Source organism: Peromyscus eremicus, chromosome 1 (assembly GCF_949786415.1).
Source record: "Peromyscus eremicus chromosome 1, PerEre_H2_v1, whole genome shotgun sequence".
In the NCBI taxonomy this organism is placed as follows: Eukaryota; Metazoa; Chordata; class Mammalia; order Rodentia; family Cricetidae; genus Peromyscus; species Peromyscus eremicus.
This window is the reverse complement of record NC_081416.1, coordinates 184,391,848-184,462,498: the sequence shown is the minus strand read 5'-3', so window position 1 is coordinate 184,462,498 and position 70,651 is coordinate 184,391,848. Positions and strand designations below refer to the sequence as shown.

The following is a 70,651-nucleotide window of genomic DNA, read 5'->3' as shown; positions in this document are numbered from 1 at the left end:
TAACTTGGCTTGGTGGCAGGTCCAGTTTCCCATTTGGGCGGCCGGCAGGTCCAGTTTCCTGCTTGGGTGGCAGGCTCCCTAGCCCGGGCCCAGGTCGGCTTGGCCTCAGGCCAGACTGACTGTAGCCCCAAGCAGTTAGCTTAAAGCTGGTGCTACAAACAACTCAGGCCTGCCCTGCAAAACAGGGCCCCTGCCTGTAAAGGCAATGCATGTGGTTGGAGCTTAAGGAAGCCAGAGCCAAGCCTTGACTGGGCTCAAGCAGGAACACGTGGCTGGATTCAAGCTCTTAGGCAGAACTTGTGGCTTCCCTCTCTCTCTCTCTCTCTCTCTCTCTCTCTCTCTCTCTCTCTCTCTCTCTCTCTCTCCTTGGATTCACACCTCGGACACTAGGTGGCTGTTTTGAAATTTCCTCAGATTTCTACTGTTCTATGCAGAATTGGTAAGTCACTTAACATATCCGATATTTTAAAGGAAACTATTTAAAAGAAAAATTTTTTGTCTCACACCTTTAATCCCAGCACTCAGGAGGCAGAGGCAGGCAGATCTCTGTGAGTTTGCGGCCAGACTAGGCTACAGAGTGAGTTCCAGGAAAGGCACAAAACTGCACAGAGAAACCCTGTCTCGAAAAACCAAAAAAAAAAAAAATGGGTTTTCTGTGTACATTGGAAGAAAATTGGGCTTTGTTTGCAATTTTAGGCAGTCTGACAATGGAACAACTATATGAGAAGGGTAACGTTGATCGAATTATGCAGTTTATTACAATGCTTATCCTCATTTTACTATTTAAAAAGATAGTAAACTTAAGTGCCAGGATGACAGCTTTAGAAAAACTTGTTAAACCTGTAAAAATTCAGACAGAAGAAATTAACAGTGAAGTTGCTTCAAGATTGGATCATAAGGTTACAGAAAGAAAGCCTGTTTTCACACGGTCACCCTTAATTTGTCCAGTAACCGTACAGCAGTTGCCTAATCAAAAACTACACAAAATATTTGGGCTCTAATTGAAATGTTAGATTTACGAAGGTTTAAGGAGGCAATAGTATCTTATGGCATGCGTTCCCCATATGTAAAGCAAATGTTAAACTCTTGGTCAACATATAATAGGATTGTACTACAGGACTGGCTGGAGCTGGCACAAGCTGTTCTTGAACCCAATCAGAGGCTTCAGTGGCTAACTTGGTTCAAGGATGAAGCTAAAAACATAGAAAAACAATGGAGTGATAAAGGAATACAAGTCTGCCAGGATCAGCTTATTGGAGAAGGTCAATATGCTTGAGCACAAACACAATGTTTATATGATGTCCAAACCCTAATTTTATGTCCAACAGCAGCTTTGAATGCATGGGACAAAGTTGAGGAACCAGGAAAAAAACTAAGTCTTTTACAAAGGTTATACAAGGCCCAAAAGAATCTTTCACAGATTTTTTTTTACAAAGACTGCCTTCAGCAATGAAGAGAATGGTCCTGGATTCAGAAGCTAGTCAGATAATAATTGAGTCTTTGGCCTTTGAGAATGCGAATGCAGCATGAAAAACAATAATCAGGCCGTTAAAGGCAAGATCTGCAACTTTGGAAGATTGGATTAGAGACACGGTTAATGTTGAGGCTCATGACCATGATGATATGTGGGTAGGAGAAGCAATTTTAAAAGGTTTGAGCAATGTTAAATGTTTTGGATGTGGAAAGCAAGGACATTTGAAAAGGGACTATAAAGAGGTCATTCCTAGAAACAATGTTTCTTCAAGGAACAATGGCAACAGAATGCCCCTTCCTTCTGGAGTATGCAGAAGGTATGGTAAGGGAAAACACTGGACCAACGAATGTAGATCAAAAAGGGACAGACAGGGTAATCCTTTGCCTCAGTATTTGGGAAACTCCCAGAGGGGCCTCATGCAGGCCCCCATAGCTAATCCAGTTCAAAACTTTCCTGCAGTCATAGAGGTAACCCCTACTCAGAGCAATTAAATAACCAAATGCCGATTGGAATAAATCATGCTGGTCAGGATGATGAAACAGAGTGAATAGAAAATTCAAGAGAAAACATAAAGAAAATTTTTGGCAAACTTCTATTAATGAACAAAGACCAAAATTAATGATAAAAATAAATGGTGTTTTGTTGTCTGGTCTGGTAGACACAGGTGCAGACGTTACCATAATTGCACCAGAATTTTGGCATCCGACTTGGCCTCTTCAGGAGGTAAACGTTCAACTGTTACGAATTGGGACATTATCTCAGGTGAAACAGAGTGCAAGATGGCTCGAATGTATAGGTCCAGAAGGACAGAGAGGAAAATTAAAACCATATGTGGCTAACATAGCTATGAACCTGTGGGGTCGAGACTTGTTGCAACAATGGAATACTCAGATTAACATCCCTCCAATCTCAGAAACAAATCATAAACTAGCATATGTTTCTGAGAGAAATATTAGAAGGTATTATTCTGAGTGGTCACCAGCCATCCATATTATAAAAGAACAGGGCACAACAAGCAACTGATGATCATCCAAAGACACCAACAGCTCTACTTTTAAAATGGTTAACAGACAAGCCTGTATGGGTCCAGCAATGGCCTCTAACAACAGAGAAACTCCAGGCTTTAGAAGAGCTGGTAAAACAACAGGTAAATGCTCAGCATATTGAAGAATCAACCAGCCCTTGAAATTCTCCTGTATTTGTTATAAAAAGAAATCTGGTAAATGGAGAATGGTAACAGTACTTAGATCAATTAACAAAGTAATTCAGCCAATGGGCTCTCTACATTCTGGAATTCCTTTGCCTACTCTGTTACCAAAATGATGGCCTCTCATAGTTATTGATTTAAAAAACTGTTTCTTTTCAATACCCTTACAAGAAAAAGACAGAGAAAGATTTGCTTTCACAGTGCCTACTTATTATAATTCTCAACTGGTGAAAAGATTTCAATGGAGGGTCCTCCCACAGGGAATGTTGAATAGCCCAACTCTGTGCCAATATTTTGTACAACAGCCATTGGAATGATACATAAAAAATTTCCTAAATCTATAATTTATCATTATATGGATGATATTTTACCAGCTGACTCAAATGCAGATACTTTAGAAAGAATGTTTGAAGAAGTCAAGAAAATTTTGCCTTGCTGGGGATTACAAATTGCTCCTGAAAAGATACAAAGAGGAGATTCTATTAATTATTTAGGATATAAAATAGAGCTACAAAAAGTTAGACCCCAAAGCATGCAAATTAGGAGAGATAGACTGCAGACTCTTAATGACTTTCAAAGATTATTTGGAGATATTTCTCATCGACGAACTATTGTTGGGGTAAAAAGTGATTAACTGCATAATTTGTTCAAAACCTTAGAAGGTGACAAGAACTTAAATAGTCCAAGAGAATTAGCACCTGAAGCTGAAAAAGAATTGGCCTTGGTAGAAAAGAAAGTACATGAAGGGCACGTGGATCATATTGATCCAAAGCTGGATTGCGTTTTGGTTATTTTACCTTCTAGGCATTCTCCTACAGGAATATTAATGCAGAGGGAAGATATTATATTGGAATGGATATTTTTATCAAATAAACCAAATAAAAAATTAAAAACTTATGTGGAAAAAATCTCTGACTTGATTTGGAAAGGAAAATTGAGACTTTGTCAATTAGTAGGAATAGACCCAGCAGAAATTGTTGTACCTTTAACTAAGAAGGACATTGAAAAATTATGGACAGAAAGTGAACCTTGGCAAAAAGCTTGCAGTAATTTTTTGGGAGAAATTAACAGCAAATATCCCAAAAGTGATAGAATTGATCTTATAAAAAGAGCTGATTGGATCTTGCCTAGAATTGTACAGGAAAAACCCATATCTGGAGTTTGTACATTTTATACAGATGCCAACAAACAAGGAAAGGCAGGTTACAAATCAGAAAATTTAAGTAAAGTGGTTCAAAGTCCTTATAATTCAGTTCAAAAATCAGAATTGTATGCTATTCTGTTGGTATTAATGGATTTTTCAGAACCTCTCATCATAGTAACTGACACTCAGTATGTTGAAAGAGTAGTATTACATATTGAGACTGCAGATTTTATCCCTGATGCTTCAGAATTAACTTCACTATTTATTCAATTACAAGATACAATCAGGAAAAGCAGTCATCCCTTATATATAACTCACATTCGATCCCATACTGGTCTGCCAGGCCCTCTAGCACAAGGCAATGAAGAGATTGATAAATTATTGATAGGAAATTGCTGGAGGCCTCAGAATTTCATAAAAAACCTCATGTCAATAGTAAAGATTTAAGAAAGGATTTTTCTATAACCTGGCAACAAGCCAAAGAAATAGTAAAGAAATGTCCTATTTGTTCCTTCTACAATCAAACACCATTACCAGCAGGATGTAACCCAAAGGGTACTCAAAGGATTGAAATCTGGCAGATGGACGTGTTTCATTTTGCAGAATTTGGAAAATTGAAATATGTAAAACATACCATCAATACTTATTCAAGATTTCAATGGGAGACAGAGCCAGGAGGATCTCTGTGAGTTCAAGGCCAGCCTGGGCTACCAAGTGAGTTCCAGGAAAGGCGTAAAGCTACACAGAGAAACCCTGTCTTGAAAAACCAAAAAAAAAAAAAAAAAGATTTCAATGGGCATCTGCTTTGAGTTCTGAAAAAGCTGATTCTGTAATCACTCATTTGCTAGAAGTTATGGCCATCATGGGTATACCTGCACAAATCAAAACTGACAATGCTCCATCATATGTCTCTGTTAAAATGAAAGTTTTTTGCTTATTACAATATAAAGCATATTACAGGCATACCACATAATCCTACAGGTCAAGCAGTTATAGAAAGATCAAACAGAACTCTAAAGGATATGCTGAATAAACAGAAAGGGGTAACCAAAACCCCCAGAAATAGACTGCATAATGCTCTATTAACTTTGAATTTTCTTAATGCCAATGAGAAAGGAACAACAGCTGCAGAGAGACATTGGATAATAGAAAAAACTACAGAATTAAATCAGCCTATATATTTTAAGGATGTGCTGACCTCAGAATGGAAACCAGGATATGTGTTACATTGGGGACACGGTTTTGCTTTTTTTTCTTCAGGAGAAGATAAGCTGTGGGTACCATCAAAATTGATAAAGGTTCGATTTGAATAAGAAAGACCTCTTAATTAGAGGAGGTGATAGTTCATCAACCAGCATGAACATTCAATTCAAACTAACTTATACCAGTAACACATGCCTTTTCATTTAATCAGATAATAACTTGCCAAAAAGGAACATCCCCAAAATTAGTCTTGGCAAAAGGTTTTTGTTTTTGTCTTTTAGGAGAATGAAGGTTAAGGAATCTGAAGAACACTGGACAAATGAAACAATTGAAGAAAAGGGACAAATCATCTATCCCAGGAAACAGTGAAACGGCGTATGGATATATATTATCTAAAAAATTTTATGTCTTCCTAAATGTTTGTTTCTGCTTTTCTCTAAAGATTTAACACTATTGGTCTTCTAATAGTCCCAGTTCAATTAAAATTTAAATCTGACTTTGGAGTTGGAGAATGGCTCTCTCCTTCTTTAAACTCAAGCATGTTGTTAAAAGGAAAATGCAAACTCCCTGTATCATGCCAGAATAAAAGAGCCATCTCTTGCTATGGGACAGGAGAAAAGAAAAATTAATTAAGGGACTATTCTATTACTAATCTCAACTCTTTGATTCTATTCTGATTCTTTAAACTTTTCTTAATGTATAAATTTTATATCAAAATTTACATGATTAATATATATAATATATATACCTTTTAAACTTTGTTAAGATATGAATGGTCATATAGAGTACTAACTAATTTTAGAAAAAAGGCTTCAATTAGCAGCATATATATGTCTTTGTGTTCGAGTCTCTTATCAGGTTTCTGCAGGAAGTCACGGCCAGGCCTAACATCAACTGAAGTCTCCAGGAAGAAGATGGGGCCCCACAACAACAACAATTCCATATGGACAATAATAATATCACTAAGCTAACAAACATCATCTACAGATCAGCTTTGAACCAGAAGGTGCTCAGAGCAATTTTGAGATGACTAGCTGAGATGATCCAGTCTCAAAGACTACTTGAATAAGGACTTGAGATAAATCCTGAACTTTGGCATTATACACAGACTGGATAATGAAGGATATAGTTACCTTTTCTAGAATTTGACAATTAATCTAAAATTTTTCTTTCAGGATAAAGATAACTTCGCCCATACCCAGCAGGAAGCAATTTTAAGAATACGACACCCACATTCCCAAAGAGGTGGTGTGGGGCGGGTGGTTTTTTGGTCTTTTTAATGGGTTTTGGGTCTGGGATAATTTTCATTGTTTAGGGAGCTTGGTTAAAAGTTGTTGTCAAGGGTTAGGAAAAAGGCTAAGCAAAGGAGATTAGATTTAAGGTTCTTATTTAAAAAAAAGAGAAAGAAGGAAAAGAAAAGAAAAGAAGAAAAAGACAATTATTAGTTTTAAATACTTTACATTGGATTGGATTGTTTTATATTGTATACAAATTATATATATTGAAATTGATATTGTTAGAATATGCTATATGTATATTTCTAATTGTACTTATACCATTCATTTAACAATGCAATTTTCTGAACCTTGAATGTTATTATTACCAATTATTAGGATATAAAGAAATGAAAGTTAGTAGTTAGACATTATAATAGAGCTTGTAGTCATATTAGATATGTTTTAAAAATTGAACAGATATATTTTAGACAGGTCATCTTCAAACCCTTCAGAGATCTACAGAATATGGCATTAAAATGTTTTAATAACTTAGAAAATTTTTCTTTATTGTTATGACTATGAGACATGTCGGCTCCTGGCAGTACCAATCTATTTCAGAGAAAATATGGGCATTGAAGAAACTGCATATGGAGTTAACTTTCATTGTGGCAAAATTAGCCAGTGGACAACAATGTATCCTCGAATCAACTGCTGACAAAATGGACAGACAGGACATGAAACAAAGGACAACTGATTCTTGCCAAAACAAGTGTGGTTATGGCTTTATCAAAAGACATCTTCTGAGGCCAGGACAATATGGCACCATCCCTGAAGTGGCCTTCGCAATTCGGAAAAGGTACAGTGCCCTTTTCTTCAAAGGCAGCTGAACAGGCAGTGGGCCAATGGCTTCTGATGTGCTATGGAACAGCAGCTGAAACAGTTATTCTTGAAGAATGACTAAGCTCACGCCTCTCAACAGTAGACTGGCATTTGATAGAGGGATGTGGAGAAGAATGGGATGCTGAGATGAAGCCATATATACATAGTCAAGAAGAATGGACAGCTGAATTAAAAAACCATCAACAATTTCCAGAATTTAAAATCCTGAATCATGACATGACACTAGTGGAATTCAGGTGTTTCTGGAACATGGACTGCTCTCACCCAATGTGAGGTTGAACTGTTGACCTTGTATACATCCTACTTCACAAATGAGTCTGTCAGATACGCTAAGATTATAGGCTGAAGATGATGCCCCAGCACTGCAGAGAAACCTCAGGTGACTGTCCAGGCAGCTGGCTGTTTCTGTCAACTCACAAACTTTTTGGAAGTTGCTTGCATGCACTTCCTGCTTTTATTTTTGTTAGCTAATATTATTTCCTTCTTGGGTCTCTGAAGGCTTGAAGATTAGTTAGTAGAGTTGAAGATTAGTTAGTTATAGTTGAAGGTTAGTTAATTATAGTTGAAGATTAATTAGGATAAAAAGTAAATTAGATACATTTTGGACTTACCAAAATAGGATAGATAATGAAATTATTTTCTCTGAATTTGTCAAATAAAAATGGACTAGACATTATTTAGGTATTTATTACTTGTATATATTATATATAGCTATTGTACTATTGTATATAGTTTTTCTTTTGTTAGTTATAACTTTTTTTTTGAGACAGGGTTTCTCTGTGTAGCTTTGCGCCTTTCCTGGAACTCGCTTTGGAGACCAGGCTGGCCTCGAACTCACTGAGATCCGCCTGGTTCTGCCTCCCGAGTGCTGGGATTAAAGGCATGCACCACCACCGCCCGGCTACCTTTTTCTTTTTAATAAAATAGAAAAGGGGAAATATGGTGGTATTTTATTTGTACTGAAATGTGATTTTAATTGTATGTTAATAAATAAAGTTGCCCGGGGGTCAGAGCTATTAGAGCCATAGCAAGAGCGTGGCAGTGGTGGCACACGCCTTTAATCCCAGCACTTGGTAGACAGAGCTAGGTAGATCTTTGTGTGTAAAAGGATACAGCCAGCATTGGGGACACACACCTTTAATCTCAATCCCAACCATAGAAGACCTGGAAGTCTTTATACACAGGCAGTGACGAGGCATGGGTTTACAACCAATGAGTAGGCAGAACCGAAAGTCTTTATAAAGACAAACACACAGGAAGTAGCTCCTTTTTGGGGGGCTCTCTTGGCTGAAGCAAGAAGGGTAAGGCTCTTAGTTCTGACCTCTTGGCTTTCTTCTCTGAATCGGCTCTGTGTTTCATATTGAATAAATGGTTGGTTACATCTACAAATATGTCTTCTGTGAATTCACCAGTATAAATCATTTCATCATAACCTCCAAAATATACTACAAAATCTGTTGTTTCCTGAAAACATGACCAATGATCTATCACAACAATAACCTTAAATAGACAGAAAATGATTCTTTGGTTTTGTTCCACATAGAGATAATGAGCATTATGAAAAGGAAGCATTGATATGCAGCAGTATTATTCAATTACATCCTCAACAACAAAATGCAGATACTCAAATGCTTCTTCAACACACTTAATTGAAATGTCCTGAAAATATCAATGCAGAATCTACACTAATCATACTTTCTTTCTTCATGAGTTGTAGATCCATGTGTGAAGTGTGCACAGTACTAGTATATCAGCACAGAGCAGAACCAATGCAATCATAAATCTGTGATCATGATGAACTATGAAGACCACCTGGGGATGGCTCTTGCCTGAATGGACTTGTGGTTTCTATGCATTTACATCTCTGTTTCTTGGGGTCTTTGTCAAGCACCATGACACTCCCAATGTGAAGGTCAACAACCAGAAACTCAATTACATCTTGCTTATCTCACTCATCTTTTGTTTCTTATGCCCCTTGCTCTTCATTAATCATCCTAACTCAGCTTCTGTACCCTACAGAAATTTGGAGTTGTATTCACTGTGGCTGTTTCCACTGTGTTGGCCAAAACAGTGACTGTGCTGATGGCTTTAATAATCACAGCCTCTAGACAAAGGATAAGGTATATTCTGGTTTCAGGGCACCTAACTACATTATTGCCATATGTACTCTGATCCAAGCTATTTTCTGTGCAGTCTGGTGAGGAGCTTATCCTCCCTCTATTGATAACAATACACATCTGAGTATGGCTACATTATCATTGTTTGCATTAAGTGCTCAGTCACTGGCTTCTACTGTGTCCTTGGATACATGGCCTGCCAGGCACTGGGGAGATTCACTGTGGTTTTCTTGTCCTGGAATCTGCCTAACACATTCAATGAAGCCAAGTTCTTGACATTCAGCATGCTGTTGTTCTGCAGTGTCTGGGTCAGTTTTCTCCCTTTGTTCCATAGTACCAAGGGCGATGTCATTGTGGCTTTGGAGATTTTCTCCTTCTTGGCTTCCACTGAAAGCCTGCTTGGATGCATCTTTATCCCCATGTGCTGCACAATTTTGTTAAAAATAGACAGACATTGTCTTCAAAAGATCAGAGAGAAATCATCTTCCTGAACTCGTATTTAATGAATTCTCACTCCATATATGTAGTTGGTTCATAGCCAAAAAATATTAGATTACATTGCAAGTCCTTTCTCTTATAAAATGACTCTCAATATTTTCTCTATTGATGTTGCCTAGCAATATCATGTTTAGTATTGTTTCCTACATTGTCTCTTATAACCTACTCAGCCATACATTTCATAAGACCTAGCCATTGGGCAATAGTGCAAAGTGGAATACTCTTCAGTGCTCTAAAATGCAGAAGTGTTCATAGTAAATTCAAACTTCTTATTTTAATACCTAAGTGAATGCTTGACTTTGTGCAGTTGAGGGGTGAGAGAAAAAGACAGGATATTTGTAAAAGAGTGAACATTTTGTCAATGAGAGTAAAGCAATATACTCCTTTCAAGAGGATAGGAGGAGAATTTTGATGCATCCTAGGAGTTAGAACAGAAGAACTTAGAAGAGAGTGGTATGTTTTGATAAACAGGTAGAAAGAACATTACAGAAGCTAAACTGATGTCTCTGTAGTTAATATCACATATTTATTTTACAGGGGTCCTCATATGTATCCCCAAGAAAATGCTATTCACAATCACTTGTATCAATAACTTGAAAGGATCAGATGGCTTCTTTGGGGCTTCAGGATTACCTGAACTCACATGTGTGCATAACCACACACACACACAAACACACAACTCAAGTTACCTAATAGTTTTTAAATATAGAAAAATATTACAAAGACTCTGCATTGAGATTCCACTTTTCAATAGGTTCTTAAGATGTCATCATTAGAAATAATCTACAGAGGAAGTATGAGATATGAGAAGAGATGATCAGGGCTCTCTTCATGCATATTCAAATTTAAATGTACTATAAAAGACACAATTAAGGAATTGATATGGGAAGAATAACTTGGCAAATTGGTCTCTTGTAGTGTGTATGAATTTTAGATGACTCTGACCATCAAAACTCTCTGAATTTCTCAAATTTCTATTTAAGGAAATCATGTGTCTTAATACAAATATTTTATAATAAGAGCTACAAAAGACTTATTTTTGTAGTATAAATATTCCTGGTCACATTTTCTAATGGTTAGTTTTCTCGTCCAAAAAATATTTTACTTTCATTTCCTGTATAAAGTTGTTTTCTAATAAGCATGCACTAACTACAGAGACAAGAATACAGCTTTGAATCATAAGAACTGGCTTTATGATTATTATTAGCTGTCAATTGGGTTGATGTTGATGAAATTCTAAATTTTAAATTTCTTATTAAATAAAAAACACAGAGCCAGAATTTTGGGTTAAAGCCAGAGAGAGATAAGAGGAATGGGACAAGCCACCAACAAAACATACCTCACCAACTTTGTAGCTTCCAAAGAGAGCTTCTTCTGTCTACTCATGCCTATATACCTTTCTGTTCTGTTTTCTCATTGGCTCTCTCAGTACAGCTACATCACTTCCTCTTCCTGCCCAGCTCTGTCAGTTCCTGTCTGTCTTTACAGAGATCCAGACCTCTATGGTTGTTCTGGGATTGAAAGAATGTGTCACCATGCTTGGCTCTGCTCTCTAGAGTGGCCTTGAACTCACAGGCATCCATCTAGACAGATTCCTACCTCACAAGTGATAAAATTAAAGATATGTGCTACCATTGCCTGATTTCTGTGTTTACTTATAACGGCTGGCTTTTTCCTCTGATCTCCATACAAGCTTTATTTATTAAAGCACAAAAAAATATCACCACGCATCAGCACAAAATATCACCATATTTCCCCTTTTTTGTCTCATAAAAAAATAAAAAAGTTGCCGGGCGGTGGTGGCGCACGCCTTTAATCCCAGCACTCAGGAGGCAGAGCCAGGCGGATCTCTGTGAGTTCGAGGCCAGCCTGGTCTCCAAAGCGAGTTCCAGGAAAGGCGCAAAGCTACACAGAGAAACCCTGTCTCGAAAAACCAAAAAAAATAAAAATAAAAATAAAAAAAATAAAAAAGTTATAACTAAGAAAAACTATATACAATAAGTACAATAACTATATACATATATACAAGCAATAAATACATCAACAGTGTCTAGTCTATTTGCATTTGACAAATTCAGAGAAAATATTCCATTATCTATCTTAACTTGGTGACTACAAATGTAACTAATTCACTCTATATCCTATCTCATATTACTAATAGAAAACTATCTTATTATGACTTTCAAAACTATACATTTTACAAGATTTTGGTGAGTTTCTTTTCTGAAATTTCTTAATAAGGAAAACTGAAACTACAGCTTTATAATCTTCCACTCCCTCAGAGGCCTGAGAAGGAAATAATATTACCTAGTAAAACAGGAAGTGCAAACAAGTGACTTCCAAAACATGAGAGTTTAAGAAATTGCTTTAATATACAAGGTCATAAATTGTGTAATCATCTCAACATGTGAAGAAAACACTTCTTGAAATCTTCAGTACCACTAAAATACTCAGCATAGAAGAAAAATATTAGGACAGCATGAAGGAACATATGACAAATGTATGTCAAGAATTAAAGACCAAAATAGAAAAACTGATAGTCTTTCCTATGAAAGAACAAAGGATGAAAATACACATTCCCCTGGAATAAGAGTAGGCCTCTTTGTATTCTTTTAGAGTAACAAGTCAGAAAAGAAAGTGAGTCAAATTATCTCTATGTCTCTATGTGCTAATGATTTTTTTTAATTTATTTTTTATTTTTTTTATTTTGCGATACAATTCAGTTCTATATATCAGCCACAGATTCCCTTGTTCTGCCCCCTCCTGCCCCCCTCACCTTCCCCCCATCCTGCCCCCCATTCCCATCTCCTCCAGGGCAAAGCCTTCCCCACAGACTGAGATCAACCTGGTAGACTCAGTCCAGGTAGGTCCAGTCCCCTCCTCCCAGACCGAGCCAAGGGACCCTGCATCGGCCCCAGCTTTCAAACATCCGACTCATGGCAATGAGCACAGGATCCGGTGCCACTGCCTGGATGCCTCCCAAACAGATCAGGCCAATCAACTGTCTCACCCACTCAGAGGGCCTGATCCAGTTGGTGACCCCTCAGCCATTGGTTCATATTTCGTGTGTTTCCGTTCGTTCGGCTATTTGTCTCTGTGCTTTATCTAACCTTGGTCTCAACAATTCTCGCTCATATATACCCTCCTCATTCTCACTAATTGGACTCCCAGAGATCCACCTGGGGCCTAGTCATGGATCTCTGCATCCAGATCCCTCAGTAGTTGGATGTGGTTTCTAGCACGACAATTAGGGTGTTTGGCCATCCCATCACCAGAGTAGGTCAGTTCGGACTGTCTCTCGACCATTGCCAGCAGTCTGTTGTGGAGGTATCTTTGTGGATTTCTGTGGGCCTCTCTAGCACTTTGCTTCTTCCTATTCTCATGTGGTCTTCATTTACCATGGTCTCCTATTCCTTGTTCTCCCTCTCTGTTGTTGATCCAGCTGGGATCTCCCACTCACCCAAGCTCTCTTTCCCTCGACCCTCGCACTTCACTACCCCCACTCATGTCCAAGCTGTTCATGTAGATCTCATTCCATTTCTCTGTCATTGGGTGATCCCCGTGTCTTTCTTGGGGTCCTGTTTTCCAGGTAGCCTCCCTGGTGATGTGAGTAGCAGTCCAGTCATCCTTGTTCCACATCTAGTATCCTGTTATGAGTGAGTACATACCATGTTTGTCTTTCTGAGTCTGGGATACCTCACTCAGGATGATTTTTTCTAGATCCATCCATTTGTCTGCAAACCTCATGATGTCATTGTTTTTCTCTGCTGAGTAGTATTCCATTGTGTATATGTACCACATTTTGTTTATCCATTCTTCAGTTGAAGGGCATCTAGGTTGTTTCCATGTTCTGGCTATTACAAACAATGCTGATATGAACATAGCTGAACAAGTGCTCTTGTGGTGTGGTTGAGCATTCCTTAGGTATATGCCCAAGAGTGGTATAGCTGGATCTTGGGGGAGATGGATTCCCAATTTTCTAAGAAAGCGCCATATTGATTTCCAAAGTGGTTGTACAAGCTTGCATTCCCACCAGCAGTGGAGGAGAGTTCCCCTAGCTCCACGCCCTCTCCAGAATAAGGTGTCTTCAGTGTTTTTGATCTTAGCCATTCTGACAGGCATAAGGTGGTATCTCAGAGTTGTTTTGATTTGCATTTCCCTGATGATTAGGGATGTTGAGCAATTCCTTAAATGTCTTTCAGCCATTTGAGTTTCCTCTGTTGAGAATTCTCTGTTTAGTTCTATAGCCCATTTCTTAATTGGACTGTTGGGCATTTTGATGTCTAATTTCTTGAGTTCCTTATATATTCTGGATATCAGTCCTCTGTCAGATGTGGGGTTGGTGAAGATCTTTTCCCATTCTGTAGGCTGTCGCTTTGCCTTGTTGACCGTATTCTTTGCTCTACAAAAGCTTCTCAGTTTCAAGAGGTCCCATTGATTGATTGTTTCTCTCAGTGTCTGTGCTACTGGTGTTCTATTTAGGAAGTGGTCTCCTATGCCAATGTGTTCAAGACTACTTCCTACTTTCTCTTCTAGCAGGTTCAGAGTAGCTGGATTTATGTTGAGGTCCTTGATCCACTTGGACTTAAGTTTTGTGCACGGTGATAGATATGAATCTATTTGCAGCCTTCTACATGTTGATATCCAGTTTTGCCAGCACCATTTGTTGAAGATGCTTTCTTTTTTCCATTGTGCACTTTTGGCTTCTTTGTCAAAAATTATTTGTTCATAGGTGTGCGGATTAATGTCAGGGTCTTCAATTCGATTCCATTGGTCCACATGTCGGTTTTTTATGCCAGTACCAAGCTGTTTTTATTACTGTAGCTCTATAGTACAGCTTGAAGTCAGGGATCATGATGCCTCCAGAGGTTGTGTTATTGTACAGGATTCTTTTGGCTATCCTGGGTTTTTTGTTTTTCCATATGAAGTTGAGTATTATTCTTTCCAGGTCTGTGAAGAATTGTGTTGGTATTTTGATGGGGATTGCATTGAATCTGTAGATTGCTTTTGGTAAGATTGCCATTTTTACTATGTTAGTCCTGCCTATCCATGAGCACGGGAGATCGTTCCATTTTCTGACATCTTCTTCAAATTCTTTTTTCAGGGACTTAAAGTTCTTGTCATATAGGTCCTTCACTTGCTTGGTTAATGTTACCCCAAGGTATTTTATGTCATTTGTGGCTATAGTAAAGGGTGATGTATCTCTGATTTCCTTCTCCGCTTCTTTGTCCATTGTATATAGGAGGGCTACTGATTTTTTGGAGTTGATCTTGTATCCTGCTATATTGCTGAAGGTGTCTATAAGCTGTATCAGTTCCTTGGTGGAATCTTTGGGGTTGCTCAAGTATACTATCATGTCATCTGCAAATAGGGAAAGCTTGACTTCTTCCTTTCCAATTTGAATCCCCTTAATCTCCTTATGTTGTCTTATTGATCTGGCTAGAACTTCAAGTACTATATTGAATAAGTATGGAGAGAGCCTTGTTCCTGATTTTAGTGGAATTGCTTTAAGTTTCTCTCCATTTAATTTGATGTTGGCTGTTGGCTTGCTGTAAATTGCCTTTATTATGTTTAGGTATGTTCCCTGTATTCCTGTTCGCTCCAAGACCTTTATCATGAAGGGGTGTTGGATCTTGTCAAATGCCTTTTCAGCATCTAGTGAGATGATCATGTGGTTTTTTTTCTTTGAGTTTGTTTATATGGTGTATCACATTGACAGACTTTCGTATGTTGAACCATCCTTGCATCCCTGGAATGAATCCTACTTGATCATGGTGGATAATTGTTTTGATATGTTCTTGGAGTCTGTTTGCCAGTATTTTATTGAGTATTTTTGCATCAATGTTCATGAGGGAGATCGGTCTGTAGTTCTCTTTCTTTGTTGTATCCTTGTTTGGTTTAGGAATCAGGGTAATTGTAGCCTCATAGAAGGAGTTTGGTAATGTTCCTTCTGTTTCTATTGTGTGGAACAATTTAGAGAGTATTGGTATTAACTCTTCTTTGAAGATCTGGTAGAATTCTGCACTGAAACCATCTGGACCTGGGCTTTTTATGGTTGGGAGACTTTTAATGACTGTTTCTATTTCATTAGGGGTTATTGGACTATTTAAATAGTTTATCTGGTCTTGATTTAATTTAGGTATGTGGTACCTATCCAGAAATTTATCCATTTCTTTTAGGTTTTCCAGTTTTGTGGAATAGAGGTTTTTGAAGTATGACCTGATGATTCTCTGGATTTCCTCAATGTCTGTTGTTATGTCCCCCTTTTCATTTCTGATTTTGTTGATTTGGATGCTCTCTCTCTGTCTTTTGGTTAGTTTGGATAAGGGCTTGTCTATCTTGTTGATTTTCTCAAAGAACCAACTCTTTGTTTCATTAATTTTTTGTATTGTTCTCTTTGTTTCTATTTTATTGATTTCAGCTCTCACTTTGATAATTTCCTGGCATCTATTTTTCCTGGGACACTTTGCTTCTTCCTATTCTACAACTTTCAGGTGTGCTGTTAAGTCACTAGTGTGAGATTTCTCCAACTTATTTATGTGGGCATTTAGTGCTATGAATTTCCCTCTTAGTACTGCTTTCATAGTGTCCCATAGGTTTGGATATGTGGTGTCTTCATTTTCATTGATCTCTAGGAAGTCTTTAATTTCTTTCTTTATTTCTTCCTTAACCCATTGGTGATTCAGTTGGGTATTATTCAGTTTCCATGAGATTGTAGGTTTTCTGTAGTTTTTGTTGTTGTTGAAATCCAACTTTAGACCATGGTGGTCTGATAGAACACAGGAGGTTATTCCAATTGTTTTGTATCTGTTTAGATTTGTTTTGTGGCCAAGTATGTGGTCGATTTTAGAGAAGGTTCCGTGGGGTGCTGAGAAGAAGGTATATTCTTTTTTGTTAGGATAGAATGTTCTGTAGATATCGATTAAGTCCATTTGGGTCATGACATCAATTAAGTCCTTTATTTCTCTATTAAGTTTCAATTTGGGAGATCTGTCCATTGGTGAAAGTGGGGTGTTGAGGTCTCCCACTATTAATGTGTGGGGTTTTATATGTGATTTAAGCTTTAGTAATGTTTCTTTTACATATGTGGGTGCCCTTGTGTTTGGGGCATAAATGTTCAGGATTGAGACTTCATCTTGGTGGATCTTTCCTGTGATGAGTATGTAATGCCCTTCTTGATCTCTTTTGATTGATTTTAGTTTGAAGTCTATTTTGCTGGATATCAGCATGGCTACACCCGCTTGTTTCTTAAGACCGTTTGATTGGAAAGTCTTTTCCCAGCCTTTTATTTTTAGGTAGTGTCTATCTTTGAATTTGAGATGTGTTTCTTGTATGCAGCAGAAAGATGGGTCCTGCTTTCGTATCCATTCTGTAAGCCTATGTCTTTTTATCGGTGAATTAAGTCCATTGATATTGAGGGATATTAATGACGAGTGATTGTTCATTTCTGTTATTTTTTGGTGGTGATGTGTGTGTACTTCTCTTTGTTGGGGTTTACTGCTGTGGCTTTATCTATTGCCTGTGTTTTCGAGGGTGTATCTGACTTCCTTAGGTTTGAATTTTCCTTCTAGTGCTTTCTGTAGGGCTGGGTTTGTGGATAATTATTGTTTAAATCTGGCTTTGTCATGGAATGTCTTGTTCACTCCATCTATGATGATTGAAAGTTTTGCTGGGTATATTAGTCTAGGCTGACATCCATGGTCTTTTAGTGTCTGCATTACATCTGTCCAGGTCCTTCTGGCTTTCAAAGTCTCCATTGAGAAATCGGGTGTTATTCTGATAGGTTTGCCTTTATATGTCACTTGGCCTTTTTCCTTTGCTGCTCTTAATATTCTTTCTTTATTCTGTACATTTAATTGTTTAATTATTATGTGGTGAGGGGACTTTTTTTTGGGGTCTAGTCTGTTTGATGTTCTATAGGCTTCTTGTATCTTCATAGGCATTTCCTTCTTTAAGTTGGGAAAGTTTTCTTCTATGATTTTGTTGAATATATTTTCTGTGCCCTTGAGTTGGTATTCTTCTCCTTCTTCTACCCCTATTATTTGTAGGTCTGGTCTTTTCATGGTGTCCCAAATTTCTTGGACATTTTGGTTCATGACTTTGTTGGCTTTAGTGTTTTCTTTGACTGATGAATCTATTTCTTCTACTGTATCTTCAACGCTAGAGATCCTCTCTTCCATCTCCTGCATTCTGTTGATTATACTTGCATCTGAAGTTCCCAATCGTTTTCTCAGATTTTCTATTTTCAGCATTCCCTCTGTTTGTGTCTTCTTCATTTTTTCTATTTCCCTTTTCAGGTCTTGGACTGTTTCCTTCATTTGTTTCATTGATTTTTCTTGATTTTCTTTCAGTACTTTATTGTTTTCTTCCAGGACTTTATTGATTTCTTCTAATTTATTTGCCCTTTCTTCTAGTTGTTTATAGCGTTCTTCACATTTTTTTGTCTTTTCCTCTACCCGAGCCTCTAGCTTCTTCATGATGTCATTCATAAGGCTATTTTCTTCTGCTTCTTCCAATTTCTGATATTCAGGTCTAGGTGTTGGAGGAGGGCTAGGGCCTGGTGATGCTGTATTGCTATTCATTTTGTTGTATGTGTTTCTGCCTTGACATCTGCCTATCTCCTTGTGGTTTGTTCTTGGCCTTATCCGCAAACTTGGTTCTGACAGAGCTGACAGATTCAGGAAGTCTCTCTCTCTTGTCCAGACGGGAGCTCTCGTGTCCAAATTGGAAGTTCGGGGCAGGATGGGAGCTCTTGTCCAGAAGGCAAGTCTGAGGCAGGATGGGAGCTCTTCTCTCTCTCTCTCTCTCTCTCTCTCTCTCTCTCTCTCTCTCTCTCCTCCAGAAGGGAAGTCCGGGGCAAGATGGGAGCTGGGGGCCGGCCTCTAAGTCTCAGGAAGAGGCTTGGGTCTTGAGCGGGTGGCCATGGGGGCAGGGCGTGGAGACTGCAGGGTCTGCCAGGGTTCTTGGGGAAGGGGATCCTTCCCGGTGGGGCTAGAAGAGAACCTGCCTGGTGGCCAGAATCTGGGGCCAAGTTGGGCATGTCTTCCCAGAGTGGCTGGTGCCCAGGGATGGGGTCCGGGGCAAGCTGGGGGACTCACCTGTGTTCCAGAAGGGAAGTCCGGGGCAAGATGGAAGCTGGGGGCTGGCCTCTAAATCTCAGGAAGAGGCTTGGGGCTCGGGCGGATGGGCATGGGGGCAGGGCGTGGAGACTGCAGGGTCTGCCAGGGGTCTTGGGGAAGGGGATCCTTCCCGGTTGGGCTAGAAGGGAGCCTGCCCGGTGGCCAGAACCTGGGGCCAAGTTGGGCAGGTCTTCCCAGAGTGGCTGGTGCCCAGGGATGGGGTCCGGGGCAAGCTAGGGCACTCACCTGTGCTTCAGAAAGGAAGTCCGGGGCAAGATGGGAGCTGGGGGGCCGGCCTCTAAGTCTCAGGAAGAGGCTTGGGGCTCAGGCGGATGGGCGTGGAGGCAGGGCGTGGAGACTGCAGGGTCTGCCAGGGGTCTTGGGGAAGGGGATCCTTCCCGGTGGGGCTAGAAGGGAGCCTGCCTGGTGGCCAGAACCTGGGGCAAATTTGGGCAGGTCTCGTGCTAATGATTTTGTACACGTACACGAGACCTTAAATATTCACTGTGAAACTTCTTCCATCTGATGATTACTCTCTGGAAAGTAGCAGATTGCAAAATCACTACAAAAATTAATTGCTCTTGTATATAACAGAAAGGATAACACTGGGGAATGTGTCAAGAAAGCAACTCCATTGCAGTGACCTCTAAAACATGAAATACCTGGGAATAAACATTACCAAGGATGTTAAGCCTCTTCATAGTGAACATCTTATAACACCAAGGAAAGAAACCAACAGACACTGAAAGATGGAATCTATCTCACATGCTTCTGGATTGATAATTAATATTGTGCAAATAATAAATGCCTATATAATGAACAATACACTGATATTCTGCACAATGTTCATCGAAATCAAGAAAAAATGGGACTATGAAAAAATTTCCTAAAATTCAAATAGAAAAACAGACTCTGGATGGACCAAGCAATGCACAACAAAAAGAACAAAGCTGGAGGTATCATCATATTTATATTCCATTACACTCTATTGATATAGTCACAGAGGATCTCCATACTGACACTACTATATACAAATATTTCAATGGGGTAGAAAAGCATAATTAGATTGCACAGCTATAGCTAGCTTAGCATTGAAATAGGTTTAAAAAATACTAATGGAAAAGACAAAACAGCTTAACCAATACTTTTGGGATCCTGGGAATAAAGGATTAGTATATCTAGAATCTAAAAGAATGTAAAATCTGAACAAGTTAGCTCAATTGTGAAAAGGTACAGAACTAAGAGTTCTCAGAAGATGAAACACATATGGCTGACCAATACTTAAGAATGTTCAACATCTTTAGCCACATGAAAATGCAAATTAAAACTACTTTGAAGATCAAATGGGAAGAGGGCTGGCAGGAAGGAAGAGTGAGGAAATGTGTAGAAAGATGGCTAAAATTAAAGGCCACTTGAGGAATATTGTGTCAACCGAATACAGTAGAAGCTTTCTAAATTATACACATGCCTAAAGGGGATATAAATAAATTCACTAAATAATAAGGGAGACAGAGACCCAACTAGCCATTTCATCACAATATGAAGTTGGGTCACATCTAATTAAATTGTTGCCTAAAGGGATCCCATGAGTGTCACCAAACAACCCAGGCTGTGGCCAGGATTATAGGTTGTTCTCCACAGACTGGTGGCAAGGACCAATTAATAAGACCTTCACAACAGATTAAACATGCAGAAGTTGATCTGGTGCCTTCATTGAGATTTCCATGTTCTGGCTATAACAAGCAGTACTCTAGTGTCTTTGATACTGAAATGTACTCTGGCCATTAACAAATGAGAATTGTAAATGCCAACACATCCAAAACCCCTTTGATCTATAGTGATGTCCTGCCTGCAAGATAGCTAGGGAAATGGTGGTGGTGCATGCCTTTAATCCCAGCACTTGGGAGGCAGAGCCAGGCAGATCTTTGTGAGTTCGAGGCCAGTCTGGTGTACAGAGCGAGATCCAGGAAAGGCGCAAAGCTACACAGAGAAACCCTGTCTCGAAAAACCAAAAAAAAAAAAAAAAAAAAACAAATTTGTAAGAGTAAGCAACCAATATCTGATTTGAATGCATAAATACTCAACTTGAGTGAAAATCATCAGAGACTAGATATTCCAGTTACCTACAATTGCTACAGTTCTTTAAAAAGCAATAAAATGTCTTGTAATTGCATTGTGTTATACTCTTAGATCAAGGTCAGTCATCATCAGATAATCTTGATTCTTCAACAGACAGGAAAAATACAGAAATCAACAGCCAGATATTCTAGTGAGAAAAAGAAAACTAAATTTAAAAGGGTTGTCTCCTTCACATATATACTTACAAGGCACAGAGAAGAGCATGGATGCATATATACAAAGAGTATAAAATCCAGAGGGCATTCAGGACACCAAAGAAAAAAGACCTTTTAAATAAACAGCATTGATATACAAAAGAAATAATAGGACCTGAGGGTATAAGAACAGTACTTACATGGATGTTTTCCCATTTGTGGTCCAAGACCTGAAAGTAGAATGAACACAAGCCTCCTCCCTAATTCAGAAGCAATCTTGAGTTGATAACCACCAGCTAATGAGAATTTACTTTCCTCCAAAGGAGCCTCAATAAGGAATTAAACTACTTTTAATTGTAGACTGGATGCCCAGAAATAGATGAAAACAGAAAATTCAGTCAATCTCATTTTTGGAAGTCCTCATCTCATAATGTTGTGTCAGAGTTCCCCTCGTTTCCCCATTTTTTTTAGCATATATATGTATACACGCACACACACACACACACACACACACACACATACACACACACACACACACACACACACACACACACACATATATATATAATATTTTAGGATATTCATAATGTATTTAAATATATATACACATATATATGTATACACACACATACACACACACACACATATGTATGATTTTTACGGAAATCCTCAATATGTAAATAAATGGGTCAGATTTCCACGATTTCTCTTGGGATTTTTTCCTTCTGTTTGCCCATTTTGACCAATTCCAATGTGTTACATAGACTTTATCTTAGTATATTTTTATTATTATCCCATAGAAACCTGACTGTTTTCGAATGAGTGATAGAAATGGGGTGGATTCAAATAGGAAGGGATGTGGGGAGAAGCAGAGGGAGGTGGAAACATAATCAGGGGACATTATTGCTGTGGGATGTTCTGTATGGCAAATGTGTTGCTCTGATTGGTTGGTAAATAAAACACTGATTGGCCAGTAGTGAGGCAGGAGGAAGTATAGGCGGGACAAGGAGGAGAATAAAACTGGAAAGTGGAAGGCTGGGTCAGAGACACTGCTAGCCACCGCGATGACAAACAGCGTGTGAAGATGCCGGTAAGCCATGAGCCACATGGCAAGATATAGATTTATAGAAATGGATTAATTTAAGCTGTAAGAACAATTAACAAAAAGCCTGCCACGGCCATACAGTTTGTAAACAATATAAGTCTCTGTGTTTACTTGGTTGGGTCTGAGCAGCTGTGGGACTGGCAGGTGAGAGAGATTTGTCCTGACTGTGGGCCAGGCAGGAAAACTCTAGCTACACATTATGTGAAAGAAAATCTGTTTTCAATGAATGAGAAAACAAGTGTTGCAGTATAGTGCTATGTAAAATTCAACTTAAAACATTCATTGAATTTCAATTTTGTGTCTATGCTTTTTGAGTGTGTTATCACTTTCTCATCTGAGTGTAGGTGTTTTTGGAAGACAGAAGAGGGTATCGGATCCATTAGAGCTATTGTGAATAGAAGGCTGTGGACTGTAAGATGTGTGGATAGGTTAGTGAACCCATCTCCTCTGGGAAAGCCACACATGATTGTAAATGCTGAGATATCTCTCCATATTTCTCAATATTCATTCTACCTATTTAATAAAACATCTTTCTGTCTTGTAAGTTTTACTCTTCTAACTTCCAGCATACAACAGGATTCTCTTGTCTTCCTCAGCAAAGGGGAAAATTAGTTTCATCATCTAAAAACATTCATTCACAAATTTTCTCTTGTTTTCTTTTACATTCAAAGTCACACATTCACTCAGATATCAAAAGAATTACTCAGAGTATTTTAAGTCTATTTTTGAATTAGAGAAAGAAAAGAACACATCCTCTATGTGCTAATATCCAAGAATCAGGTCTTGTGTAATAAGAGGTTGAGTGGAAGATTGTAGGCCAGGATGTACAGAAAAGTAGTATACATGGTATTTCTTGACATCATCTTTAGAAGACACAATGAGAATCACTAGCTAATGCATACATCTTGCATTGTATCAGAGTAGGTGGTTCTGTACAAACACTATAGTTATCAGTATCAATTTATGAAGTGGATGTTCAGGGAGATGTTTTACCCCTTATCTTTTCAAGAGAATTTCTCTCCGGTTTAAACAAAATTATGTAGCACTTGGGGATAAAGATGCATCCCAGCAAGCCTGCACTTGAGGACAAAATGGAGAAGACCTCCACTACCACCATGACCTTGCCCCTAGTGCTGTGGTAGACAGGGAGAAAGGTGACCCACACACTGCAGAACAACAGCATGCTGAAGGTCAGCAACTTGGCTTCATTGAATTTGTCAGGGAGATTCCTGGCCAAGAAAGCCACAATGAAGCTCCCAAAGGCAAGAGAGCCATGGTATCCCAAGACACAGTAGAATGCAGTAACTGAGCCCTTGTCACACACAATGATGATTTGGCCATGCACAGAGTGTGCATCAATGTTAATAGAGGGGGGAGAAACTCGCAGCCAGATTGCACAGAGAATAATTTGGATGAGGGTACAGATGGCAATGATGTAGTTGGGTGCCCTTGAAATCAGGAAGAACCTCATCCTTCTTCCAGGGGCTGTAACTGTGAAGGCTAGCAGCACAGTCACTGTTTTGGCTAACACAGTGGAAACAGCCACAGTGAATACAACTCCAAATGTGATTTGCTGCATTGCACAGGTAGCTGAGTTGGGTTGACCAATGAAGAGCAAGGGGCACAAGAAACAAAACATGAGTGAGATAAGCAATATGTAACTAAGATTCCGGTTATTGGCCTTCACAATGGGAGTGTCATGGTGTTTGACAAAGACCCCAAAAATCAGAACTGTGAATGCAGAGAACCACAAGGCCATTAAGGCAAGAGCCATCCCCAAGGGATCTTCGTAGTTCAGAAAGATCACTGCTTTGTGAATGCACTGGTCCTGCTCTCTGTTGGCATACTGGTCCTCTGGACACCTCACACATTTATCCACATCTGATGGAGAGAGAAAAGTATGATTAGAGCAGCTTCAGCCATTTATTGAGAGGATATTTCAATTAAGTGTGTTGAACAAGCATTACAATATCTGCATTTGTTTCTGAGGATGTAGTTGATGGACATTGCTGCATAGCAATGCTTCCTTTCCAAAATACTCATTCATTGTCTTTATGAGGAATGAAATCAAACAATCATTATGTTTTCTATTTGACAGTGTGTCGATGATGCCATTTTCTATATTATTTTAAGTACATTCTGAATACTATGATGAAAGGACTTAAACTGGTGAATTGACAGAGGGTAAAATCATTAAGCATTATTTTGCACAGAGTTTATTTTAAAGTATCAGATCCCATGGTTGTAGTGCCTCCTGATGTCTTTCTGTCTGTTTTATGCCCACTGTTCCTGTAATTGATGGAGACCATGTTTGCTATTTGGACATGCCCTGTGATGTGCTTTCTACTTTCAAATTACCGGCCCAAACCCATTGACATAGAAGAAATGCTAAACACGGTCAGTAGGGACCCTTGGAGTCTGCACAAGTCAAAACCAAGTTCTCAATGCAAAGTATATTTATTTGCATCAGAGGACTATTGCGGGATGACTCATCCCTAATGGGCTTGAGAGCCAGACAGCCCAAACAAGTAAAAAAGATACTTTCTGAGAGCCAGCCTGGGTCTGCTGAAGGGTCTTAGCAACAGCAGCTGAAACATGATCTGGAGATGACCTGGACCAATGAGAGGCAGCCATGTCACACCAGCAGATGCATATTCATCAGACCTCCCCGCAGGAAGGGGTGGAGGGTATATAAGGCTTGCCTCTTCCTGAATAAACTGAGCTTGTTGTTTCCACATTCTCTGGAGTCTATGTGGTTTGACTCTGCAGCTACTTGGCCCCCTCCCACAAAGGGAACAACAGCAAGGATCCTGCTACAGACAATGGCCAGGAAATCGGAGGCAAAATCAAGAGACAGAGAATGAAGGAGAAGGGTAAAGCAACAAGAGAGTTGGGGAAGGGTTTTAGGACAGGGAGGACAAAGAACTGCCTCTGAGTAGAGAGGACAGAGATGTGGCCTTTAGGAAAATGCCAGTTTATGAAGGAAAAATGGGAAACCCATGTTAGGATGAACTGTTTAATTTTGATTGGACACGTTAATTGGAAGAGCCACAAGGGAGTTATTGCTAGTTTAAGTTCAAAACTTTGATAGCTTGACCTTGATAGCCTCAGGAGGAGAAAGTGGCCAAATAAGGGAATAGACACTGGTGGCTAGCTTTAAGAATGTAGCCTCAGTTAGGGTTTCAATTGCTGTAAAGAAAAACATAACCACAGTAGTTCTTATGAAATTAAACATTTAAATGAGTGACTTAGAGTTCAGAGGCTCAGTCCATTATCATAATGGTGGGCCTTGTTGCTATTCAGGCAGACATAGGTAACATAAAGTAAGTTGTCTCATTGTGTATGGCTTAAGCATTTAAGTGGCCTTGAAGTCTGCATCCACAGTGACACACTTCCTCCAATAAGACTACACCTTCTCCAACAAGACCACATCCTCTGATGGGGCCAATTTCATTCAAACTATCATTGGAATCTAATGAATTTTATCAAGGCAAAGGGAACGGGCGAGAAGGGCAGGACTTGTTGTAGTCATATTTGCCATAATCAGCCTCACTAGAGTCCCTTCAGGATCAGTAAGTTGTGTGTGTGTTTGTTTATGTGTATGTTTGTGTACATGTAAAAATAACAACAGAGCTCAAATATGAGAGTGGTTGTGCTTATATGAGGAAAATAGGAGGATGAGAATGAGAGAAGGATGTTACATAAATATAATTTTTATGTTTTAAAATGCAAAAGTTAAATAAATCAAATAAATATGTCCTCAGTTGTATCCCAATCTGGCATTAGGAATGCTTTATCCCTGAGTCTTATTCATAAGAAGCAGTAACCCTATCCTGAAGGTAGAATCCTCTGTACATACTTATCATTTAAATGAGCTACCTCTTGATTCCACCATCTTTGGGAATAGACAACCACTTTCCTCCTTTACTAATATCCATCTATATGAGTCTCAGTTTATGTTAGTGTACTCAAGTGTGAAGTAGATACTGATACAATACCATGAGCACAATAAAAGAAGAAAATTCAAGCAAGAACGATAGCACAGAAGGTTTGTTGTGAGGAATAGTACCCCATCCATAAATTGTAATCTCCACCAAGGAAAGTTTATGAAATGAGGCTACACTTGCTTTGAATCATTGGATAATTGAATAGAATGATGATATGCTTCTAGATTTCAAGTCTTTTTATCTAGAACAGTGCATGTATGGACCCATGTATTTAGTTAATTTGTTTAGTGGAATGGAAAGTTGTCTCAGTTGTGAGGAAAAATGTACTACTCTTGCAGAAGAGCTGCATTCAGTTCCAAGAACCCATCTTGGGTTTCTCACAACTGGATGTAACTCTAACTACAGGGGCCTTGGTTGCTTCTCACATGCAACTGCAATTGTGTACATATAACCACATACATATAAACATAATTAAAGAAATGATAAAAATATTTTTGGCTAATTGTTGTATTTATTGTTGTAATACCCTTTACTCTTATATGTTTTTATATTTTAAACAGTTTCATTACAGTTTGTGTAATTAAATTGGAGTATGTTATATGTGTGAATGCACAGAGATCAGAACACGACCTCTAGGGGTTGGAAAACTCTTCCTACTATATGGGCCCTAGGGATGAATTCATCAGCAGATATAGTAGCAAGAGATTTGATTTCTGAATCATCTTAATGGCCATAAATGTCCTTTAAGGTCGTTCATTATATAGGATGACAGGCAATATGAGAGAAAGTCTATGTATCTGCTATTTTTCTGTAACCAGCTCTGAACAAATAATCATTTAAATCACATGAGCTGTGTAGGTGACAACACCATTTGAATAACTGTGGCTAGTTGCTTTCATACAAAATCATTTTAATCTCCTACTTTTTGACATTATTAACTGTGTGCTGTATATAAACAAATTGACTATAGGACTCAATACTTCTACATTATGTGCCAACACTTATCCAAAATTCCCTAGATTTCAAATCACCTTGAACCTTTGAAAAAGGGGGCTCTCTGGATATTGCTTGAAATCTTCTTTATCATATATCATCTTATAATTTTACAAGCAATTATTTCCACTCTTCATTAATCTTACAGAGGACTTAGATTTGGTTTCTAGTACCCACATAAAAGTGTCAATGGATCTGATACCCTAGTCTTTTCTCCATTGATTTCCTGCATGTACATGGTACCTATAAACTTATGTAAGGTCACAAACAGACATGGAAATAGAAAAAAAAATTAAATATTTATGACTGGAATCTAATCTACATGTAGTTTCAGGGAAGATTTTTCACTAGTTAAAACATTGTATAGAATTCTCTAATTTATTAGTTTGATTATGAAATATTTCTTTGAGAATGTCACTTACAATGGATTTTCAACGTTTGAAAGATGTATGTCATAGCATAACATGTTATTTAAAGTGACATTGTTAATGATCATAGTCCCATAAAAACTAACTGGAGAAAGTGATATGGTTTATTTTTACAGATGTCTTTTAGAACCTTTGATTATCCCAGTGTGTTTGGGAGAAGATTATCTATGTGAAGGATTTATCTCAGCAGTAAACACTCACTTGTCTCATTAGAAACTTCATTTTCTGGACAGGGGATGCAATCAAAACAGCAGGCTGCATTTCCCTCCTGCAAGAATTTTCTGAATCCAGGACCACAATCAGCACTGCACACAGAGGGTGGCATCTGAGGAAAATCAGACATATGCTGCTATCAGGAGTTTTACCAACGCCTTCCATAACTATATTACATTAGCATGCTAAAATATTGATAAGCTTATTTTACGTACACCAAATGAGTGACCACATTAAACTTAGTATGTTTTATAATGCCCAACAAGCAAATGTATGAAAACAATCTGATGTAAAGTTGAGTAGCTTCCCAATCTTAGAAAATTAGGAATAAAAAAGGGTTGTTTGCTGTGGGCAAACACCACAGAGTGCAAACTGATTTTTCTAGTTAATTTTCATTACGTTGACAGAAAGACCATTGAAAAGTTAGAGAAAACTCTAACTAAAATATTTCTCTCCAAGGAACTAGCTGCTGTCATATTATTTATGCATTTTATTAATGGGTAATTGATGTAGGAGTTCACAGTCCACTGTGGACAGTGCTGTCTCTATGCAGGGCTATTTTAGAGATCAAGCAGAGCAAGCCAGTAAGCAGTGTTCCTTCAGAGTTTAGTTGCAGTCTCCAGATTTCTACTTTGTCTTCCCTTTACTGTAACCCATGAACCTAATCAACCCTTCCTCCTCAGTTTGCTGATGGTCAGTGTTTAATCACAGCAACAGTACAGCAAGCTAGGATAAATGGATATCAGAAAGATGGGAAATATCTCTTCAAATCTCTAATAGAAACAAGAACTACAATAAATGCCACTGCAAAGCATGACAAACAAATTGTAAAGAGAAAAACAGCTAAATAGGCAGAGCCTGGTGCATTTCTGGTGAAGAAGTGTTGGATTGATATGTATGGAGCTTCAGGTGGAATGTTTCCTGAGGTCATAGTGTCTTACAAAGGCTGCAAATATTTGGGGAACTGGAATAAAAGTTAGATAGTTTAAGTTAATTAAGGGATTTCTTTAAGTTTAAATACAAAAACTTTGTATAATCAAAACCTGGTGATAGCAATCTATATACTGTTTTAGACAGCTGCTGATTGTTACATACTCACTTTGCATCCTTTGTACAATACTGAGTTGTATCAAAATCACATGGCCTCTATCTCTTTCTACACAATATGATTATGTACAAATATTCCTTTTTGTTGTGGTTTTCTTGAAACAGGGTCTCACAATGTATTGCTGGTATACCTCAACTACATATATAGAGTAGGTTAACTCAGATGACACAGAGATCTGCCTCTCCTGCCTTCTGATTGCTGGGTTTAAAGGTGTATGCTACCACTGGGCACATTTCTTCCCTTATGTCTGTATTTCATGTTTACCATTTCTTCTTGTACATGCTAAGATTAAGGGCAATTTTCAAGAGGAGTGGAGAAAATGTATATCCTTCTCCAATTTCTTTTTTAAGAAATTATTTATTTTACTTACCAACCACAATTGCCTCTCCCTCCATTCACCCTGTTCCCTCTCCACACCTCCTTTCTTCCACCCTATCTACTCCTCAGAAAGGGTAAGGCCTCCCACAGGAGTCAACAACGAATGGCATACCAAGTTGAGGCAGGACAAATTTCTTGCCCCCTGCATCAAGGCTGAGCAATTAATCCCACCATAGGGTATAGTTTCCAAATCCTTCTCGTGTACCAGGGACAGACCTTGGTCCCACTGCAAGGGCTGCAAACAGACTCAGCAATATAATTATCATTATATTAACATTCAAGGGGCTTAGGTAGATACCGTGGAGGCCCCCTAGCTGTAGGTTTAGAGACCCTAAGCTCCTACTACTTGGGTCAGCTTTCTCTGTGTTTTGCCCTGTCATTATCTTGACCCCACTTGCTGAAATAATACCTCTACCTCTATTCAACTAGACTGCCAGAGCTTGGCCCAGTGCTTGCCAATGAATCTCTGCATCTGCTTGTATAGTTATTGGATGAAGATGAACTCTTTTAATAGAGTTCATGGGGGAATCTGCTGTTATCTTGAAGGGACCTTTTGAAGAAATATGTTTCTCTCTCTGCAGCCTTCAGTTTCCTTTCTTTACTTCTATAATTCAAGTTTTAAGTAAAATATGTGATGGGAAGATATCTTTTATTGATATGTGTTTAGAATTTAAATGCCTCCTGTCTCTAGATGTCCACATGTCTCCCTATATTGTGGAAAATTCCCATTATATTTTACTGGATGTACTGTTGATGTCTTGGTAAGTCCTTCTTCTTCTCTTCTGCTCATTGTTTGTAAATTTGATCCTTTAATCCTATCCCCCTGGTCCCATATATCCTTCACTTGTCCTTATTTTTACCTTTGTCACAGTTTCAGTTTCCTAATTCTTTTGCCTTGTCTTCAAGTCTGCCATCTTGTCTCCAACTTGAAATATTCTGTTAGTGAAAATTTTTATTAGGATATTTATTATTTATTTTCCTTTCTTTACATATTTTAGTTTGATTTTTTTCATTTGTTTATACCTTTTCAAATGTGTTAGTCACATGCTCACTCTCAGTTCCTCATTGTATACAAGTTTTTGTGATCTCATTGTATTCTTCTGGAGGTGATTTGTGTCCTCTTTGATATTCTGGAATACTGTTATAATCCTTCTTTGAATTCTTACTTTAGCATGTCTTTGAACATACTCACATTTAAGCTTCTGACTCTGACATTTGGAGTTGTATTGATTTGCTTTCTTTATATTTTGTTCCTCTTTTCTGCATAGAAAATTTTATATCTGGGAGTAGAGCACTGTTTGCATTGTTCCTAATCTGCTGTACGCCTCCAGTGGATGTTTTTTGTAATGCTCAAGTGAACTTGATTAGAAAACACTTGAAATTTCATTGCTGCTCTCTGAATGGATAGAAAGTGCAGTTTCTGTACCTTCGGCTCATATGTCCTCTTCCCTGATAATAACTTTCCTTGTCATTCTGAAAAAGAATATTTTTGTAGATTTTATACTATCTGGTCTTCATGAGAGACAACTTTATATCAAGCTTGAAGACTTTTCTGAAGTTAGCTTCTTTAAATTTCAAGGTACTTTATAGTCGGGAAGTTGGAATAGGATACCATAAAACTACCCCCATCCCAAATCATACCTATATCATGCCATAGACTTATAGTAGAATAAATCATTTATGAATTTTCAAAAACCATTTATTTTGCTAATAATACTTCCTCACCACACACATAAGGAAATTAGACACACCCTTGTTTGTGTGGACTGTGAAAGAATTAGTGGGACCAAGAAACATTTTCTACTGAGCAATTTCTTTTACACAGGACGTGCTTCAGGGACTAGAGAATTGGTTCAGCTATCTGTCACAATTCTTGACCAGGTAAAAGGCCCCAGTTTGATTTTTAGCACCACTGTGTGGCCCTGCAATGTCTCCATTTCGCAGGGATCCAAGTCTATATGCATGTATCTGCACCAGGCAAACCAGTGTTGCAGAGACTTATATGCAGACAAGACATCCATACACATTTAATAGAAAAAAAGGAAAAAAAGAAAAATGTTATCATTCATCGGGTATCTAATGTGTTATGAAAATATTATCTTAAAGTATAGTTAGAGATGTTGACCATTTAGAAGCTTGCTGGTAAAAAGGATTAAAGCAAATTATATAATAAGAAATAATAGTTTGCATGTGTTACTTAAAACCTCCTTAGATTTGGCCTCAGTCTTTCAGCATCTATGTCAAAGGTTCAGCAGAAAAAAGGACAATCACTGTGTAGTAATCAGGATGGCTTCGATAAGATATTGCTCACTTTGCTAGAAATAATAGAGTACAGTGGTAACCAATTTTCTTTATATATTAAAAACCAGAAACCTGTTCTAGAGTAGTAAAAATTCACTGTATGTGTGGCATGCATGTCTGAGACCCTCAAAGAATTAGTCAAATGTCACATCAAAACCTGAAAAGAGAAAATATAAATTAGAGGCTAGAAAATGCTTCTCAATGTGACAATCTATTTCACCACCTGACAATGTTACCACGGTGTAACAGAAATGAGTACAGTTAAGTCAGACCCACCTGTCTATTTCCTGTGGACCACTCTATCACATCTTCATATATATGGAGCTGTTGACCGTATGGGAAATATGGACTAAACTCTCCTATCTTCACCTTAAATCCAAATCCATTTGGGAAATTCCAAATCTGGAAAATGTCATACTCTCCCTGCTGCTTTTCTCTTTGGTTCATATTCACTTTTTCTCCAACAGGATTAGTGAAGTGAGTCTTCCTCAGAAAGGAGTGCAGCTGAAAGAGAGGCGGCATTCTATATTGTGTGTGCCCTTCCTTGATGTCAGAAAACATACACTGATTTCTTCTTAAAAGCAACATTATTGAAGGTGTCCCGGGAAGAAATATAATAAAAGTAAGTGGATAAATGAAAGTATCATAACATTCCTAGAATTAAAGTTCTTTCAGAGGAAACTACCAAAAAGAAAACCAGACATACAAACAGATACCAAACATTGATATAAAAAATGCACACACACAGAATGAGAGAAAGACACACAGACAGAGAAAGAGACTCACATCCCTACAGACTTTCATACATCATATAGCGACATACAACATACACACACTTACCTATACATATACTTGTCAGACACACACCTGAAAATACAGTCATAAACAGACAGACACATGAACACAAACAGACATACAGAAACCTACGAACACAGCCTCACAAACAAGTGCACACTTTTATAGACTACACACAAGGAGACGTACACAGATAAAAGCACCCACACAGAGAGACATTGACAGGCAAATTTATGCTCCCATCCAAAGAGAAATTGACAGACAAAGATACAGATAGACACACAGAAACACAGATACACAAATGTGATAGCAATATGCAAAACACACAAATAGTCACAAGCAGACACATGGTAAGAAACACACAGGGATTTATACACAGAAACAAACTTCCACAAAGAAAGGCACTGACACAAGACATTTTATGCTCAGTTCCACAGACAAGAGAATTGCAGATAGAGAGAAACACATATATACACAGCAACAAAAATATACACACAGAAACATACACCCATACACAGTGGGAACCATCCATACACACTTATAAATACACATGTATATTCTGAAATGAGTTATGGCACTGTTTCCTGTGAATTACTCTCAGAGTGCCAAAGGAGTTCTGCAGAGCCTACAGTGGGACAGAATCTGTTGAGAACACTTGTAAAAACCATCTGATACACCGATTACCACATATTTGACAAATGATGAACAAGGGCTCTTCTTCTTTTCATGGAAAGGATTAATGAGGAAGGACTGTTAGGTTTCCAGTGGGGGAGCAGAAGCAATGATATTCAGATGCTCTGTAAGATAATTACTACTATTCCTTGATAAATTGTGTTTTCCACTCCGTTGCTTTTGCATTAAGATTTATACCAACCTCTAGCTTACATTTTCAGAAATATGTCTATTTTATTAAACATTTACTAATCCAGTAAATCAGGGCATCTGACAGACTGTTGATGACACAACATTTCATCCAATAGAAGAAACACTACCTTCAAGCAGGTACCATAGTGTCCTTTCCCATCATCCACTTGTTGAAGAAGCATCTCATGAACAGCATGGGCCACAGCATACACTGCATTATATATGTCATAACTGTCATCACTAAAAGCCACGTCGAAAGTCTGTCTCATTAGCCATTGCAACGAAGCATTGGATGAACAATTCTTCAGTGTCTCACACTTAGAAGCTGAGACTTCACAGTTAAAGTTCATCCATCCCAGCCTTGTGAGGTATTCATCTGTGTATTTGAGAGGGTTCAGTGTCTGAACAAATTTTTTAAAACCAGAAATCTCAGAATGGTGGTGTGCAAAAGCTAGTGTCCCATGGGATGAGTCAAGTGTTAAGTCTCTCTTACTTGTAGTGACATCCCACTGTGAAGTGGTCACCCATATTCTCTGTATACCTAGAGATTCCCACATTCTAAAGCTCACAGCTAGAGTACTGTCTGTGTCACCATAAATGATAACTATATTTGTGGATGATGTCATGATTCGGTTATAATACATTTCAGCTCTTGACATGTATAAATGCGTGTTGCCTGGGATCATACTCACAAAGGCAAAGCAGACTCTATTTTTTTCCATCTCTCTTCTCAAATGTGATAAAAATTGGGTACCCTCATCATTGTCTAAGATGGCCAGTCCTATCCAGTTCCAATTGAAGTGAAGCATCAAAGAAACCATGGCCAGGGGTAGAGCTGTATCCTTGGGGGCCATCTGATACAGATAGGGAAATTTTTCATGATCACTCAGGATGGTATGGAAAGGTCCATAGGTAAGACGGAGGACCTAGGACACAGGGGGGCAGCATGAGATTGCATGCACTCCTAAGAACTTGTAAACACACTTTTTGCAAAGAGTTCCATAAAATCCTCTTAAATGTTACTTCTTTCCTCATCTCAATTTCAAAAAAGGAAATGAAGCCCCATCAAATCTCTGAAAAGCACCCTTGAACCACATTGTCTGACATAAGTGTGAGGCTAGTATCCTCCTCACACTCTTCTTAGCATCTGGGAGTGGTACCAACAGAGTCACGATTTCTTGCAAACCCACACCACAAATGTCTCACCTGTTGAGATCTGTAGGGGTCCTGGTATAGTGCAAACATTGCAGATGTTGCCAGGTTTGGTCCACTCAGCATCACTAAACACATAGTGTCTTTGAAACAATTATAATTAGGGGGAAATTTTCGATTTTCTTCAGATAAAGGCACGCGCCTGTATGATTTTGACACAGTCTTACAACTACCTTCAGGGAATTCAAATACGAATGACATATTTGGCAAAAGATCAAGGTTCCTGTTGACTTCATCCAGGGAAAAAGCTAAGGCCAATGGAAAGTATTTGTATTCAATTGATGTTCTGGAAAAGGGTATGGTGTTTATTAATGACAGAGATCTACAGATAATCCTTTGTAGTCAATAGAAGGAATATAATGAACTGGATGGTATTCCAAACCACCCCCAAATACTGAAACAAATGTCTTGTGCTGTGAGGTTGGAATGACATAAGAAGCTGGAAGTTTACAATGGCTTTTAAAATTCATGAGAGTGCATCTTCCATGAGTAACATGAGCCATTGGCATCTTCCACAGACAGGAGTGTCCATTTCTGCTTTGGGAGTTCTTACTTAGCAGATAAAGACAAAGACACAGGCTTTATCCAAGCAGCAGTCCTGATCATGTCTTCATTTTGGAATTATCAAACAATATGAAAAATACATGTGATGTGCGAACCAATGAGACTATGGCATTTTCTTATGATTTTAACTGACTTGGCTAAGGCAATCAAATAATGTTTTATGAGCACACAATAGTTTGTACATTTGGCTCTTGTGCTTACCATTATTTATAATCAGTGGGCAATCTAGTTAACATATACCCTCATATCCATTTTGTCTTGTTCTTTTATTTTTCTGGTTTATGTAACGCAAGTGTAAAATTTTTATTTTAAAGATTTGTTTTTAAATCAATTTAACTACCAGAGATGTATTTGGTAAAGGTATATGTCACTATTCATTTGCATATATGGACAGGACTAATGCTTATGTAGGCCATAGTGGGGAACGGATTATATGCTTTTGAATGATACCTTCTTCTAGAGCACACTGGCCTGAAATGTACGATGATATGCCTGCTCCAGATACTGAGTGCAGAGATAAAGGGCATTTACTACCTCCTCAGTATTGTTCACCTATTTTATGTTTTCACAGGCAAGTCATATATTCACACTTGGTATATCTGGTCAACATAATTTTTTTCTAGAAAACATCTTATGACTATCTTTCCACTTACACTAACACAGAATGCACATACTACTGATATTTGTATATGCCAGTATTAAATCTTTATAAAATAGAAGACTATAAAGTGTGAAATGTATGAAAGATTGTTTATGAGGGCTTTTTTGTAATAAAAATAAGTAATATACAGTTGGGTGTGAAGAATACCAACTTATGTTTCTGTTTATGGGAAGAATAATAACTTATGTTTCTTTATACTCAATTCACATCATCTGACCAATAAATATCAAACATACTTGTTCATTCTGAAGGATTCATTCAGAGTTAAAGACAATCTCATTTCCAGTTAGAAATTGTACCACTGTGTTTTCTTTATATATAAAAAATAAGATTTACCTATACATTTTTAAAATAAAAATTACTTTAATATTTCTTTATTACAACCTAGAAAAATACCATTGAAAGTTTCAGTATCACACAACAGGAATTTGTGAGTAGAATTGTAAAGCTCACACACTAACTCCTGCACACTAAACATTCAGAAACTTAAGTACCTGAGCCATTAGAGTGGCCCAGTGAACAAAAGTACTGTGTTTAATAACTGCCATCCACATTCTACAAAATGAAATGTGTATTATGCCCTGTTTGACAAAAGATGCATATATAATAAGCAAAATTACAAAAAGTAAGCATAGGAGGTAATTGGGATGTAAGAGTCAGAGAATAAACAATTTAAATATAAAGAAAGAAGACACATGTTTCTTACATAATGGCAAAGATGTGCAAATAGGTAACTCCTCTATCCGTATTCTCAAGTGTCCGCAAGTAACTCATACCACAGCCATCTCTCAGGGAAGTGACAGTCTCACTTTTCAAAGAATGCAAACATATTATTTACACTCTATAAATTCCTTATTTACTAAGTAGAGAGTGAAAAACAGAACTTTGAAATTAAAGGCCAAGCTTTGTACATGTATGTAAGTGAAGCACAGATAAATAGGGAAATATGATATTCACAGTGAACATGTCTCCTACTTCTGTTCTCGATGAGACTTCAGAAGACATAATGTAACCACATTCAGAGCATCAGAAATAGTAATTGTATATCTATGTGAAAATTCTCTGCAGCTAAGTGTGCCACAAATATTAATTGCTCTAGCACGTGCATTAGGACCTACACAGTAATGAAAGGACCATCAGCTGACTCTACTCTATGGTTGTTTATATGTACCATGTTAGAATGATATTAATTGAAATAGAATTGTGGTCCATTTGATTAGTCATCACCTGCTACTGTGCTACGAAAACTTAGAAGAGGAGAGCTATATGCGATAGAACAAGGTAGAGTCCTTTCTTAACTCAGCTCCAGCCTTATAAGTTGGAGTTGTAACTGAGAGAAAAACAAAAAACTCCCTGGACAAAATAAAATTAGAAAAATAGCATTGAGTCTCTAAAATATTTTTGAGTGTTGATGTACAGGTTGGGAAAATGGAGGAGAAGATTCAAAGCTTTGCTCTGATCCTCATCCTGTATCCCTCATGAAATATTCATGATGATATTTCATAAAACATACAAAGGAACTTATGTATATTCAAAACATTGTTGAAATTCTTTTTCCTCTGGCCACTGCACTGCTGCAAGGGAGAAGACACAACCTGTCACCAAGTCTCCATCTTTGTCTTCATTCTGCTTTCTTCTCCAGGAGCATCCACGATGAATGAAACTGGACACAAGAAGTGGAATGCTCATGAGCAAGAAGAGGAAAGTCAAAATGAACATATTTTCCAGCTGTATGCCTTAGCGGTATCAACTGTGACCAGCCATGCAGATAAGCACATCAAATGGGCAGTCATGTATCCCCATCTGCTTTGATTTCTGTGGATGGAGAAGAGACACCTGTGCATTTATGATGCTTTTTTTTCTGGTGTTTCCTCACTCCTTGAACAATCTCTGACACTTTCTACTCTGTGGCTCTGCATCTGATGTCAGCAGTCCATGTGATTACATTTGGTTGATAAATATATATGAGGAGAGTTCAGGTAGTTTCATGACATCACTCATCTTTGTGGTAATTAATGCCCCTGGCCGGATGCAATTTTGGGAATATTTGGGACCATGACTGCCTCATCAACCCATTAATGTTAATGCCTTTAGATGGGTTGTCGTGGATGTAATAGATGATCCACAGTGAGGCATGCATTATTAGTTCAGGAGGATTAAAAATCAGAATTTGTGGTTATACACTGGGCATTGTATCACAAAGTTCTTGTCAGGGTAAAGCAGCTTCATATTTGGAGCAATTGAGTTCCACACAACTTGTACAGTGGGGCCTATGCTACAAAAATGACAGGTCCAGAATATTTACCAAATCCTGTGTTTCTACTCTCTTGAGAACAACTACTCAGGCCACATTCAGAAATTTTCTGTATTCTGCTGTTCCAAAACTATCCAGCTCATCAAAGAATCACAGTTCATTTTTACATTTGATGTTGATTTTTAAATATTCAACAAGACCCCGAGAGAACACCAAACCACTGTTCCTCATTTAATATACTATATAAGACATATTGCTTCTCCTCCTCCCAATCAAACATTATTAATGAAAAGACAAGCTGCATATTTGATTTCTAAAACATGACATTCCTTCTTGATTCTTGCATCTCACAGATCAATACCCTTCGATAATCCATTTATTCTTCTTTATCTTTGATTTCCTACACTGTTTTTATTCACTTTATAATCCAGTAGTGGCTGCAAAGAAGACTATTTTGAGTATCTGATGAGCAAATAGAAACTGTGATGTGACCTCCTTATACTATTTTCCTAGTCATCTACTTAGTCTGAATTCTAGAACATGTACTGCCTGTGTGACAGTATTCTGATGAGCATGGGATGATGACCTCTTTCAGTGGACATGGACTGCAGAGAAAGTAGGAATGCATGGGGCAAGTCTTTGCTGTGTGTGGTGATAGGTCTTATTTAGTATTTGAGATGAGGCAAATGAGACTGCTGTCCTCTTCTAGAACTTATTGTACATTTAAATAGAATTATTTAAAATGAACATGACCTCTGATGTGTGATGAGCTATTCTGGGGTCCTAAGATATATGGAGGAATATAAAAGGAAGATTCTTTCATATGAAGACAGAGCAAATTCACTTTTCTTAAAGGGTGCAAATTAAAATTCCAGTGGTCCAGATTCAGGATTGTATCTAATTTTGTTTTGAGTGTAATACTGATTTTTAATTAACATACATCATAAATGGTTTTATTATGGCCATTAACACATGTGTAGCATGTCGTTTGTTGGTATTTGCCCCTCTATCACCCACATCTATTGCTCATGTAAATACTGATTCTATTTTCTTAGTTAGAACACCTTTATTTTCACTTTATTATGTATATGTGCTTGTTTAATTTATGAAACGTGTGATGTTTTCTTCATACTTACTTCACATATTATACCAGTCCCAATTCCTTCAGGCCCTCTGTTCTCAAATAATACCTCTCTTACTTTCTTCATGTCAAAACATGTGTATGTGTGTATATATGCACACCCAAAGAGAGAGGCACACTGTGACATCTAGAATCTGTGAAAAATCTGAATTTCCAGAGTCTGTCTCTTTAGTTATTATGACATCCTGCCCCATTCCCAGTTCCTGCTAATGACATCATCTACTTATTTCAGATTGGGGACAACTTCACTATGTGTATATAAATCCTGTGAGACTTTCATCTGAATTTGCATATGCCTAAGAGCATTCTGTACCCAGTAATCATATTTGTTAATTTTCATCATTGATTTAATCATTTGTGAATTGCATATAAGTATGGTGATATTTTATTTGTATGAAAATGTTATTTGTATGTTAATAAATAAAGTTGCCCGGGGGTCAGAGCTATTAGCAAGCCATAGGAAAGACAGGTGGTGGTGGCGTATGCTTGTAATCCCAGCACTTGGTAGGCAGAGCTAGGCAAGTCTCTGTGTGTTCAGGGATACAGCCAGCATTGGATATGCACGCCTTTAATCTCAATACCAACCATAGAAGACCTGGAGGTCTGTAAAGACAGGCAGTGACCAGGCAGTCATGTGGTTGAGTTTACAACCAATGTGAAGGCAGAATAGAAAGTCTATATAAAGACATTAACACAGGAACTAGCTCTCTTTTGGAGAGGTAGGACCATCAGAGGAGGAAGGGTAAGGTTTTTGCTCTTAGCTCTGACCTCTTGACTTTCTTCTTTGCATTGGTTCTGTGTTTCTTATTTAATAAGATGGTTGGTTACATCTACATATAAGTGATTTATTTAACGTTCTCTAAAATCAATGTATATGGTATAGTTTAAAATCACTTGGCCAGATGGAGGTGGCACACTCCTTTAAACCCAGCACTCTGGAGGCAGAGGCAAGTGGATCTCTGTGAGTTCAGGGCCAGCCTGGTCTATAGCATGAGTTTCAGGACAGAGAGGACTGTTACACAAAGAAACCCTCTCTGGAAAAGGTAAAAAAGAAATCACTGTGTATATATTTAATTGTGGTAATTAATGAAATGAACCATTTAAAATTCTGTAAATGAATTGGAAATATCAATAATGAATCTTTTTTATATAAAATAAAATCAACATTTTATATGAAGTATTTTCTTTATTTCCACTTCTGTTAAGGGGCATGAAGGTTGATTCCATATTTTCTTTATTCTGAATAATGCTGAAATAAACATGGGCAGGCAAGTGTCTATGTGCTGTAACTAAAGTTTTCCTGCCTGACCCACAGTCAGGACAAATCTCTATCACCTGCCAGTCCCACAGCCACTCAGACCCAACCAAGTAAACACAGAGACTTGTATTGGTTACAAACTGTATGGCGGTCGCAGGCTTCTTGCTAACTGTTCTTACAGCTTAAATTAATCCATTTCTATAAATCTATACCTTGCCACATGGCTCATGGCTTACCGGCATCTTCACATGCTGTTTGTCATCGTGGAGGCTGGCAGTGTCTCTCTGACTCAGCCTTCCACTTCCCAGCTTTATTCTCCTCCTTGTCCCGCCTACACTTCCTGCCTAGCCAATGGCCAATCAGTGTTTTTTTTATTGACTAATTAGCAACACATTTGCCATACAAAACATCCCCCAGCACTTCCCCCCCCTTTTTTTTTCAAAAAGGAAGGTTTTAACCTTAACAAAGTAAAATTACATATAATTTGGGAATTTGGGCGTAGCTTCTCTTACTACTTCCTGCTGGAGGGGGGCGCTGTATCTTATGGGGACACAAAGAAAATTTTAGGATTATGGAATAGTCCATGAGGGTGTATCATCTGAGCTAGTTGCCTTCAAACCATTCTGGATGTTGGATCATTTGGGCCATGGTGTCATCATTGGAGACCTTTCAGGGGGTCTTGGCTGGTCAAATCTGATGTATCTTAATCTGGAACAAATCCATAGCCTTTGGCTTTCTGTGGGAACAAAAGAGAATCTTTTCCAAAGCAACATATCTTTATATCCAAATTTTGAAGTCAAGGTATCTTTAAAGTATACATATTGGTTTAACTCAGCTTCCTTAACAACCAAATATCTCTCTGCAGTTATGAATCCCAAAGACAACACAATCCAGATTCTCTGTGTAATATTCATCTTCACGTGGCTTATTTTTTATATTAATTTTACTGTCTCTTTAAAGACTTTATTTTTTAAAACTGTATTTGTTTATATAACTGTATATATCACCTTTTTTGTCTCTTTCAAGCCTACGTATATTTCACACATTGTAAACTATTACATCTGAATCTGTCTTATTGTGAATCTATTGCCTTAAATTGCTGCAGCTGTGGCTTCTGGCTCTGCCCACCTCAGCTTCCCAACATGGCTACATTTACCACCAGCTCTGGGAGCTATCGTGGGTCTATGCTTTTAGCCAAGCAGTGTGTAGTCCAGAAACCTCTTTTTTGTTTTGTACCTGCAAAGGCTAAATCCACTATGCAGCTTAATGTGCCACTTGCAGAGGCCTCATTCCTGCCATACTGCAGGTCCAGCGCACATGCCAGGAGCCCACCAGTAGCTCAAACCAGCAGCTGCCGCTCATTTGAGAGAGACAATTAGGAAGCTGTTTTTAGCTCCGTTTTAGAATCTTTTTTCTCAGTTTTTAGGTGGAAACTCTTGCCACCACGTTGGACGCCATTTGTAACTAAAGTTTTCCTGCCTGGCCCACAGTCACTCAGACCCAACCAAGTAAACACAGAGACTTGTATTGGTTACAAACTGTATGGCTGTGGTAGGCTTCTTGCTAACTGTTCTTACAGCTTAAATTAATCTATTTCCATTAATCTATACCTTGCCACATGGCTCATGGCTTACCGGCATCTTCACATGCTGTTTGTCATCATGGCGGCTGGCAGTGTCTCTCTGACTCAGCCTTCCACTTCCCAGCTTTATTCTCCTCCTTGTCCCGCCTACACTTCCTGCCTAGCCAATGGCCAATCAGTGTTTTGTTTATTGACTAATTAGCAACACATTTGCCATACAGAATATCCCACAGCAATGTGCTTTGTTGACTTATCTACCTTCAGAAAGTTCAAAAGATGGTGTGGATGGACCTTAAGATAATTGGTACATTTACTGACTGAATTAGATATATGTGCTTACCACATTGAGGACCTTAGTTTTTACTCATATTAAAACAATGATGGGAATTCCCAAAACTCCTACATGCTCATTAATTTATTTGGTCTTTTTTTTAGCTATTCATTCTCACTGTAAAGTGGGACATCCTAACTATGGTTTTCCATTATTACAACTAAAACATTTGAATGTACTTTCACACTCACATAGTCTTATATGATTTTTAAAAAAAGGAAGTGTAAAATACTGGTTATATAGAAATCAGCATTACTGTTATATTTGTCTAAATTTAGGTTTTGAGGGACTACAAAACATTGGGTGAGTTTAAACAGTAGCTTTAGTTCAGCAAATTAAGGTTTTGGGAAATAGAACAGTACAGGAGAAAATGTGAATATGGTGTGAGTTGATCCTGGGTTCATATCCAGCCTTCCTCACATATTGGGCTCCTTGGGTTTCAACTCAGATTTATAACTGCCATTTTTTGTTTCGTTTTTTGTTTTTTTAAGATAAAAAACATAAAAAAGATGGTGGTAGTAAGTATGCCACCTAATAGGAGACAAGTGTTACTTTGTGTCTTTTGCTCTTAAGTAAAGACCTGGCACATAGTAAACATTTTATAAACACAGATGCCCCTCTCCAGTCCCTGTAGCTTCTTGACACCATACTGTGTGGGCTTTACAACAGTGGACTAGAGGGACATCTTTCACACCTGTACTGTGCTTATTCCCTGTCAAGTCTGTTCTCCACTGCTTTGAATTCAGCCAGATCCAGCTATGCCCACCTCACCCAGTGTGAGTAGGTAGCAGGGCCTTATGCTTTCCATCAGGAGTGTTGATTCCTGGGGCTGAACTGAGTCACCAGAGGATTCATATGGTAGTGTGGAAGTATCAAAGGCTCCTTGTCCCCTTGTACCACAAATCCACCATATTCTTCAGGCATGTTCCTTTACTTTTATTGTGGTTGTTTTAATGAGGTTTTATTGTTTGGTTGGGTGTTTTGTTTAATTTTGGTTTTTGTTTAAAGTCACAAGTTTAATTATTACTCAGGTAAAGACCCAAGGAGATTGTTAGCATAGAAGAATATTGTTGGGAAGCCTATTAATTCATGGTGCAATTCAGAGTTATTTAAATAAACCCTTGGCCCCTGAGCATAATTCAATAGCACAGTAATGAGTGAAGGGTGCATATATTCATGAAATAATAAATAAGGTGTTTATAGGCTTTCCACAAACTGAAAAAGAAATGGATTTTATCCACCTTTGTCCTTAAAGTAATCTAACCCACAAGATTATAGTTAAAATATTTGCATGGTGCTAATAAAAAAAAAACCTTCATTGCAAATGAGGTTCCTTAAATGAGAATGGACCTCACTCTGGGGAACACAGAAATTAAACCTAGGGCCAGCATCCCCACTATGATACAGCCCGTCCTCCCAGTCTGCTCTTCACCTTCAGATAACAGGAACCAAGGGAATCTAGTGTAGGAAGGATGCTTCCGAGGTAAAGTGTAGCAGGGAGAAGACGAGAGGGTGGGACAGAACTTGTTTGTGCAGTCTTCACAGAATGCCACGATGCTGACACACAGTCCCTGAAAGTCCACTTTCTTATCTCCCCAATACCTGACATTTGAAATGAGTTGCCTAGTTGCACAAGCCAGAGTGAAATGCCTGACAGGCAGCTTTGCTCCAGGCCCTCTCCTTCCCTGCATGGCACTCGTCTCCTCGTGAGACTATGAAGTTAAGGAAAGTGCCATGCTTGCCCTACTGTGTCCTATTGGAAACCAGACCTCAAACCAGCAGTATCTGCATTGCCTGGAAACTTGTTGAAATGCTAATTGCTGTTTTCCAATATTCTACCTTATTTATACTTTTGTCTACATGAGCCTGTGGAATTAGTAATGTTAATCTTCCATTGAAAAAGGAAAGCAAGCCGGGCGGTGGTGGCGCACGCCTTTAATCCCAGCACTCGGGAGGCAGAGCCAGGCAGATCTCTGTGAGTTCGAGGGCAGCCTGGACTACCAAGTGAGTTCCAGGAAAGGCGCAAAGCTACACAGAGAAACCCTGTCTCGAAAAACAAAAACAAAACCAAAAAAAAAAGAAAAGAAAAAGGAAAGCAGGTTTTCCCCACCCATGTGTCTTAGTCACAAGGGAATGCATGAGAGAGTCAGGAAGGTGCAATACAGACTGTCCATTTTAAAACTGAGGATGGTAATGTGTGATTTGACTGGGGAGAATGGAAGGAGAGGTCAATATCTGTGGATAGCCCATCAGTTTCTCTGACCACAGCGTCCTGAGTGTTTCCTAGGTATAGTTGCTCAGTTTCCTACTCAACAAAAATGAGTAGGAAATGAGTAAATCCTTGGAAAGGAAAAACAATCCACTTAAAGAAATGAATAAAACTGTATAAGATCTGAAATAGGAAACAGATCTATGAAGAAAACACAAAGCGAGGAACTTTTAGAAAAGGAAAATCCAGGTCAGCAAACAGGAAAACAAGAGATGGAGTAGAGAATCTAAGTCATTGAGATACAAGAGACAAAAGAGATACAATTATCAAAGGAAATGTTAAATCTAAAAAAGCCTTGTCACAAAACATCCAGAAACACAGGAACACTATGAGAAGGCCAAACTTAAGAGTAATAGGAATACAGGAATGATAAAGAATCCCATCACAACTGCCCACAATATATTTTTCCCAAAATCATAGTTTTCCTAATCTAGAAAGGAAAAGCCTACAAAGGTACAACAAAGTTTACAAAACACCAGATAGATTGTAACAGATAAAGGATGCCCTCACAATATAATCAAAACATTAAATATACAGAAAAAAGAAAGAATATTAAATAGTATGAGGAAATAGGTGAAGTAACATGTAATGTAAACCTATCTGAATTGCATCTGATTTTTCAATGGAGACTATAAAAACCAGAATGGTGTGGCCAGTTGTCCTGCAGATGCTAAGAGAGCACAGAAGTCAACCCATACCACTATACCCAGAAAAACTTTCTATCCTTATAGAAGGAGACAATGGGATGCTCCATGATAAATCAAATTTAAACAGTATCTACCCACACAGACAGTACTACAGAAGTTAATAGAGGGAAAATCCAAACAAGCAAAGCTAACCTCACCCATGAAAACACAAGAAACAAAATAATCTCTTACCAGCAAAATCAAAAGAAAGGAAACACTCACAAACATCACCACCAACAACAAACTACAACAACAAAAGAGAAATTAGCAATCATTTCCATTGATATGTCACTAGTATCACCTCCAGTATAAAAAGACACAGACTAACAGAATGAATGTGGAAAGAGTATCTGTCCTTCTGGAAATAATAATAAATATACCTCAAAATCAAAGGAAGTCATACCTTGGAGTTAATGGCTGGAAATTTTTTAAAGCAAAATGATGTAGAAAACAAGATAGGGAAGCATTTCTGACATCTAACAAACTACACTTCAAACCCAAATTAATCAAATGAGATGAGAAGAAATACTCCATATTTATATAGGAGAAAGCCATACAGATAACATTTCACTTCTCAACATCTGTTCTCTAAATGCAAGGTCACTCATATTATTAAAAGAAACATAACTTAAAATGAAAGAAAAAGAAACATAACTGAAGCTTAAATCACGCATTGACTCTCAGACACTGATAGCAGGAGATTTCAATATCCTACTCTCTCCAAAGGACAAGTCATCCAGACAAAAGCAAAGCAGAGTAATTCTCGTGCCAACAGACTTTATAAATGAAAAACCTAACACATATCTACAGAACATTGTACTCAATCACAAAAGAATATTTCTTCTTTTCAGGACCTCATGGAACTTTTTCCAAATTTGACCAAATACTTGGTCACAAAGCAAGTTTCAAACTTTGCAAGAATATTGAAACAACCCTTGCATCCTAACAGACTACCACAGATTAAACCTAAACTTCAACAATAAGAGAAAAAAAATAAAGCATTCAAACTCACTGAAAATGAACGGCTCTCTAATCAATGACTAGGGGATCAAGACAAGAATAAAGAAATTAAAAACTTCATAGAATTAAATGAATATTAATAAAACATACACCCAAACTTATAGGACAAAGTGACAGTGGTGGTAAAATAGGGTTCATTCATCTAGCTGTTTACAAAATAAGTTGGAGAGATCTGATACTAGCAATTTACAACACACCTGAATGCTCTAGAATGAAAAGATGTAAGCATATCCAAGAAGAATAGACTCTAGTATAATCAAACTGAAGTCTTAATCTATAAGATAGAAAAGAAGAGAACAATAAAAAGAGTCAATGAAACAAAGAATTGGTTCTTTGAAAAAATCAACAAGATAGACAAACCCTTATCCAAACTAACTAAAAGACAGAATATTCAAATTAACATAATCAGAAAAGAAAAGGGAGACATAATAATAGACATCAAGTAAACCTGAATAATCATTAGGTCATATTTTAAAAACTTGTAATTAACAAAATTGGAAAATCAAACAGAAATGGACAATTTTCTCAATAGATACCTCTTACCAAGTTAAACAAAGATCAGCTAAACAATTGCAACACACTTACAACCCCTAAGAAAATAAAAGCACTCTTTCACAGTCTCCCAACCAAAAAACCCAGAGTAAGATGGTTTTAGCACACGGTTTTACCAGACATTCCAGTCAGAGCTAACACCAGTTTTGTTCCAATTATTCCACAAAATGAAAAACAGCAGGAAGACTGACAACTTCATTTTATGAGGCCACAGTCACATTTCAAAAAACACAAATAATTCAACCACGAAAGAAGATTACAAACAAATTCCCCTTGTGAACATAAATGTAAAATATTCAATAAAATATTTTCAAATTGAATCCAAGAAAACAAAATATAATTCAACATCAGAAAATCTATCAATGTAATTCACCATATAAAGAAACTGAAAGGAAAACACCATATAATAATGTCATTAGATGTTGAAATAACCTTTAAGAAAATCCAACAGCCCTTCATGATAAAAGTCTTGGAGAATGTTTTATTTTTTATTTTTTCAAAATCTAAGTAGGAAAGTGAGAGGGAATAAAGAAATGTGTAAATCAATCTTGGTTTCCAAAAACAGAGAATTTAATGAGGAAAATGTGGTATACAAGCAAGAAGTTTTTCAGTATTAAAGACATGAAGTTAGTTTTTGTGGGTTTTTTGGGGGTCGGAAATTAAATGCAATTAGAATAATCATATTAAGCAAATCATCGAACAAAAAAAAAACCACTTTTTTCCTCTCAAAAAAGTCTTGGGGAAAGTAGAAATACAGGGAACATACAGCGCACACACACACACGTCCACTGCTACACACAGACGTACTGAATCCATAGGAAGATACATAAATAATACAGCTACATACTCATTTCTACACACTCAGGTACATGCCCAGACACACAGATAAACATAGTAACACACATAGACAGAAAGGCATATACCTACAAACAGACAAAAAGAAAGTTAAACACACAAAACACATCCACAGGCCCACACAAACATGCATAGTCTCAGAAATACACGCAGAGTGAGAGAGATGCACATACAAACAACTACACAGAGAGACATTGACACAGAAAAATTTATGCCCATATCCAAGACATACAATACAAACAGACACATGCACAGCAACACAGACATATGAATGTGCAAGAACATACACAGAAACATGCAAAACACACACAGAGGCACATGCAAACCCATGCACTAACTAATACTCACATAAAGATACACACAAAAACAAACACTCATACAGAAAGACATTGCCATAAGGCAAATTTATGATCACTTCTACAAATAGGCAGATAGCTATGCAGCTAGGCAGAAACACACCCGTATATAAAGTAACACAGATACATACATAGATACACAGAAACACACTAACAAACATCCATGCACAGTGAGAACATCCATTCACATACAGAAATATGCATGTATGTATCGAAAAGAATCTTAGCAAATTTCTTATATAATTACTCTCCTAGATTTAAGTGAGGTCCCCAGAGCTTAGAGTGGGAGCAGAATCAGCTAAGGACACTTGTGAATACCATCTCCTACACTGATTAGAACATATTTGAGAATTGATAAATGAAGACCAATTTTCTCAACATGGAGAGCATTAATGACTAAGGACTGATATGTTTTCAGTATTAGGATGAAGTGAAGATATTCAGGTGTTTGTAACATAATCACTGATTTTCCTTGACAAATTGTTTCCTCCACTTAATTCCCTTTTGCATTAGAGACTTATAGGAATGACTAGATTTCCTTCCACAGCAGGAAAAATGTTTAGAAATCTATTTCATGAATATTTTTAATATAGTAGATTTGAACATCTAAGAGATTTTTAAGCACTATGACATTGAAGACACTAAATATCATCCAATACAGGAAACACTACCTTCAAGCAGTTAACATAGTTTTTTTTTTTTCCTTTGTCCGTTGACTGATTATCTTCTTGTTGAAGAAGCATCTCATACAGATCAGGGGCCACAGCATACACAGCATTGTATACATCATAACTGCCCTCAATAAAGGCCACTTTGAAAGTTTGGAACACTAGCCATTGTAATGAGGCATTGGATGAGCAGTTCTTTTTTTCTTTTTTTTTTTGGTTTTTTGAGACAGGGTTTCTCTGTGTAGCTTTGCGCCTTTCCTGGAACTCACTTGGTAGCCCAGGCTGGCCTCGAACTCACAGAGATCCGCCTGGCTCTGCCTCCCGAGTGCTGGGATTAAAGGCGTGCGCCACCACTGCCCGGCTGGATGAGCAGTTCTTCAGTGCCTTAGACTTAAATGCTGAGACTTCACAGTTAAATTTTATCCACCCAGCGTTGCCAGGTATTTATCTGGGTGTTTGAGATGAGCCAATATCTGGACAAAAAAATTTAAAACCAGAAATTTCAGCGTGATGGTGTTTTGTGGGAGTTTACTAAGCCTCTGTGTGTTTGTTTATGACCAAGCTGCTGCAGAACACAGGAAAACTTCTGTCTAGAGTGCTGTGCGAAAGCTAGAGTCCCAAGGAATCAGTCAAGTGTGAAGTCTATCTTATGTGTAGCATCATCCCACTGTGAGTTTGGGACCTATATTCTCTGTATACCTGGAGATTGCCACATTCTAAAGTTCACCCCTCCAGTACTGTCCATGTCACCATAAATGATAAGTACAATTGTGGATGATGTCATGATTTGGTTATAATATACTTCAGCTCTTGGCATGCATAAATGCATGTTGCCTAGGATCATGCTCACAAAGGTGAAGCAGATTGTATTTTTCTATCTCTGTTCTCAAATGTGAGGGAAATTGAGTAGCCTGATTATTGTCTGAGATGGCCAGCCCAATCCAATTAGTGTTTATTGTGGTCAAAAATCTACAGATGATCTTTTGTAGTCAGAGTGACAATCATCTTGTATTGGTCAATATTCTCAACCATCTAGTATGATTGAAACAAATCTGCTGTGTGAGGTTGAGATTAAATAAGGAGGTGGAAGCTTGCAAAAGCTTTAAAAGTTTATGAGAGTGCATCTCACATAAACAAGATAAGACTTGCATTTTTCACAGAGGGCTGTCCATCTTTAGTTTTTGAGTGCTTGCTCTGAAGGTAAATACAAGGACATAGCCTTGACCAAACAGTAAACCTGAATATGAATTCATTTTAAAATTTTTGAACACTATGAAAAATATGTGTAATGATTGAGCAAAGTTTCTGGTAATTTTAAGGAAAGAAACTGAATTGGATAAGGCATTCAAAGCATGACTGGTAAGTGCTCAGTAGTGTTTCTGGGTCAACGTTTAGCTCTTGTGCTTATAATTAATTGTAATTAGTAGACAATATAGTTAACATACTCCCTCATGTCCATCCTCATCTTATTCTTTTTTTCCTTCTGGTTTATCTGTTGCAGGCACAAAATGTTTTTTCAGAAGATTTATTTTTAAGTAAATTTAAATACCAGAGTGTATTTGGTAAATAAATGCATCTGTGTGTATGGACATGAGAAATACTCCTTGAGGCCATAAAAAAGCCATGGATTCCATAGTTTTGAATGACATTTGGCTCTAAAATGGACTGGCCTCAAATTCACAGAAATACACCTACTCTTTCCTGAATGCAGAGATTAAGTGCATGTACCCACTATTGTTCACTTATTTTATGTTTACAAAAGTATGTTCAATGTAAATATACTTGGTATATCTATCAAACATAAATTTTCTTATTGGGAGCACCCTTTATATATGTTTCTGTTACAAATACACAAAACTAGCATTGTATTGAGAACTAGAGGGTCATCTAGAAATTGCAGTGAGAATTGTTTGTGCCAGTATTACATATTTGCAAAATAAAAGAATATAAAGTGTATGCTGTATGGGAAATATTTATGAATTTTGAAATGAAAAATTGTTGACAAGTTAGTAGGAATAGAACAATAGCATTTTGTGTTTATATTTTTGGGAAGAATAATAACTCCCATGTCTTCTTACTCATTTTGTATCATCTGACCAATAAAACTCAAACTCAAACAAACATATTCATTATGAGTGATTCTCTCAGACTTAAACACAATCTGTTTTCCACTTAGAAATTGTACCAGTATGGTATCTTTATGTATAAATATATTTCTCTGTTCATTTTGAAAACAAAAAACGTTTTCGAATATTCTTTATTACCACATGGGGAAATGTCATTGAAATTTTCAGCAACAGTTAACAGGAATTTGAGATTATAACTTATGAATCTCAAACACTAACTCCTGCACACTAAACATTAAGATACATGAATGCCTTGAGCTGTTAGAGCTGTTACCCTACTGGACTAAAGAGCTATGTTTGAAAACAACTATCAGCAATACACAAAATCAAAATGTGTATTGTGCCCAAATTGGTAAAATAGGTAGCTATAATTAGTAAAACTACAGAAAGAGAAATGTAAGAGGTTAGTGTGATATAAGTGTCAGAGACTAAATAGCTTAGACATAAAGGGAAGAGACACATTCCTCTTAAAAAATGGCAAAGATGTACTGGTAGGTAGCTGTTCTCAAGTGCTGCCAAGTATCACATGCCACAGCTCTTACTCAGGGAAGTGACAAAGAGAGTAAACAGTCACCATGTTAGTGAAAGCTTTACACTTCAAAGAATGCACATATATCTTTTAGAGTCCACACATTCCTTCTTTACTCTGTAGAGAGAGTGAAGAACTAGACTTTGAAATCAAAGTCCAATAGTTACACATATATAAGTGAAATATGGAGAAACAGGAACACATACGAAGTTCACAGTGGACAGGTCTTCTACTTCATTCTTGATGCAGCTTTAGAAGGCACAATGTGACTACATGCAGAGCATTTGAGAGTGTAACTGAATATACATGCAAAAAGTCTCTGGAGCTAGGGTTGCTGTAAATATTAGTTGTCCTAGCACATGCATTGGGAGCGACATAATGATCTAAGGGTCATCACAGACTATTTGACAGTCATTTACTTACACTCATTTAGAATGATACTTTTGAATAGTATGGTGTTTCCTTCAGTAACACACCACCAGCTACTGTGCCGTGGAAACTGTGAAGAGGAGGGCTATATGTGATGGAATAAGATAAAGAGTCCTTCCTTCGCTCAGCTTCCAGCCTTTTAAGTAGTAGAATAACTCGTAGAATAACAGAACACTCTCAGGACAAATTAAAAGTAGAAAAATAGCACAGAGTCTTTAAAAGAACTTGAGGTCATTTCTTAGTTTTCAGATTGGGTATCAAGCCAAATACTCAAAGCATTGCTCTGACTCTCATAATCCTACCCCCAATGAAATATTCATGATGGCATTTACATAGAAAATATAAAGGAACTTACTGTTTATTAAGAATGTGGCTGAAATAATCTTTCTCCACAGGCCACTGCACTCTGTAAAGGATGAAGATACAACCTGTCAACAAGTCTCTATCTTTGTCTTTATTCTGCTTCATTCTCCAAAAGCATCTAGGAGGAATGATACTGGACACAAGAAGTGGAATGTTCAGGAGCAAGAACAGAAAAATCAAAGTGAACATCTTTGTCCTACTTGAAGCCTGGTCAGTATTTATTGTGAAGTGCTATTAAGATTAGCACATTATATAGGCACACATATATTCCCACCTGCTCTTTCTCTGTAGCCAAAGGAGAGTTTACTTGTGAGTCATGATTCCTTTTTTTCCAGGTGGTTCCTCTCCCCAGTGTAGGTATCTTGGACACTCTCTTCCCTGGGGCTCTGCATCTGATGTTCATGTAATTAAATTTGGTTGATTAATATGTCTGAGGGAGTTCAGCTAGTTTCATGACATCACTCATAGTTGTGAAAATTAAGGATCTTTGGAGGATGACATTTTGGGAAAATATGATCCCAGGACTGTTTAAACAATCTGTTTGTTTTAATGCCTTTAGAAATTATGTCAGTAGATTTTGCAGATGTTTCACATTGAGACCTACCATAATGATTCAGGAAAGACTCACAAAGACATCACTTCCTGTTACACATTGGGAATTGTATTATGAAGTCCCTGTCAGGGAAAAACAGCTCCATTTTTAGAGTAATTGAGTTCCACACAGCATGCACAGTGGGACCTATGCTACACCAGTAACAGTTACAGAATATCTAACCAAATTCTGTGCTTCCACTGTGTTGAGAACAAATAATCAGGCAAAATTTCAATATTTCCTGAATCCTGTTGTTCTGTACATATCCAGCTTATCATAGACACACTGTTACACATACATCACAAAAATGTTTTTTTAAGTATTCAACAAGATCCATAGAAATCTTCTGTCCTACATTTCAAATACTAAATAAGATCTCTCACTGATCCTCCAAACCAATCCTTATTAAAAAGAAGATGAAGTACACAAAGTGCTAGAGAGGCCCACAGAAATCCACAAAGATACCCCCACAACAGACTGCTGGCAATGGTCGAGAGACAATCCGAACTGACCTACTCTGGTGATGGGATGGCCAAACACCCTAATTGTCGTGCTAGAAACCTCATCCAACTACTGATGGATCTGGAGGCAGAGATCCATGACTAGGCCCCAGGTGGATCTCTGGGAGTCCAATTAGCGAGAATGAGGAGGGTTTATATGAGAGAGAATTGTTGAGACCAAGGTCGGATAAAGCACAGAGACAAATAGCCAAACAAACGGAAACACATGAAATATGAACCAATGGCTGAGGGGTCACCAACTGGATCAGGCCCTCTGAGTGGGTGAGACAGTTGATTGGCTGATCTGTTTGGGAGGCATCCAGGCAGTGGGACCGGGTCCTGTGTTCATTGCATGAGTTGGCTGTTTGAAACCTGGGGCCTATGCAGGGTCCCTTGGCTCAGCATGGGAGGAGGGGACTGGACCTACCTGGACTGAGTCCACCAGGTTGATCTCAGTCTGTGGGGAAGGCTTTGCCCTGGAGGAGATTGGAATGGGGGGCGGGCTGGGGGGAGGTGAGGGGGGCGGGAGGGGGGAGAACAAGGGAATCTGTGGCTGATATGTAGAACTGAATTGTATTGCAAAATAAAAATTTAAAAAAAAAAAAAAAGAAGATGAAGTAAATATTTGATTCCTAAAACATCATCTTTATCACCAAGCCTCAGTTCTAATAGTTCAAATCCTTGTGTTGACCCAATTCTTCTGCTTTATCTTTAAAGTTGTTGTTGCTCATTTTACAGCCCAGTAGTGGTTGTGAAGAAGTCTGTTTTGAGTATCTTAGAAGCAAATAGAAAATGGGGAGTGACCCTGTGTTAATGTGAAAATCGTTCTTATAACACTTTCCTAGACCTCTGTTTTTGTTTGCACTCTAGAACCTGTCCTGCCAGTGAGAGTGTCCTGATGAGTTTGGGCTGATGAGACTGTTTCAGGGATACGGTCTACAGTGAAGGCAGAAAAAAAGTAGGACACATCATTGCTGTGGTTGATGATGTGTCCTGTTTAGTATTTGAGAAGAGGCACCTAGGGCTAGTGTTCTCATGTTCTCTGATTGTCCATTTAATAATAAATATTTAAATAGTGCATGACCTCTGGTTTTGTGATGAACTATCCTGGGGGCCTAAGATGTGTGAATAGAACAATGTGACAAGAAGAGTCTTTCATAGGCAGATGGAAAATTCACATTTCATGGAGCAGGAAAATAAAAATTCCACTTGTTCATCTTCAGTGTTGTATCCAGCTTTGTTTAGTGTGGTATAATTATTATTTTTTAAAATTAATATACAGCATAAAGCATTTTATTCTGGCAATTCACATATGTGTAGCATGTCTTTTGTGGTATTTCCCCCCCTCTCACCCACATCAGTTGCTCATCTTATGATTCATTCCATTCCTCAATGTAAGAAGTTTCCTTTTAGCTGGGCAGTGGTGGCGCACGCCTTTAATCCCAGCACTCGGGAGGCAAAGCAAGGCGGATCTCTGTGAGTTCGAGGCCAGCCTGGACTACCAAGTGATTTCCAGGAAAGGCGCAAAGCTACACAGAGAAACCCTGTCTCGAAAACAAAACAAAACAAAACAAAACAAAAAAAAAAAGTTTCCTTCTGACTTCATGATATCTTTGAGCATATTGAATTAATGAGACCAGACTGATATTTTCTTTATCCTGACTTCACATAGTTCCCAATACCTATTTCCTTAAGGCCTTAAATTCTCAAATAATTCCTCTCCTACTTTAATTGTTTCCATGCATGTACATACACACATACACATATAAACTCACAATCATACACAAAACACACACCACACACACACACACACACACACACACAATTATATCTGAGTCTGAAAAGTCTGAATTTCTAGAGACCATCTGTTTAGGTAACATGATGACCTCCTAATTCATCCCAATTCCTGCTAATGACATCATTTAATTCTTGCAGGCTGAAGGACAACTCCATTATATCTAAATAAAACCTATGTGGCTTTCCTCTGAATTTCTATTATATCTAGAGAAGTCTGGACCCAATGATCTTATTTGTAAAACTTCATAATTTTCAGTCATTTAGGAATTACATAGAATCTATTTATTTAAACTTCTTTAAAATCCATGTATATGGTATAGTTAAAAATCACTGTGTATATATTTCTGTATGGTAATTCATGGAAGAAACTTTCAAAATTCTAAGAATGCATTGCAAATAGCAGTAATGATCATCATATGAAAATAAAATTACAAAATTTTAGCTGATTTCTTTTAATTTCCTCATCTGTGGACAAGCATCAAGTATGCTTCCATATCTAAAATATTCTGAATAACAATGAAATAAACATGGGCAGACAAGTATCTGTTATCTACACTTACTTATGTATTTTCAGAAGGTTCCATGAGAGATGTGGTTGGACCATAATGTAGTCCTATGTTTACTGACTGAAATAACATTGCTACATGCTTATTAATTTATTTGGTAATATTTTGTCATTCCTTTCTCACAGTGGTAAGGGATTACCATCTTAACTATGGCTTTTTATTTTAATAGCTAAAACAATTATGTATATTTTGTACTCATGTTGTCTTTCACAGTTTGAAAAAATTGAAGTTAAAATCCAACACTGGTTATAAAGATATTAGCCTACTAATTTTTTTTTTAACTTTTTTTTTTCTTCTTTTTTTTTTAATTTTTATTTTGCAATACAATTAAGTTCTACATACAGGCACAGATTCCCTTGTTCTCCCCCCTCACGCCCCCCTCACCTTCCCCCCAGCCCGCCTCCCATTCCAATCTCCTCCAGGGCAAAGCCTTCCCCACAGACTGAGATCAACCTGGTGGACTCAGTCCAGGCAGGTCCAGTCCCCTCCTCCCAGGCCGAGCCAAGGGACCCTGCATAGGCCCCAGGTTTCAAATAGCCGACTCATGCAATGAGCACAGGACCCAGTGCCAGTGCCTGGATGCCTCCCAAACAGATCAGGCCAATCAACTGTCTCACCCACTCAGAGGGCCTGATCCAGTTGGTGACCCCTCAGCCATTGGTTCATATTTCATGTGTTTCCGTTTGTTTGGCTATTTGTCTCTGTGCTTTATCCGACCTTGGTCTCAACAATTCTCTCTCATATAAACCCTCCTCATTCTCGCTAATTGGACTCCCAGAGATCCACCTGGGGCCTAGTCATGATCTCTGCATCCAGATCCCTCAGTAGTTGGATGAGGTTTCTAGCACGACAATTAGGGTGTTTGGTCATCCCATCACCAGAGTAGGTCAATTCGGACTGTCTCTCGACCATTGCCAGCAGTCTGTTGTGGGGGTATCTTTGTGGATTTCTGTGGGCCTCTCTAGCACTTTGTTTCTTCCTATTCTCATGTGGTCTTCATTTACCATGGTCTCCTATTCCTTGTTCTCCCTCTCTGTTGTTGATCCAGCTGGAATCTCCCATTCACCCAAGCTCTCTTTCCCTCGACCCTCGCCCTTCACTACCCCCACTCCTGTCCAGGCTGTTCATGTAGATCTCATTCCATTTCTCTGTCATTGGGCGATCCCTGTGTCTTTCTTGGGGTCCTGATTTCCAGGTAGCCTCCCTGGTGATGTGAGTAGCAGTCCAGTCATCCTTGTTCCACATCTAGTATCCTGTTATGAGTGAGTACATACCATGTTTGTCTTTCTGAGTCTGGGATACCTCACTCAGGATGATTTTTTCTAGGTCCATCCATTTGTCTGCAAACCTCATGATGTCATTGTTTTTCTCTGCTGAGTAGTATTCCATTGTGTATATGTACCACATTTTGTTTATCCATTCTTCAGTTGAAGGGCATCTAGGTTGTTTCCATGTTCTGGCTATTACAAACAATGCTGATATGAACATAGCTGAACAAGTGCTCTTGTGGTGTGGTTGAACATTCCTTGGGTATATGCCCAAGAGTGGTATAGCTGGATCTTGGGGGAGATGGATTCCCAATTTTCTAAGAAAGCGCCATATTGATTTCCAAAGTGGTTGTACAAGCTTGCATTCCCACCAGCAGTGGAGGAGAGTTCCCCTAGCTCCACATCCTCTCCAGCATAAGGTGTCTTCAGTGTTTTTGATCTTAGCCATTCTGACAGGCGTAAGGTGGTATCTCAGAGTTGTTTTGATTTGCATTTCCCTGATGATTAGGGATGTTGAGCAATTCCTTAAATGTCTTTCAGCCATTTGGGTTTCCTCTGTTGAGAATTCTCTGTTTAGTTCTATAGCCCATTTCTTAATTGGACTGTTGGGCATTTTGATGTCTAATTTCTTGAGTTCCTTATATATTCTGGATATCAGTCCTCTGTCAGATGTGGGATTGGTGAAGATCTTTTCCCATTCTGTAGGCTGTCGCTTTGCTTTGTTGACCGTATCCTTTGCCCTACAAAAGCTTCTCAGTTTCAAGAGGTCCCATTGATTGATTGTTTCTCTCAGTGTCTGTGCTACTGGTGTTCTATTTAGAAAGTGGTCTCCTATGCCAATGCGTTCAAGACTACTTCCTACTTTCTCTTCTAGCAGGTTCAGAGTAGCTGGATTTATGTTGAGGTCCTTGATCCACTTGGACTTAAGTTTTGTGCACGGTGATAGATATGGATCTATTTGCAGCCTTCTACATGTTGATATCCAGTTTTGCCAGCACCATTTGTTGAAGATGCTTTCTTTTTTCCATTGTGCACTTTTGGCTTCTTTGTCAAAAATTATTTGTTCATAGGTGTGCGGATTAATGTCAGGGTCTTCAATTCGATTCCATTGGTCCACATGTCGGTTTTTATGCCAGTACCAAGCTGTTTTTATTACTGTAGCTCTATAGTAGAGCTTGAAGTCAGGGATCGTGATGCCTCCAGAGGTTGTTTTATTGTACAGGATTCTTTTGCCTATCCTGGGTTTTTTGTTTTTCCATATGAAGTTGAGTATTATTCTTTCCAGGTCTGTGAAGAATTGTGTTGGTATTTTAATGGGGATTGCATTGAATCTGTAGATTGCTTTTGGTAAGATTGCCATTTTTACTATGTTAGTCCTGCCTATCCATGAGCATGGGAGATCTTTCCATTTTCTGACATCTTCTTCAATTTCTTTTTTCAGGGACTTAAAGTTCTTGTCATATAGGTCCTTCACTTGCTTGGTTAGTGTTACCCCAAGGTATTTTATGTCATTTGTGGCTATAGTAAAGGGTGATGTATCTCTGACTTCCTTCTCCGCTTTTTTGTCCATTGTATATAGGAGGGCTACTGATTTTTTGGAGTTGATCTTGTATCCTGCTATGTTGCTGAAGGTGTTTATAAGTTGTATCAGTTCCTTGGTGGAATCTTTGGGGTTGCTCAAGTATACTATCATGTCATCTGCAAATAGGGAAAGCTTGACTTCTTCCTTTCCAATTTGTATCCCCTTAATCTCCTTATGTTGTCTTATTGCTCTGGCTAGAACTTCAAGTACTATATTGAATAAGTATGGGGAGAGCGGACAGCCTTGCCTCGTTCCTGATTTTAGTGGAATTGCTTTGAGTTTCTCTCCATTTAATTTGATGTTGGCTGTTGGCTTGCTGTAAATTGCCTTTATTATGTTTAGGTATGTTCCCTGTATTCCTGATCGCTCCAAGACCTTTATCATGAAGGGGTGTTGGATTTTGTCAAATGCCTTTTCAGCATCTAGTGAGATGATCATGTGGTTTTTTTCTTTGAGTTTGTTTATATGGTGTATCACATTGACAGACTTTCGTATGTTGAACCATCCTTGCATCCCTGGAATGAATCCTACTTGATCATGGTGGATAATTGTTTTGATGTGTTCTTGGAGTCTGTTTGCCAGTATTTTATTGAGTATTTTTGCATCAATGTTCATGAGGGAGATCGGTCTGTAGTTCTCTTTCTTTGTTGTATCCTTGTTTGGTTTGGGAATCAGGGTAATTGTAGCCTCATAGAAAGCCTACTAATTTTTTAATGTTGGCCATGGACTTGCTTTAAAAGGCATTAATCAGGTTTAGCTATGTTGAACACAGGAATAGAATTGAAGTCCTAGATATAAGTTCATACACCTATGGACATCTGATTTTGATAAAAAAGACAGAAATACAGAATTGAAATCATATTGTATCTTCAAAAGATATTGCTGGGATGACTGGCAGTCTGCTTACAGAAAAACCCAAATAGATTCACACTGCTCACCCTGCACAAAACTCAAGTCCAAATTTATCATAAATATCACCAAAAAACAGATACCCTGAACCTGGCAGACAAGAAAATGGGGGATAGCCTTGAACTCATTGGAATAATAGAAGAATTTCTGGAAAAAGCACCATAAGTGCATGCACTAAAACCAATAATTAATAAATAGGGCTTCATGAAACTGAAAAGCTTCTTTAAGGCAAAAGACATCAGCCCACAAAATGGGAAAATATTTTTACGAACTCTATATTTGGTAGAGGACTAATATCCAAAATATATGAAGACTTTAAGAAAATAGATATTATAACTAAACACAATTGAAAAACAGTGTACACATCTATATAGAAAATTATCAAAACAGGAAACTACAATTGCTGAGAAGCAGTTAATGAAATGTTCTTTGCCTTGTCTTACTCTATACTGTTTTGTCAACTTTGCTTCTTGTCTTTTGGAGTCTTTCTCCTTTTGTAAGAGAAATGGAGGCATAGTGGATTGTGAGGGAGATTACGTAGGGTGTTTTTGTGTGTGTGTGGGGGGGTTGTGTAAACAGCACCATGTTTTTAGTCTCTGCACTCTGCTGCTGTTAAAGGCACACATTAACTCAGACATCAAAAGAAGGACTCCCAGTAAATTTTAAATGTTATTGTATACTACAGAAACGAAAGAATTTCTGTTCTGCACTAATGTCCAACAGCCAGGTCTTGTAAAATAAGTGGCTGAGTGGAAGATTATGAGAGAGCATGTATAAAAAGGTGGTGTACATGACACTTCTTAACATCTTTATTAGAAGAAAATTGAGAGTCATTAGATAATGCACACATCTTGCATTGTATCCGTATAGATGGTTTTATACCAACATTACAGTTATCAGATACAATTTATAGTGTGCATTCAGGAAGTTGTTTTCTTCTTTAAAATTTGAAGAGAATTTCTTTCTGGTCTTAACAAAATTATGTAGCACTTGGGGATAAAAATGCATTCTATGAAGCCTGCACTGGGGGACAAGATGGAAAAGATCCAGACACCAGGATCTTGCCCTTGCTGCTGTAGTAGACAGCGAGAAGGTTGACCCATTAATGCAGAAAAACAGCATGCTAAATATCAGCAACTTGGCTTCATTGAATGTGTCTGGTAGATTCCTGGCCAAGAAAGCCACAAGGGGACTCCCAAAGGCAAGGGAGACATGGTATCCCAAGATACAATAGAATGCAGTAACTGAGCCCTAGACACACAAGATTATGATATGATTATGTTCAGGGTGTGCATCAATGTCAATAGAGGGAGGAGAAACTAGCAACCAGATTGCACAGAGAATAATTTGAATGAGTGTGTGGGTGGTAATGATGGAGTTGGATACCCCTGAAACCAAGAAGTACCCCATCCTTTTCCAAGGGCCTGTGACTTTGAAAGCTAGAAGCACAGTAATTGTTCTGGCCAACACAGTAGAAACAGCCAAAGTGAATACAACTCCAATGTGATTTGCTGCAGCATGCAGGTAGCTGAGTTGTGATGACCAATGAATAGCAAGGAGCACAGGAAACAAAAAATGAGTGAGATGAGTAAGATATATCTGAGATTCTGGTTATTGGCCTTCACAGTGAGGGTGTCATGGTGTTTGACAAAGACCACAAGAACGAAAGCTGTGCACACAGAGGAGCACAAAGCCATTAAGGCAAGAATTGACCCCAGGGAGTTTTCATAGGTCATAAAGATTCAATGCACTGTTTGTGGTCTGTGTTGGCATAATGGTCCTCTAGACACTTCACACACTGATCCACATCTGATGGAGAAAAGGTAGTATGGGTAGTTCAGCTTTAGCATTTTTATTGACAGTACATTTCAATGATGTGTGTTGAAGAACCTTTGTAATATATTCATTGTGTTGCTGAGGATGCAATTAAACAATGTTGCTGAACAGAAATAATTCCATTTCACAATTGATGGGTGATAGCACACTGTATGCTGTGAATGTGTTGCTCTGATTGGTTGATAAATAAAGCTGTTTGGCCAATGGTGAGACAGAATAGGGTTAGGCAAGGCATTCTAACTAGAGAGGAGGAAGGAGAAAGGCAGAACAGAGAGGATGCTGCCAGCTGCAGCCATGAGAAGCAAGATGTAAAGATACCAGTATGCCACGAGCCAAGTGGCAAAATTTAAAGAAATGGGTTAATTTGTAAGATCTAGCTAGTGAGAATCCTGAGCCAATATGCCACACAATTCATAATATATGCCTCTGTGTGTTCATTTGGTTCTGAGTGGCTGCAGGACTTAGAGGACACAGGAGCCGGGTGGGCACAATAGAACTTCCAGTTACACACAATGCTCATGATCTTTATGGAGAATGAAATCAGAGAATCACTTGTTTTGTCTGTTTAAGTGTGTTTATGAGGTGATTTATCATAAAAATCAGATATTTTTAGTACATCCTAGATTCTATGATGAAATGACTTACATTGGTAAAATCACAGTAGCTAAATTAATTAACTACAATTTTTTTAGTGTATTTTAAAATTACTGATCTCTTGGATTCAGTGCCTCCTGAAGTCTTTGTCTCTTTTATGTGTGCTGTCCTTATGAAAGATGGTGGTGGTATCTTCTACTGGGATAAGATCTGTGATATATATTCTAGTTTGAAATTCCCAGCCCTAACACATTGACATACAAGCAACCCTAAATCAGAGAAGTAAGATATGTTTATATATGTGTGTTCTTATAAAAGTCACAAAAAAGCTCATGAATTTGGCAGTAACTGACTTGATATGTGGGAAATAGGAGGGTCAGAGTGAAAGGCGACTATTTTGTAAATTTAATATTAATGTTTGAAAACCGCAATAAATAGAAATAAATATGCCTTATTTATGTCTTTATCTGATAGAAGGGACACTAACTTCCACAGTTTTGTTTGCCAGAAGCAAGAACCATATCACAAAATTAGGAATGTATGTACATACATAGCACTAAAGCATTCTATGTCTTAATTCAATCACCTTTGGAAGCAAACAGAAACTTCCTCCTTTCCAAATTTCCATCTCTGTGAGAACCAGACTCTATGACTGTACTCAAAGTGAGGTAGATACTGATAAGCAATATGAGCAAGATAACACAAGGTTTTTAAGCAAGAGTGGTAACACAGAATGTTTGTGTTTAGCAATTTAGCACACCATTCATTATTTGTAATTTCCACTGTGTCAACTGTAAGAAATAAGATTTTAATTGAGTTTAATCATTGGATAATTGCACAAGTGATGATGTGTTTTCAAGAGTTTATGTATTATTATCCAGAACAACGCACTTTAGGGGACATGTAATTAGTTAATTTATTTAAGGACCTTGAAGGTAGGCTCAGTTGTGGGATGTACTGTTCTAGCAAATGACTTGAGTTCATTCCCCAGCACTCATATCAGGTCTCTCATAACTGCCAGTCACTCTAACTACAGGAACATTGGATGCCTCTCACCTGCATTTGCAGTTGTGCAGACATAATCACCCATCTCACAAATATATGCAGAAAGTAATGATAAAAATATTTTTGTTCAATTTTGTCACATTTATTTTTGTAAACACCCTTTATTCTTAATGTTTTTACATTTAAAATAAGCTCATTACATTTAGTTTAATTAATTTGGTGGATGTTGTATATGGGAGTACATGCAGTCAGAAGACCACTTTTAGGATTTGGCTGCATCTACCTACTACAGGGGTCCAGGGAATGAACTTAGGCTACCAACTTTAGTTGCAAGAGTTTTAACTGCTGAGTCACTTCACTGTCATAAACGTCCTTTACCTTCTTTCATTTCATTTTGTAGGATTACAAACCAATGAGGCTAAAACTATCTGTCTGCCATTTGTATTTAGCAAATGCTAATGAAATAGTCATTGACAAACATGAGCTGTGTGGGTGACAAAAGTTTTTGAATAATTGTAGCTAACTGCTTTTCATACGAAACCATTTTATTCTATTACTTTATGACATTAGTAACTGAGTGTTGTATATAAAATATTGAATATGAGATTACTCATATTTTCCACCTCATATATTGACGTGTATCCCCACTTTCATACATTTTTGAATCACATTGAACTTTTGAAAAGAGTTCTCTGAATATTGTACATCTTCTGTTTCATAGTAAGCACTTTCTGATGGTTTTCCAAGTAGTTACATTCTGTCTTCGTTAATGTTACAGCAGACTTGCATTTGGTTCTCAGCACACACATGACAGAGTTTAATGGATCCAATGCCCTATCTGTTCTCTATGGGATCCTGTACATAAATTATGTGCATGAACTTATGTAGGGACACAAACATACATGCAAAAAGAAAGAATAAAAATATTTTTAAAGGTTCGTGACCTGAAGCTGACTTACATGTCATTTTAGAGGGGATTATTCCTTAAGAAAGATCTTGTGTGGAGTTTCCTTATACTGCAGTTTGATTATAAAAACTGTCTTTGAGAAAAAAATGTGATCTGTGTTGAATTAACAATGAGTCAATAGGTAAGTCAAGGCATAAGAAATTTTATATAGGCACATTGATAATGATCATCTTTCTCTAAAGCCTAATGGTATGGGATAATGCTTTTGTAAACTGGTTTAATAAAACATTGATTGGCCAGTAGCCAGGCAGGAAGTATAGGCTGTGTAAGGTGAGGAGAATTGTGGGGAGAGGAAGGCTGAGTCAGGAGACACCAGCCCACTGCCCAGGGAGCATCATGTAATAGAACACAGGTAAATCCACTGAACACGTGGCAACATATAGACTAACAGAAATGGCCTGAGGTTAAATGTAAGAGTTAGTAAGTGGTAGGCCTAAGCTAAAGGCTAAGCAGTTTTAATTAAGATAAGCTTCTGAGTGATTATTTTATAAGTGGCTGCAGGGTCTGAAGGCTGGGCAGGACCAGAGAAACTTCAGCTACAGCCTAACTTACGAAAGCCATACATTTGATTTGGGCAATTCCCTTTTAGACCTCCTCAGCATTCCAGTGCAGAGTTTTGGGAGCATGATCAACATGAAGGACTTACCTCAACAGCAAACACTCACTTGTCTCATTAGAAATTACATTTTCAGGGCACGGGCTCCAATTGAAAGAGTAGACTGCCATTCACTGCTGCCAAATTTTCTGAATCCATGAACACAATGAGCACTGCACACATTGGGCAGCATCTGAGGATAATTAGACAAATGCTGATATCAGGAGTTTTACCTACTCCTTCCATAACTATATTATATTGGTATGTTGGGATATCAGCAAGCTTATTTTATATACACCAAATGAATGACCACATTTCACTTTGTATATTATATAATACCAGACATACGAATATATGGAATCAAACTGATGTAAAGTTGAAGCATTTTATTAATGCATAATTGATGGAGAAATGCCCAGCACACTATGGGCAGTGTTGTTGTTTGGCAGGGCTGTGTGAGAAATCAAACAGAGCCAGCCAGTAAGCAATGTTCCTTCAGGGACTGAGCTTTAATTGCAGTCTTCAGATTCCTGCCCTGTCTTTCCTTGACTATAGTCCATGAGCCAAAACAACCCTTTCTCCTCAATTTGCTAATGGTCTAGCTTTAATCACAACATTGTAGCAAGCTAAGACTAACAGACATCTGAAACAAAGGGAATATCTCCTCAAATCTCAGATAGTAAACATGAACTCCAGTAAATAACCATTGCAAATCAAGAAATTGTATAAAGAAGGAAAGAGCTGAGTAGGCAGTGCCCTGTGTATTTGTGGTAAGGAAGTGCTTTGTTACTGTGCATTAAGCTGGAAGGCGGAGTGTTTTTGATGTGGAAAGTCCTTACAAAGATTGTAAATATAGGTGGAACTTGAATAAAAGTTAGTTTGTTTAAACTTAAGTGAAAGATTTCTTAAATTAGAAAAAAGCATATATATCTTTGAATTACCAAGAACCTGATGATGGCAATCTATATGCTGCATCAGAAAGTTCCTTAATCTTACTTGCTTTATTTGCATCCTTTGCTGCATCTCCTATTCACAGGATCATTTCATGTTCTCCAGAGATACTGATAACTATAACACTTCTTTTTCTGTTGTGGTGTTGGGGTCTTACTGTGTAGTGTTGGTTGACCTCAACTCCCTATCTAGCTTAGGATACATTTTTTTGCTTCACTTTGTATTCTTTTTTTTTTCATTTGCCAAATTTTTAAAGACTATGTTGAAGAAGAGTAGAGAAAAATGCATATCCTTGTTCAATTTCTATTAATTTCTCTCAAGGCATTGTTTACATATGCAGCTATGGCTGACTTGGAATTGCTTTATAAGCCAGAGTGGCTACAAGAAGGCTTCCAAATAGCTTGGATTAATGACATGCACCACCACAAACACATACTTCATTTCTGATTTTTATGGACATTCTTTTATTTTTCTATTCATGTAGTACAATGCTGTTAATAGTTTTGACATGGAAAAATTTATGATGTCAAGATTTGTCCCTTCTATTTTTGGGGGCCTTTTTTTTTAACTCTGAGCAGATGTTTGATTTTTTTAAGAGTCCTCTCTGCAAAATTTTTAAATAATAATGTAATTGTATCCTTTTGTTTATTTATATTGTATATTAGACTTTACTGATCTGCATATGTTGAACCATGGATCTTGGTCTCAGACACTGATCTTTCTGATATGTTGTTGAGTTTTCTGGAAGATGTCTAGTGGACAATTACTTCATTCCTGACTATCAAAGAGATTGTATGTAATGCTCTGTCTTCTATTACACTTCATTGCAATGCATCCCCCACATTTTTAAAGAGGGGCTTCCTTCATTTTATAAATTACTTTTTTACCATTTAGATACCATTGGATTATTTTTAAAGCAATTTCATTGTTTGTGTGTTTTGATGAGAGAAGGTGACAATAAACATTCAATTATTATAGAATATTAATAGTTAATTATTGTCTAGTTTTGATATTGTAATATTTGGCAACTTAATAATAGTTCTTTTTCCGGCAGGTGTTCTAGTGCTGTCTCTATATTTTTTTGACCTCTTGTGTTCATCTTGTTTTTCAGTGTGAAGAATTTCTTCAAGAGTCTTTCATACCACTGTTTCAGTGTTTATGAATTCCTGTAATTTTATTCAATATTCCACTTTGTTCTATCTCCTTCATTATAAGGGATAACTTTGCTGCATATAGTAACTCAGCTTGGAAGTTGTTCTAAATATTTCAAGATAGATGAAGCCCATGAAAAGTACCTTAAAACAAACTAATATATATATATATATATATATATATATATATATATATATATATATAGAGAGAGAGAGAGAGAGAGAGAGAGAGAGAGAGAGAGAGAGAGAGAGCATTCATTTGGAGCATAAAAAAATCTTTTTTTTGAAAACATTTGTTTTGAAATAAACTCAATCAACACTGATGTATTTGGCAATTGTGTGCACCTGTGTGTGTGGACATGCACAATAACCATTTAGTGCATTTAATCCATTGCCACAAAAGTGCAATGGATTACATGATTTGATAATTGGCTGTAGACTAGACTGGCTTCAAAGGCACAGGAATACAGCTATTCTGTGTCCAAAGTGCAGATATTTAGGGCATATACCCCAGTATTTTTCACCTATTTTGTGTTTAAGTATGTCCAATGTAATCACACTTGATATACATGAAATACACAATATTTTCTAGACAGCATATCTTGTCTACATTTGCAGTTACACAAATACAACTAGCAATCTACTGACAACAAGTGACATCTGGAAACTGAAAAATTTTTGTGCCAGTATTACATGTTTGTAAAATAAAAAAATAGAAAGTGAAAAATGTATGGAAAATATTTACAATTTTTGTGTAATAAAAATGGTCAAGTTAGTTGGAATGCAAAATATCATTGTATATTTATGTTTATGAAAAGAATAATAACCTCCATGATTTCCAACTCATTTCATACCACTGACCAATAAACATCAAACTCACACATACTATTTCATTCTGAATAATTCAATCATAGTTAAAAACATCTGTTTCCCATTAGGATTTTAACACTGTGTCCTCTTGTATAAAAATAAGTATTAATCTATACATTTTAAAACAAACAATTTTAGAACATTCTGTATTACCAAAGAGAAAGTGTTATTAAAATTTTTAGTTACACTCAACGGGATTTTGATATTAGAACTTGTGAACTCAAACACCAACTCTTGCCCACTAAACATTAAGAAACTTTGGTGTCTTCAGCTCTTAGAGTGGACTAGTAAACTAAACTGCTGTTTTTGAAAACAACTATCAGTGATGAACAATATCAAAGTGTGTAGAGTGTCCACATTGGTAAAACACGCAGCTGTCATTAAGAAAATTACTGAAAGGGAAATATAAGAGGTAAACATGACATATGGTTCAGGGAATGAACAACATAGACGTAAAGAGAGAAGACACATGCTTCTTAAATAAGGCCAAGATGAGCTATTAGGTAACTTCTCTATCCATATTCTCAAGTATTGTCAACTATCACAAGCCACAGTTGTAACTCAGGCAATTTACAAGGTTAAGTAAGTAGTCACCACTAACAGTGAATAGTCTCACTTTTCAAAGAATGCAAAGTATCACTTATAGACTATACATCCCTTCATTACTCTAAAGAGAGAGTGGTAGATTGCACTTCATATTTAAAAGTCAGTGGTGATACACTTATATAAGTAAAGGATGGAGAAACAGGAATCCGCATGAAGTACACAGTGGACAGGTCTCCTATTTACACTTGATGCAGCTTCAGAAGACATAGAGTGACCACATGCACAGCATCTGAGAGAGTGAATGAAAACCTATGTGAAAATTCTCCACAGCTAGGGGTGCCAGAGATATTAATTGCCCACTTAGGATGAGACTCATTGAATATAGTATGGGGCTTCTTTCAATAAGACATCACCTGCTAATGTGCTGTGGGAACTGTTAGGAGAAGGGCTATATGTGATGGACCAAGGTATAGAATCCTTTTTTTTTACTATTCTTCCAGCCTTGCAAATAGTATGGTTTCTGAGAGAAAAACAGAACACTATTTGGACAAATTCAAAGTGGAAAAAAATAGCATTGAGACTCTAAAATAATTTAGGGTTATTTCTTGGTGCAGAGGTCAAACAGGACAGAAGACTCAAAGAATTGCTCTGATTCTCTTCTTGAGACCCCTCATGAAATATTCACGATGACATTTACACTGAAAACACAAAGACACTTACTGTGTATTCAGAATGTAGTTCAAATAATCTTTCTCCACAGGCCACTGTGCTGTTCCAAGGGAGAAGATGCAACCTGTCCCCAATTCTCCATCCTTGTGTTTATTCTATTTCATTCTTCAAAAACACCTGGGATGAACGAAACTGGCCACAAGAAGTGGAATGTCCAGGAACAAGAAGAGGAAAGTCAAAGTGAATATCTTTGTCCTGCTCTAAGTGTGGGCAGTGTGGATTGTGAAGCACTATGCAGATGAACAAATTATTTATGCACCCATATATTCCACATGCTTTTATTTCTGTAAGCAAATGAGAGGCTACTTGTGCATTCACGATTCCTTTCTTTTCCAGGTTTGTCCTCAATTCTGGAGGAATCTTGGAGACTCTCTTTCCTGTGGTTCTGCATCTGATGTCCTCAGTCTCTGATGAAATTTCCTATATGAATATATATGAGGAGACTTCAGGTAGTTTCTTGACATCACTAATGTTTATGGAAATTAAGGTTCTTTGAGGGAAGCCAATTTTTGGAAAATTTGGTCCCAAGACTGCCTGAGCAATCTGTTTATGTTAATGCCTTTAGGAATGATGTCATTGGATTTTGTTAGATGATTCACATTGATAGATGCTTTAATGGTTCAGGAACGATTCACAAAGTCAGAATTCATGGTTACACATTGGGAATTCTATCACAAAGTTCATGTCAGGGAAAAGCAGATTTATGTTTAGAGCATTTGAGTTCCACACAGGATCAGCAATGTGGCCTATGCTACATAAGTGACATGTACAGCATATCTAACCAGATCTTGTGCTTTCATTGTCTTTCAACCAATAATCAAGCCAAATCCAGAAGATTCCTGAATCCTGTTTTATCAAAAATTATCCAGCTCACCACAGAACCACTGTTCATTTACATGTTAAAAGTAGATTTTTAAAAATTCAGGAAGATCCAGAGAGAATGCCAGAGCTGTGTGCCTCATTTCAAATACTAAATAAGATCTATCACTCCTCATCTCAACCAATCAGTGTTAATGAGAATGTAACGTGAATATTTGAGTTCTAAAACATGATCTCCCTCCCTGATTCTTAGTTCTCACAAATCAATTGCTTGTGTTGAACCATTTGATTTTCTTTATCTTTGATTTCCAACATCATTGTCAATCATTTTATAATCCAGTATCTTAGAAGCAAACAGAAAATGGGAAGTGATCCTGTGTTTAATGTGAAAATTGTTGTTCTAAGATTTTCCTAGACCTCTGTTATTGTTTGCATTCTAGAATCTGCACTGCCAGTGTGGAAGTGATCTGATGAGTGTGGGCTGATGAGCCTCTTTCAGTGGACATGGACTGCAGAGAAAGTAGGACAAATGTAGGGCAAGTCTTTGCTGTGGCTAGTGATGAAGAGAATATTTGAGATGAAGCAAACAGGGCTAGTTTTCTCATCTGCATCTTACTATACATTTAAACATCAACATTTAAAAGTGCATGACTCTGGTCTTGTGATGAGCTTTCCTGTGGTGCAAGATGTGCATAAAAAGGAATGTGAGAGGAGGAGGCTTTCATAGGAAGACAGAGCAAATTCAACTTTTTTAATATTTATTTATTTATTGTTTATTTTATATTCTGCCAGCCAGGTTCTCTACCTCCTCTCCTCTAGTCCTTTCCTTGCCTCCCCTCTGAATCCAGCCCTAATCCATTTCTCTTCTGTTTCTATTCAGAAATTGTCAGGCCTCCCATGAATATCAGCAAAAATTGGCATATCAAGTTGTCATAATACTAAGCACCTTGTCTTGTATTAAGGCTGGACAAGGTGACCTAGTATGAGAAGTAGGTTCCAAAAGCTGGCAAAAGAGTTAAAGACAGGCTCTTTCTCAGAAAATTAGAAATTAATCTAACTCATGACCCAGCACAATCTTCTTTCAAGTGTGCAAATGAAATCTGCAGCAGTCCAGATTTGGTACGGTATCCAGTTTTATTTTGTGTGTAATAATTATTATTTCTTTAACTGATATACAACATTAAGGACTTCATTATGGCACAATCACACATGGGTAGCATGTCCTTTGTTGGAA

General features: G+C 37.8%; 1 protein-coding gene across 1 annotated transcript; it reads right to left on the bottom strand.

Annotated features, from left to right (window-relative positions):
- Window positions 1-23,233: 23,233 nt before the first annotated feature.
- Window positions 23,234-52,329, bottom strand: LOC131903341 (vomeronasal type-2 receptor 116-like). The gene is made up of 6 exons (XM_059253870.1): window positions 52,133-52,329; window positions 34,491-34,782; window positions 33,413-34,210; window positions 31,902-32,129; window positions 27,827-27,950; window positions 23,234-24,138 (listed from the first exon to the last, which is right to left on the bottom strand). The coding sequence occupies exons 1-6, from the start codon at window positions 52,327-52,329 to the stop codon at window positions 23,234-23,236; spliced, it is 2,544 nt and encodes an 847-aa protein (XP_059109853.1).
- Window positions 52,330-70,651: the final 18,322 nt, after the last annotated feature.

What these genes read in the sequence shown, in the direction of transcription:
- LOC131903341 (XM_059253870.1), bottom strand. Translation starts at nt 52,329, where the DNA reads ATGTTCACTTTGATTTTTCTGTTCTTGCTCCTGAACATTCCACTTCTT. An exon ending in ACCCCTACAGATCTCAACAG is followed by an intron (nt 34,211 to 34,490) that starts GTGAGACATTTG and finishes CCTGTGTCCTAG; the next exon opens with GTCCTCCGTCTTACCTATGG. An exon ending in ACTATGGTACCTGCTTGAAG is followed by an intron (nt 32,130 to 33,412) that starts GTAGTGTTTCTT and finishes CCTCTCTTTCAG; the next exon opens with CTGCACTCCTTTCTGAGGAA.